At 43.5% G+C, this 72,089-nt stretch overlaps 2 long non-coding RNA genes across 7 annotated transcripts; one reads left to right on the forward strand and one right to left on the reverse strand.

The window, feature by feature from the left end:
* The first annotated feature begins 8,258 nt into the window (after positions 1 to 8,258).
* On the forward strand, positions 8,259 to 14,536 carry LOC110144522 (uncharacterized). Its single transcript, XR_011485882.1, has 3 exons — positions 8,259 to 8,370; positions 12,002 to 12,109; positions 14,036 to 14,536. It is a non-coding gene; the product is annotated as an uncharacterized lncRNA (long non-coding RNA).
* Positions 14,537 to 26,325: 11,789 nt separating this feature from the next.
* On the reverse strand, positions 26,326 to 40,956 carry LOC139033291 (uncharacterized). 6 transcript variants are annotated; one of them, XR_011485902.1, is made up of 7 exons: positions 37,561 to 37,644; positions 35,645 to 35,760; positions 33,572 to 33,687; positions 31,655 to 31,770; positions 29,817 to 29,876; positions 29,582 to 29,697; positions 26,326 to 27,779 (listed from the first exon to the last, which is right to left on the reverse strand). It is a non-coding gene; the product is annotated as an uncharacterized lncRNA (long non-coding RNA). The 6 variants fall into 6 exon arrangements; XR_011485903.1 differs by having other exon boundaries at positions 29,806 to 29,876; XR_011485900.1 differs by lacking the exons at positions 29,817 to 29,876; positions 37,561 to 37,644 and adding an exon at positions 40,700 to 40,956.
* Positions 40,957 to 72,089: the final 31,133 nt, after the last annotated feature.

Here is a 72,089-nt window from a genome sequence, read left to right on the forward strand (position 1 = left end):
CGCCAGTAGGGAGAGGGTCCAAGTAGAGCCCCCCGGGCCTCCCGGTCGGTGGGCCTGGAAGCGGTTCCCAGTGGGAAGAGGGCGGGGCGGGCCGGAGGAGTGTGGGAGGCTCGCCAGCTGCTTCTCCCTTCCTCCCCATTTACGTGGCCGCCCTGGAGTCCGCTTGGTCGGGTGAGATTGACGTGCTGCCCACGGGGACTGGGCATCTCGGAATGCATCCCTAGAGAAGTAACATTTCCTTTCATGAGTTTTTGACCTAAAAAAAAAAAAAAATGTAGCTCCATTCTCACTTATGCATTGAACCACGTGGAAGAATGTGCTGTGCTTAGTTGCTCAGTCGTGTCCGACTCTTTGCGACCCCGTGGACTGTAGCCCGCCAGGCTCCTCTGTCCATGGGATTCTCCAGGCAAGAATACTGCAGTGGGTTGTCATGCCCTCCTCCAGGGGGTCTTCCCAACCCAGAGATCGAACCTGGGTCTCCCGCATTGCAGGCAGATTCTTTACCTACTGAGCTACTAGGGAAGCGAGGACAATTGAAATAAAAGGGTTACGGATTTTCATGTGAAGGACCGTACATTGTTTACAGTGGGATTATAAGCATTTCATGGGTAAAGAAAGGGGTTTTGGGGCCACTTGAGACAGTTCTAGAGGTAAGGGATTGTCAGGTAATACAGGCCCATCCGAAAGGGCAGGTCTTGGTTGGGAATTCATACTTTGTATGAAATTATAGCATAGTGTAGTTTTTGTTTGTATTTTCTTTATATTAACATGTTATATAATATATATTCATATATGTGTCTGGGGAATATTTTTGTATATTTAAGAGCCTTTTGTGGCTCTTTTTTTGTGAACTATTAATTCTTTTTCTCTTGATTGTTACTGTTTCTAAACGGATATCTAGAAGCTAGTTCTCTATATGTTAGGAAGACTACTGAAGTGAATTAAATTTTCCCCCCATTTTTCAGTGCTTTTCTAACTTAGAGTATGCTTTTGTTGTTGTTGTTAGCATGGTAAATTTTATGTGTTCACATTTATCTTTTTTTTTAAACGGATTTTTGAGTCATATGTACAATAGACTTTTCTTGCTCCACAGCTGTAAAGGAATGTTGCCCATTATTTCTGCGAATAGTTGTATGGTTCTGTGTATTGTCCGTTTAATTCTTGGATCCCTGGGTATCACTTTGTCCCACAGCTGACTGTGCTCTCATTGATTTGGGAGGCTGCCTCGTTGTATGCTCAATTCTGGTATGTTTTCAGGTCTGTTCTTGAACTTTGTTTTCTACTATATATTTTCACGTATGGTATGAGTAGTTCTCGCACAACATGGCTATTCATTGTCATAACTCTCTTGGGTATCCCTGCCTATTTATTTTGCCTTATGAACAATGGAAAATAACTAAGTGTTGAAAAGCCTTTGGATTTTCTTTGAGATTCGAATGCATTGCTTGATTTACTGATGAATCGATATGTTCTTGAGCCTACGTGTCTTTATTTGATAATATAGTACACCTTTATTCTTTTTGAGTCTACTTTTCTGTCTTATAGGAATTTTAAAGTTTTCCTCCTGTAAATTTTCATATTGTGTTTTCACATTATCCTATTCGTCATTGGTCACTTAGAACCCTGTAAACGTTACTAACTGGATATTTATTTATGAAATTGGCTTATAAAAACCATCCATAAGACACTTAATTGCTAGCAATTTTATTAATTTTCTCAGCTTTACTGAATGGTATATTATCATGTTCTAATCAATGCTTTGAAAGAAGTCTGGAGCCACATAAACTTCCTACCCAAGGCTGTGAACAAGGTGTGCCTTTTTGACCAAAGTTAATGCCTGGGCATATAAAAATACACCAGATAGACCACCTGCTTGAGGTCCCAGATGTCTTTCCAAACAGGAGGATCTTGAAATAAGTCGGAAACAAGGAATTAGGCACTCAGTTGATTATTATGGACAAGAAGTATTGATAATAGACTTTGATCCAGTGATTCCAGAAGAGGATGAATATCTCAATAAATGTATAATGAAAGCATAGAGACATCCTACCCAATACATCACAAGATGGGCTAAGAAACTCTGGAGACTAAGACCCAGACATTAAAAAGGTCCAAACAAAATAATCTTGGTATATTTGCATTACCCTTCCTTTGCATTGCTGAGAAAAAGGGGTAAAAATCTTCTCTATTGAAACAAATTACCAAATACTGATGATTTTCTTCTTAAAAGACTTCCATTAATATTATCTGTTCTTTTATGATACATAGACTCTACATTAGTGATTAGGGGTGGATAGAGGGGGGAAACAAAATATTTTCAAACAGGAAATGCTAGAACCTTGCATCACCTAATGGGGCTTTTGACACTCCTTTAGAGGAATTTATATTTAATTTCTGGCACTGTGTTAAACAGTGGTAAACAGGGTGACCCTGCAGCAACTCTGGTTCCTTTGCTGTCTCCGATATGAATGTACCTTGTCTGGATGGACCGTGTGTACAACCATCAGGCTGGCCTCTCTGTGACTCTAGAGACGGTACCTCAGCTGCACTAGTAAACGGGGTAGGACCATGCATGATGCGTCTCCTGAGGTCTCCTGTGCTGCCCCAGTGCTAAAGGCACAGTAACGGAAAGGGGATAGGTTCAGATATACTGCTACCTTCCTGGATGAGCATCCTTTCCTCTTCTGGTCATCAAGGCAAGCCGAGGACCCAACAGGGATGAGGCTCCACTCATTGACATGTGGAAAGGCTCCCCAAATGTGGCCAAGACAGTGAGCTGCCATGTTGAAGTCAATTTGGACAGGGGTTGGACAAGTTTTCTCCCCCTCACATAGGGCAAAGGGACAGGTCTTAGGGATTGGGGGACAGGGTGGAGAAGAGCAGAATGGCATTTTTTTGTGCACTGCTGCCATTGTGAGGAACTCATCGTCACATCCCATGCACACTGTACTGTCTTTTAGAAACTATGCAGAATGAAGTCAGGGTCCCAGGCAGGACAAGGGACCAGCTCTGCCTCCACACCCCCAGGGTCCAAGCTTGGCCCGGCCTGGTGAAGTTTAGGCCAAGAGCAGCCGAAACTGGGAAAATTCCAGGCTCCAGGAATGTGCTACCGCATAACACATAGCCCAGAGATGAAGTCATTGGACCCTGGTGGCCACCTTGTCTGGGCGGGACTAGTGGAAGCTGCTGTTTTGCAATGCCCAGTGCTGCTCTGTACTGACCCATGTGTGCCACCGTCCACACCTGAATCCCCCTGGGCCCCTATAGGAGAAGAGCCAGGTCCTCAGTGGCCATCCATCCATCGTCCGACCAAAGAAAGTTGACGTCAACTGTTGACACCCGTCCAGTGCCTCTGGGCCACCATCCTTTGTGTCCCTCTGTGACCCATGAGAATGGGGCTCTCTAGCCACTGGCTAGGTGTGACTCGATCTGTGTGCCCACATTCAGGATGTTTCCCGAAGTCTTAGGCAGATGTAGGTGCTAAAGACACTGCTGCAGGTCCACTGCTGGGTGCCTGCGTGGGGAATCTTCACTCTTTTGTGAAGAGGGCAGACTGAGAGGATGCCACGGAGACCTGGCCCTGCAGACTGGAGTGCCAGAGGCACGCCCCTCTATAGTGGCCAGGCTGTTGAGCCATCTCTCTTTGGCCAGGTTGGACAGGACTTGGTGTTTCCTTTTTTCCTCAGCAAATGGCAGAGGGAAACATATTAGGGTGAGGGAAGGGGAAGGGCAAGTGGCCATTTCTTGTGCAGTGTTGCCATCAACAGGACAATGGGTCCACCAAATCTGTGAACCCTGTACTGTCCCTTCCTGAGTAGGAATTTTAAGGGATTGAAAAGACAAGGGACAGTGGCCTCCAGGAAGTGGAAAGCTCTGCCAGGGAGGTGCGAGAAGCAGGTCCCAGGGCTGGGTGGGGTCGTGGAAGCTCCAGGGACGCCACCAGGACAAGGGGCACAGCCAGGGTGCCTGCCCTGTGGGGTACAGGAAGTGGAGTCTCCATGGACCCTGGTGGCCACCATGTCTGGGTGGCACTAGAGGAAGCTGCTCTGAAGGAACCCAGTGCGGGGCTGAGGACATTGACCCGCTGGCCCTTTCCCCTGGGAGCCAGAGCAGGATGGGCCTGGGTGGGCCCAGAGCCCCAGAAGCCTCGCTCTGGGCTGCGGCCCAGGCAGAGACCACACTGGACAACTGGAGTTACGCTGCCATCAGGGGCGGAGGCAGGCCTAGTGACCTTCTTCTGTCCAGTGCCGATGACATGTGGATCCTGGCTACACAGTGCCGAAGGAACCCGAGGCCCAAGGATAGCTCCCAGTCAGCCTCCAAAGGGAACAGTACTCGCCGGACACGGGAGGCACCGCAGCAAGGCGCCCTTGTCCTGAGCCGAAGAATCTCATTGGCAGGTGCAATGTCATCTTCCAGGGTCTCCAGGATTCTGGCCCTGGCCAGTCTTGTCCCCAGGTCTCCCAGAACCGCATCCCAGAGAGCAGAGAAGAGCCCAGCCAAGTGGATCCCCGGGCCACGTCTTTGCAGGCTTCAGCTTTCTCCTCAAAAGGCCCTGAGCCTCAGTTCAGTGAAGAGAGGAGGACAGGCCCTACCTTCCATTCAGCCCTGGCTCTCCAGGTCTCAACCCTGTGCTTGCACCCGCAGCCCGGGCAGGACATCAAGAAGAAGAGGTCTGAAGAAGCTGCCTGGAGCTCACCTCTACTGGACCGAGAGAAACGCCTCCTGCTTCCCTCTCTTTCAAGACCACCACTCTTCCAGCTTGTCTGCCAAGGCCAGGAGCCTGGTGCATCCCGCCCAGGGCACAGGGTTCTGCCTTCTAGTCCCCAGCTGACCCAAATGCCACTTCTGGAGCAAGCTCTGGGGCAGCTCATGCCTGCCCTTTACTTGGCTCTAACCTGCCTGAGGGGTGGGGGTTGGGGTGGTTTTGTGGTGAGGGACAGGGCTGAGGGGGGATGACTTCCAACTGGAAAGAAGTTTCCATGCAGGAACACTACCTCTTCCAAACATACCCCCTCACTTTCACCCCTCCTCGAAGGGTGCTGAATGCCACCCCATGCCCCTTCTTTCACACCACTGAGTTGCCCAAAGTGTCGTCATGTGAGGTTATGTGGGCAAAGCCTCCCTTAGGACCAGGCCCTGACCAACCTATGGGGTCTGATGGCTCAGCTGGCACAGGTGGTCTCCTTGTGCCCCTGTGCCCAGGACCAGTGTCTGCACATGCAGAACACGGAGCCCCTCATGAAAAATCACAGCAGTCCTCCCCAAGAGGAGGACCTGGGTCCTCCATGGTGGGGCAGTGGGAGCGAGGAATAGGGGTTCACCTACCAGTGCAGTTCTGTTCCTGAAATAGAACACCAGGGAAAACATCTGGATTGCCTTGCTGTCTGTGGACGTTTTCGCCCAATTCAGCTTCAGCACACTGCTCTGGGGCCAGTTTCATCCCACCATGAGTAGTGTCCGGATACCCTCTGTCGTAAGGCAGAGGAAGGGCTTCACGGGATCCTGTGGGGCATGGGACCCAGACTCTTTGGCACGAGCAAATGTATACAAAAACTTAACTCCAACCCGGACATAAAGTGCACATGCATTTGTCTCAGTCTGGGACCAAGCCTTCGTCAGGCAAATTTCCGCATCATGTCTGCTAGATGTTTCTCCCTGACAGGGTGGCCACCTCTTCCCCTTTTGGCTTTGTCCATGGTAGCCAGGCACAGTGCCTCTGCCTGGGCAACAGTTCCTGGGTCACCAGTGGCCCTGAGACCCCAGAGACCGTACTGGTGGACCTCCCTCCTGCAGGATGGGCGAGGATCCCCTGGCCACAGGCCCTGGGCTAGAGCTTCAGCTCCTTGTTCCTGAATATGGTGGCTGCTGAGGTCAAGCCACCAAGGGTCTGGCAGCCATGGGCTTCTCCATGGGAGAGCCAGGTCCCAGAACACCACTGCCTGTTGCTTCCACACCTGCTCTGGAGGGGTGTCCAGCAGCCAGGTTCACCCAGAATTCTCTGAGTGCTCCAGACACACCCTTGTTCCCCTCACAGGCCTTCCCCAGCAGGATCCACAGCCAGGGCCTGGAGGCCAGGCTCAAAAATCTTCCACTTGATGGTGTTGCAGAAACCAGTACTCAAGAAACCAAGCACCACACTTGGAGAGTTGGAGAACTCAGGTTTATTATGCCAGTGGACCCAGGGGAGTTAACATTCCAAGCTCTGAGCCCCGAACAAAGGGGTTACAGAGTTTTTATACACAGACAGGCATGATTAAGTGGGTTTGTGGGTTTGCAGGGGCTGGGCGATTGCAAAGAGCAGGACAAGGGTGAGTGAGATAAGCTCCAGTTCCTAGTATTGTGAGTCCCCACTTTCTGAGACCTACGTGATCCAGACTTTGCAAGGAGCAAGCTGAGTTACAGAGGCAGGAGCAGGAGGTTATGTAAAATTTTAACTTTTCCTCTTCAATGCCACTGTTGCTGCAGAAATGCCATCCACCCCCTGGAGAATGGCCTCTCCCTCCGCACTTTGCAGGTGAAAAAATGGCCCGTGGAGGCCCAAGAGTCTTCCAAGTGGTCCACAGGAATTTTGTGAAAAGAGGTGTCTCCTCCTTTGGGGGCTGCTCCTTGAGAGTAAGGACATAGCTAAAGGTGAAGGAGGAAAGGAACAGGCTGCACTGACTCCATCTTGAGAAGGGAACTCCCTCTTGCATTCTCGGTGAACTTTGAACTATATGCCTGGTAGCCATGGAGACTGGAGAAGGCAGTGGCACCCCACTCCAGTACTCTTGCCTGGAAAATCCCATGGACGGAGGAGCCTGGTAGGCTGCAGTCCATGGGGTTGCTAAGAGTCGGACATGACTGAGTGACTTCACTTTCACTTTTCACTTTCATGCATTGGAGAAGGAAATGGCAACCCACTCCAGTGTTCTTGCCAGGAGAATCCACAGGGACGGGGGAGCCTGGTGGGCTGCCTTCTATGGGGTCGCACAGAGTCGGACACAACTGAAGGGACTTAGCAGCAGCAGCAGCAGCCATGGAGACAACATAGGTACAGCCGAACAGGCCTCCCGAACTGATAAACACCAAATTCCATGCCAAGATTTCCTGTCGCCAGAAGGAATGTAATAATCCCCTATGTAGTCAGTCACCTTTGTAATCTTTATGGCACCCATTGATGTAGGCTACAATGTATAACCAGCTGACCCTTCTGATTATGAATCATGGCTGTAACCTGATTGTATCTCCCTTTGACATTTTCCAGAGTAGGATTGAGGAATTCGGGGATGTGTGCTTGTGCACGTACACTTAGGGTATATAACGTTTTCACAAAAATTGTTCGGGGTCCCTGGCTAGAGGAAACTCTGCCTCAGACCTGCCGTTGTGATAAACTGCACTCTGCCATCCACGTTGTCCTTCTGAGTGAGTTTGCTTCCCGGAGCATTTGGCTACAACAAAAGGACATGGAAAGGAAATCATCCGTCTCTGGGTCCATGTCCACAGCACCCAAGGAGATTATGAGTCCACATGGCCTGATCCCCATTTCCTGTAGACTGGAATGTGATGAATTCTGTCACTTTGTTATTATTGGTCAGGATTAGGGCCAGAATTCCCTTGATGATTTACATAATTAGTGGTTCATTGAAAACCTATGCTTCTTGGAATAAATCCAGGTTCTAGCCATGCATACAAAGGGTGTGCTCCTGTAATATGGATCCTTTTGGAATATGTGTAGAGATTGGTCCCTACAGAGACTCTTAAGTGGCTCTGTTGTGTTTTCTAACTTGTTTCTAGCTACGTGACTGAGAGTGCTGAACAAACCCCAAACTGTCATTTGTCCCTTGTGCTAGAATATTCATCCTTCATGGGAATCAATAAATTAAAAGTGGGAGAATGTGTATCTGTGGATGCAGGGCTAACAGGTTATTTATTTCAGGAACTTTGGGGCCACTATTTCAGGTTAGCAAAAAGGCTCATTGAATTAAACCACAAGTCTCAAACCCAGCAAAGTACTCTAGGAAATGATTAAATGATCACAGTGGGTTACATCACAATGGCTTTACAGTATAAAGTCCAGGCTGTCTGTGCATTTGGGCTTACTTCTCCTAAGGGTAGGTAGTGTGGCTGGATCTTTTTTTTTTAATGAAACAAGAAGACTGGTGTGTTGTTATGTTTTGGTTCTTATGTTTTTCATGTTATATTCATGTTTCATGAAGGATATTGATCTGCATCGGTGGCAAAGGTATTCAACAGTCTTTTCTTTCCTTTTCAGAAACCAGTTTGGTAATAAAATCAAAGCATGTGATCAACAGCTCGTACATTATCTTGGTGTGGACCCAGAGAGCAAGCACAGACAAAGAGCAGACACTGACTTCACACTTCTGATAGGTATGTAATATAGTCCTAAGTTGTGCTTTGATTGTTTCCCCCTTCTGTAGAGTAGGCTCCTCTCTCAAGGCAAGTGTCTCACCCCATTTCCTCAGGTTAGTGTCTGGTTAGTTGCATTTTCAGATACATTTAATCGCTATAGTTGTTCATATTAATGATCAGAGGAGTTCTGCCTGTGGGGTTCAGTTATCAAACTGTTCTTAAATTCCAACAGCCCTGAACTCAGTTAAAACTCAAAGCCAAGAAAAGGCCAGTATTTTACTGGTGCCGATTTCAGACATCTGATAGGTACGGAAAAAAACTCCCAGGTGTACTTTGTGTTTTACTCCTTTGCCTTTTACAATGATGATTTTCTGAAGTCTTTTAATGGAGTTTATACTGGTGCCATGGAGGTGTGTTGTTAATGCTAACACTGAGCAAAGGCAAGGTTACTTCAGTAACCTGAGACCTTTTAAAGCTATCAAAGTAGCCTTCCTTCATGAAGGGCAAGGATCCCCTAGCCACAGGCCCTGGGTCAGGAGCCTCAGCGCCTTGTTCCTGAAAATGGCCACTGTCGAGGCCACGCCCCCGAAGGCCTGGCAGCCATGGGCTCCTTGGTGGGCAAGCAACGCCTCAGAACACCACTACCTGTTGCTTCCACACCTACTCTGGTGGGGTGCCAGGCAGCCAGGTTCGCCCAGAATCCTCTGAGTGACCCAAACCTTCCCTTCCTCTCCTCACAGGTCTTCCTCAGTAGGATCCACTACTGACGCCATGCTCCAAAAGCTTCCACTTGATGGCACTCTTGAACCAGAAATGTCAACCACTCTCTGGAGCTGGGCCTCTCCCTCCACCCTTTGTGTATCAAAAAAGGCCCATGGTGGCCAAAGAACCTTCCAAACCCTCCAAACTATGTTAGCTCCAGTGGAGTGTTGGGGGAAGAGGGGTGTCCTCCTCTGGGGGCTTCTCCTTGGTGGCAATAACATACTGAAAAGGACATTCAGGGGAGCCCTCCATCGCTGGGTACATGTCCACAGCACTCTAGGATTTTCTGAGTCATGTGGCCAGGCCCCTCTTTCCTGGGAACCAGGATGTGATGTATTTTGTCAACTTTGTTATTATTGGCCAGGGTTAGGGCCAGAAGTACCTTGATGATTCACATACTAGGGATTGGTTGAAGACCCTTGCCACTTTGAATAAATCCAGGTTCCAGCCATGCATACAAAGTATTGCTCCTGTAATAATGGATCCTTTTGGAATATGAGTAAAGATTGGTCCCGAGAGACCATTCTTAAGTGACTCCATCTAGTTTTGGAACTTGTTTCTAGCTAGGTAACTGAATAAGAGTGCTAAACAAACCCCAAACCATCATGTGTCCCTTGTGCAAGGACACTCATCCTTCATCAGTTAGTTCAGTTCAGTTGCTCAGTCGTGTCCGACTCTTTGCGACCCCATGGACTGCAGCACGCCAGACTTCCCTGTCCATCATCAACTCCTGGAGCTTGCTCAAACTCATGTCCATTGAGTCGGTGATGCCATCCAACCATCTCATCCTCTGTCATCTCCTTCTCCTCCTGCCTTCAATCTTTCCCAGCATCAGGGTCTTTTCCAGTGAGTCAGTTCTTCACATCAGGTGGCCAAAATATTGGAGTTTCAGCTTCAGCATCAGTCCTTCCAATGAATATTCAGGACTGATTTCCTTTAGGGATGGACTGGTTGGATCTCCTTGCAGTCCAAGGGACTCTCAAGAGTCTTCTCCAATACCACAGTTCAAAAGCATCAATTCTTTGGCACTCAGCTTTCTTTATAGTCCAACTCTCACATCCATACATGACTACTGGAAAAACCATAGCTTTGACTAGATGGACCTTTGTTGGCAAAGTAATGTCTCTGCTTTTTAATATGCTATCTAGGTTGGTCATAACTTTTCTTCCAAGGAGCAAGTGTCTTTTAATTTCATGGCTGCAGTCACCATCTGCAGTGATTTTGGAGCCCCCAAAAATAGTCTGTCACTGTTTCCATTGTTTTCCCATCTATTTGCCATGAATGATGGGACCGGATGCCATGACCTTAGTTTTCTAAATGTTGAGTTTTAAGCCAACTTTTTCATTCTCCTCTTTCACTTTCATCAAGAAGCTCTTTAGTTCTTCTTCTTCGTTTTCTGCCATAAGGGTGGTATCATCTGCATATCTGAGGTTACTGATATTTCTCCTGGCAATCTTGATTCCAGCTTGTGCTTCATCCAGCCTGGCATTTCACATGATGTACTCTGCATATAAGTTAAATAAGCAGGGTGACAGTATACAGCCTTGATGTACTCCTTTCCTGATTTGGAACTGGTCTATATTCTATGTACAGTTCTAACTGTTGCTTCTTGATCTGCATACAGATTTCTCAGGAGGCAGGTCAGGTGGTCTGGTATTCCCATCTCTTTCAGAATTTTCCATAGTTTGTTGTGATCCACACAGTCAAAGGTTTTGGCGTAGTCAATAAAGCAAAAGTAGAAATTTTTATGGAACCCTCTTGCTTTTTCAATGATCCAGCGGATGTTGGCAATTTGATTTCTGGTTCCTCTGCCTTTTCTAAACATCTGGAAGTTCTCAGTAAATTATAACTTGGAAAAAGTTTCTGTATCTGTGGATGCAGGGCTAATTGGTTATTTATTTTAGAAACCTCAGGGCCAGTAGTTTAGGTAAGCAGAAAGGCTCATCATTATGCTAACCCACAAGCCTCAATCCCAGCAAAGTACTCTATGAAGTCACTAAATGGTCACATTGGGTTACATCACAATAGCTTTGCAGTACAAAGTCAAGACTATCTGTGCATTTAGGCTTATTTCTCCTAAGGGTAGGTAGTGTTAAGAGGAAAAGTTAAAATTTTACACAACCTCATGCTCCTTCTGCCTCTGTAACTCAGCTTGCTCCTTGAAAAGTCTGGGTCATTTAGGTCATGTAGTCTCAGAAACTGGGGACTTAAAACACTAGGAACTGGAGCTTCAGCTCCTTGTTCTTGAATATGGCGACTGCCGAGGCCCTGCCCCCAGTGGTTCGACAGTCATAGATTCCTTGGTGTGCCATTCTGGGCCCAGGCAGGATGACCTGTCCCTTCCACACCTGCTCTGGAGGCGTGTCCTGCAGGGAGGTTTTCCCAGAATCTTCTGAGTGTTCTGATACCTCCTTTCCGCCCCTCACAGGCCTTTCCCAGCAGGACCACAGGCAGGGGTGGGAGGCCATGTTCAAAATGCATCCACTTGATGGCACTATTGCTCCAGAAATGCTACCATTATCTCCAGCATTCTCTCTCCCTCCACCCTTTGTGGGTCAAAAAAGGCCCCTGGAGGCCCAAAAGCCTCCCAAGCCCTACAGGAGGGTTGGCTCTACTGGAGTCTTGAGGAAAGAGGTCACTCTTTGAAGTGACTAAATGGTCACAGTGGGTTACATCACAATGGCTTTGCAGTATAAAGTCCAGACCATCTCGACATTTAGGCTTATTTCTCCTAAGGATAGGTAGTGGCTGAATTGATTTTTTTTTTTTTTAATGGAACTAGAAGACTAGTGTGTTATTTTATTTCTTGCTTTTCTTGCTGAATTCCTGAGGAAAGTTAATTTGTACCTGTGGCAAATGTATTCAACAGTATTTTCTTTCTTTTTAGGTATAGTCAGAAAATCAAAAGGCGTGATGAACAGCTCATTTAGCCTTGGTGTGGTCCCAGAGTACAAACAGAGATGAAGAGCAGACACTGACTTCACACTTCTATTGGGTATGTAATACAGCCCTCAGTTGTGTTTTGATTCTGTTGTCCCTTCTGTACAGTAGGCTCCTCTCTCAAGGCAGGTCTCTTACCGAATTTCCTCTGGTCAGTGTCTGGATAGTAGTGTGTTCTGGTACTTCTTCTCAGTCCTATCCAACTCTTTGTGACCCCATGGACTGCAGCCCACCAGGCTTCCCTATCCTTCACCATCTCTCAGAGCTTGCTCAAACTCCTCCTGTCCATTGTGTCTGTGATGCCATTCAACCATCTCATTCTCTGTCGTCCCCTTGTCCTCCTGCCTTCAGTCTTTCAGGTATACTTCTTTGCTATACTTTTTCATCGTAATGATGTCATGAGTTCCTCCTGTGTGATTCAAGTATCAACCTATTTGTAAGTTCCAGCACCCCTGAACTCATTTTAAACTCAAGCCCAGAAAAGGCTGTTATTTTACTGGAGCTGATTTCACACATCTGATAGGTATGGAATAGAACTCCCAGGTACACTTTGTGTTTTACTCCTTTGCCTTTTACAAAGATGATTTTCTGAAGTGTATTAATCCAGTTTACACTGGTGCCATGGAGGTGCATACTTAATGGCAAGAATGAAAAAAGGCAGGGTTACTTCAGTAACCTGAGACCTTTTAAAGCTATCAAAGTAGCCTTCATGCAGGAAGGGCAAGGATCACCTAGGCAGAGGCCCTGGGTCAGGAGCTTTAGCACCTGTTCCTGAACATGGCGCCCCGAGGGCCTGGCAGTCTTGGGCTCCTCTATGTGAGAGCCAGGCCCTAGAACACCACTGCCTTCCCTTCCACACCTGCTCTGGAGGGGTACCTGGCAGCCAGGTTCACCCAGAATCCTCTGAGCACTTCAGACATTCCCTTTCTCCCCTCACAGGCCTTCTCCAGCAGGATCCACAGGCAGGGTCTGGCGGACTAGCTCAAAAATCTCCCACTTGATGACACTGATGCTCCAGAAATTATATCCATCCTCTGTAGCATGGTCTCTCCCTCCGCCTTTGCAGGTGAAGAACTGCCCATGGAGACCAAGAGTGTTCCAAGTGGTCCACCAGCGTGTTGTGGGAAAGGTGTCTCCTCCTTTGGGGGGCTTCTCCTTGGCATAAAGAACATAGATAAGAGGACATGAAAAGGCAGCCGTCCATATCTGAGTCCATGTCCATAGCCCTCTAGGAGATTCTCAGTCATATGGCCTGGCCCCTGTTTCCTTGGGACTGGGATGTGATATATTCTGTCACTTTGTTATTATTGGTCAGGGTTAGGGGAAGAATTACCTTGATGATTTACATATTAGGGGTTGGTTGAAGACCCTTGCCACTTTGAATAAATCCAGGTTTCAACTATTCATACAAAGTGTGTGCTCCTGTAATATGGATCCAGTATGTGTAGACTGTTCCCTACAGAGCATCTTAAGTGGCTCCGTCCAGTTTTGTAACTTGTTTCTAGCTAGGTGACTAAGAGTGCTGAACAAACCCTAAACTGTCATATGTCTCTTGTGCCAGGACACTCATCCCTCATGGGAATCAGTAAGTGGTAAGCGGGAGAATGTGTATTTGTAGATGCAGGGCTAACAGGTTATTTATTTCAGGAATCTCTGGGACAGTAGTTTAGGTAAGCAGAAAGGCTTATCAGTGTTTGAACACAAGCCTCAATCCCAGCAAAATACTCTAGGAGGTGACTAAAGGGTCACAGTGGGTTATATCACAGTGTGTTTGCAGTATAACTTCCAGACCATCTGTATATTTAGACTTATTTCTCCTAAGGGTAGCTAGTGTGGCTGGATCGCTTTTTTTATTGCATCTAGAGGAAGACTGGTATGATTTTTGTTTTGTTTCCTCATGTTTTTCATGCTGATTCTTACTGAGGAAAGGTAATTTGCATCTCTGGCAAGTGTATTCAACAGTATTTTCTTTCCTTTTCAGTTCACAGTTTGGTAAGAAAGTCAGAGGTCGTGATCAACCGCTCATACATTGCCTCGGTGTGGACCCAGAGTGCAAGAACAGAGAAAGAATAGACACTGACTTCACACTTCTGATAGGTATGTGATACAGGCCTCAGTTGTGCTTTGATTCTGTTTCCCCCTTCTGTATAGTAGGCTCCTCTCTCAAGGCAAGTTTCTCACCAAATTTCCTCGGTTTATTCTCTGGTTAGTAGTGTGTTCAGGTATTTGTTTTTTGTTCAGTAGGTCAATCATGTCTGCCTCTTTGCAACCCCACCGACTGCAGCATGCCAGGCTTCCCTGGCCATCAGCAACTCCTGGAGCTTGCTCAAACTCATGTCCATTGAGTTGGTGATGCCATCCTACCATCTCATCCTCTGTGGTCCCCTTTTCTGCCTGCTTTCAATCTTTCAGGTATACTTAGTTACTGTAGTTGTTCATCGTAGTGATGAGAAGAGTTCTGCCTGTGCGATTCACGTATCAATCTATTTGTGAGTTTCAACACCTCTGAACTCAGTTTAAAACTCAAGCCCAGAAAGGCTGTTAGTTTACTGGATCCGATTCACACATCGGATGGGTATGCAACAGAACTCCCATGTGTACTTTGTGTATTACTCCTTTCGCTTTTACAAAGATGAGTTTCCTAAGTGTTTTAAACAAATTTATACTAGTGCCATGGAGATGCGTTATTAATGCTATTAGTGAGCAAAGCCTTTGACTGTGTGGATCACAATAAACTGGAAAATTCTGAAAGAGATGGGAATACCAGACCACCTGACCTGCCTCTTGAGAAACCTGTATGCAGGTCAGGAAGCAACAGTTAGAACTGGACATGGAACAACAGACTGGTTCCAAATAGGAAAAGGAGTATGTCAAGGCTGTATATTGTCACCCCGCTTATTTAACTTATATGCAGAGTACAAGCTGGAATCAAGATTGCCAGGAGAAACATCAATAACCTCAGATATGCAGATGACACCACCCTTATGGCAGAAAGTGAAGAAGAACTAAAGAGCCTCTTGATGAAAGTGAAAGAGGAGAGTGAAAAAGTTGGCTTAAAGTTCAACATTCAGAAAACTAAGATCATGGCATCTGGTCTGGCAAATAGATGGGGAAACAGTGGCTGACTTTATTTTTCTGGGCTCCAAAATCACTGCAGATGGTAATTGCAGCCATGAAATTAAAAGACGCTTACTCCTTGGAAGGAAAGTTATGACCAACCTAAACAGCATAATAAAAAGCAGAGACATTACTTTGTCAACAAAGGTCCATCTAGTCAAGGCTATGGTTTTTCCAGTGGTCATGTATGGATGTGAGAGTTGGACTATAAAGAAAGCTGAGCACAGAAGGATTGATGCTTTTGAACTGTGGTGTTTGGAGAAGACTCTTGAGAGTCCCTTGGACTGCAAGGAGATCCAACCAGTCCATCCTAAAGGAGATCAGTCCTGAGTGTTCATTGGAAGGACTGATGTTGAAGCTGAAACTCCAATACTTTGGCCACCTGATGCAAAGAGCTGGCTCATTTGAAAAGACCCTGATGCTGGGAAAGATTGAAGGCAGGAGGAGAAGGGGATGACAGAGTATGAGATGGTTGGATAGCATCACCGACTCAATGGACATGGGTTTGGGTGGACTCTGGGAGTGTGTGATGGACAGGGAGGCCTGGCGTGCTGTGGTTCATGGGGTCGCAAAGAGTTGGACACGACAGCGACTGAACTGAACTGAACTGAGTGAGCAAAGGCAGGGTTCCTTTAGTAACCTGAAACCTTTTAAATCTATCAAAGTAGCCTGATATTTTCACAAACCCTAGAGCTAGGAAAGATTCTGAGGTGATCTTATTTATCCCCTGGGTTGCTGAAGGAAAAACCTTCTTTCTTTCTATGCTGGAATTTCTGAAGAGTGATATGAAACTTCACATGTGAAATGTATTTTGTTATATAGCCCCTTCTAGTTAAGAAACTTTGTTTATACCTTATTTTTAAAATTTTTTTCTGTTTATGCCTTATTGAAATCTCTGTTGAGAAGGTTCCAGCAGAAACTCATTTGTTGTTTCTTTATAGGAAGAAAACTAGTGCTGTCAAATGCCTGTTCTGTATTATTATTCTGGTTATAACACAGGGTAGGCTCAGTAATATGAAAGAGGAATAGGTTATTATTTGTAATTGTAATATTAAGTTGTTGCAAAATATGCACTTTTGCATTGTTGAACTTTGCCCTTATATTGGCATACATTGTTTAATAAATGTGGTTATATTATACATCATTTTAATGTACATTTCTTGCCTTTTTGTACTAATGACTTATGTTTATTTTATATTTATGTCTATTTATTTTATATTTATTTATTTTAGACTAGGAAAATGTTAGACAAAAGGAGAATTAAGTAATTTTCTTATTTAGGTTCAAAATGGACTTCTCATGTTCAAATATGCTCTGAGAAAGAATATTTAGCCAAGAATACTTTTTACTTAGACTCTAAAGACAAATATAGTTAGCAATGTATATCACTTTTAGAAATAAACGATGCATATATACATAGTTTTCTAAAATGTCTGACTTGAGGTGACATTTGCAAGAAAGGGCAAAGAATGTGGAAGGGTTAGAGACTTAAGCTCTGTTTGGTATAAGTATTCTGGCTTGTTTGAACCTCTTTAGAGGAGTGATTAGGTAAAACTGGGACAGGATTCAGCAGATCAATGTCCCTTTTATTTTTTATTTTATTTATTTTTTTTTTCAATGTCCCTTTTAAAAGAGGAAAAAAATCCTGGGTTCTGTACCCAGAACCCTATAAATTTGACTGGCCAAAGACAGATTATGAAGAGAAAAACAAATAGAAGTTTATTAACATAGGTACTGCCCAAATAAATATGGGAGTGTTCATCAGTAACCCCGAATCCCACTTCTGGTTATATATCTGAAAGAAAAGAAACCATTATCTTGAAGCGATACCCGCACTTCCATGTTCACTGCAGCATTATTTACAATAGCCAAAACACAGAAACAACGTAGGTGTCTACTGAGGGAAGAATGGATAAAGAAAATGTGATATAGGGATTTCCCCAACAGTCCAGTGTTTAGGACTCTGCGTTTTCACTGCCAAGGGCCCAGGTTCAATCCTTGGTCAGAGAACTAAGATCCCACAAGTTGTATGGTGCCCCCCTCCAACAAAATAGCAAAGAAAATGTGATACACACACACACACACACAAACACATACATGAATTACTGTTCAGTCACAGAAAAGAAGGAATTCTACTACTTGCAGCAACATGGATAAATCTTGAAGGCATTATGCTATGTGAAATAAGTCAGAGAGACAAATAATATACTCCTTTATATGTGGGATCTGCTAGGGACAGGGGAAGTAGGTGAAAATAGTCATAAAGTACAAATTTCTTCTTATAAGGGATGAATGAATAAGTGCTGGAGATTTAATGTACAGCACAGTGAATTTTTTGTACACTTGAAAGTTGCTAACAACAAATCTTAGCTAACTATGTGAGGTGATATTAACTAATCTTATTGTGGTAATCAGTTTGCAGGATATATGTATAGAGATCATCATAGTTGTACACCCACACAGTGTTAGAGGTCAAAGTTAAATAAGAGTTCGTCTTCCTTTTAAAGGAGAGACACATTTTACAAATGAAAATTTCCCTTATAAATGGAAATTTCCTTTGTAGAAGGAAAGCCTGTGCTGTTTTTGGAGCTTTTCATGCATTGGGGCCTTTACCTGAAAATATTACAAAGAGGCAGGTTTTGGGTTGGCATACTCTTAACCCCTATTCAGATGGGTGTCTTTTACCTAGCACCCACATTTTAACGTCTCACCTTCACTCTCTTAACTTTCTATACAAGTGTTTTAGTTAATCATCAATGCAAATTAGTACAGCCACTATGGAAAACAGTGTGGAGATTTCTTAAAAAGCTGGAAATAGAACTGCCATATGACCCAGCAATCCCACTTCTGGGCATACACACCGAGGAAACCAGATCTGAAAGAGACACGTGCACCCCAGTGTTCATCACAGCACTGTTTATAATAGCCAGGACATGGAAGCAACCCAGATGCTCATCAGCAGACGAATGGATGAGGAAGCTGTGGTACATATACACCATGGAATATTACTCAGCCATTAAAAAGAATTCATTTGAATCAGTTCTAATGAGATGGATGAAACTGGAGCCCATTATACAGAGCGAAGTAAGCCAGAAAGATAAAGACCAATACAGCATACTAACACATATATATGGAATTTAGAAAGATGATAACGATAACCCTATATGCAAAACAGAAAAAGAGACACAGATGTATAGAACAGACTTGTGGACTCTGTGGGAGAAGGCGAGGGTGGGATGTTTCGAGAGAACAGCATCGAAACATGTATATTATCTAGGGTGAAACAGATCACCAGCCCAGGTTGGATGCATGAGACAAGTGCTCGGGCCTGGTGCACTGGGAAGACCCAGAGGGATCGGGTGGAGAGGGAGGTGGGAGGGGGGACCGGGATGGGGAATACATGTAAATCCATGGCTAATTCATTTCAATGTATGACAAAAACCACTGCAATGATGTAAAGTAATTAGCCTCCAACTAATAAAAATAAATGGAAAAAAAAAGATAAAAAAAATAAATAAAAAGTTAATACATTTTTAGTAGTTTTAGGTTTACAGAAAAATGAGTGGAAAGTACAGAGAATATGACCATTTGCCTACTCCTCACTCCAGCTTTCCCTCTTAACAGCTTCTGACATTGTTACACATTTGTTACAACTCTAGTTTGTAATGAACTCTAGTTTACATTGGGGTACAATATTTGTGTCACACTTCTATGGGTTTTGACAAATAATGATATGTGTCCACCATTATAGTACATTATATAGACTCGTATTGTCCTAAAAAAAACCAAAAACCTGTGTTCTACCTATTCATCTCTCCATCCCTCCGTGGAATCCTTGATAACCACTTATCTTTTAACTGTCCCCAGTGTTTGCCTTTTCTTGAATGTCATACAGTTGGAACCTTATCAGTAACTGTTTTTTTTTTTCCCCCAGGTTGGTTTCTTACACTTAGCAATGTGCATTTAGGATTCCTCTGAGTACATTTGCAGCTTGGTAGCTCCTTTCTTTATTCCACACTATATTTGTTTATCTATTCACCTACTCAAGGACATCTTGGTTGCTTACAAGGTTTGGAAATTATGAAAAAACTATAAACATTTGTGTACATGTTTCTGTGTGATTGCCAAACTTCCAAAGTGTGGGAAATAAAGCCCACTGGCCCAAACCTACAAAATGGACTTGGAGACACGAGGTGCAGTGGGAAACAAGCCTTTAATGAAGGTCTTGCAAGATGAGGTGTCTGGTGGGCAGGCACACCCAGGGCAGTTACAACAAGCAATTTATTTTCTAGCATGCAGGTCCCTTCCCCAGTTTCTCATTGGCTGAGTACTTTGGGGTAGATGAACAATCTTTCCAGAGGTTGCCTAAGTATATTTCCTTCTTTATGGGCTGGCCCCTCCCTAACATCTTGTTTCCCCTTTTCCTGCACACTTATTCCCGTTCTTATGTTTTTGAATTCACCAATAGAATGAGCTTGCACAAAACCCTAAGCATCTCACCCTCCCTTTGTTTGGCTGCTGGTAATTTTTTTTTTTCACTCAAAGCTAGCTACCCTTGAAAACGGATCATTTTAAGTTTTTATTTCTTACAAATACCCTCCTCTTTTTCTTTGTAACTTTTTTTGTCTTATTTTCATTCCCATTTTTTGAGTCTTTTGATTTTTAAGTCGTTCTAAGATCTGTTGACTCTCCTCATCAAGAGGTTGAATCTAATTTGGCTTTTAATAACAGTGAATTATTTTGTTGGTAGGTCATGGACATCTGTTCGTTTATTGTTGCCTCAGTTAATTTTTGTGTTAACCTTTTCACACAAAGGATAATGCAACACCCTACTGCTGTTAAGACTTCTGCTGCTATTATGAGAATGGTGATAATTGAGGCTAGCATCCCTTTCCATTTTTTAAAACCATCCTTTTAAACAATCTGAATGGATCATCAATTCCAGTATTCCCTGCCAGCTCATTGGCTAAGGTCATTAGTCCTTGTAATGCCTTCGTGATGGTTCCATCAGGAGCTGTATTGTTGGTAATAAAGTACAGCATTTCCTTCCCAGCATAACACAAACACCCCCTTCTCTGCTAATATGTCTGGTGCCATTTCCCCAGACCATCTGACTGGGGGCATCCAATTTGCTAGCTACTCCTTATCGGGTGTCTCTGGTATAGTTTATAAATATATAGATTTAGAAGAGCCTGCCACTGATCTCCGATTTTGGTGGCTGGGTGGCTTTTCGGGTACCTTGTGGAATGCCAGGGTGAAGGGAATGGCCAACTGAAGTAAGGTACAAGTCCCTGCCCAATTTGATGGCAGTCTATGAAGGAGGTTTCTTTTCCCACAAAACCACCAGACATTGGCCCAGGGCACATGGATTAATGAGTAGTTACCATTGCTGGGCTCACCAGTAATATTCAAGATGCTGGTACAAGTCGCAAGTTCTCCCACGGGTCTACTGAACTCTTCCCCCCTGCCTAGAGAGGCAAGCATAGTAGTTCACATTCCCTATGGAGAAAGAGGGTCCATAGGGTCCAACCTTTGCAGTTCAGGAAAGAGTAATGACAGACTCTTGCAGGTCTCATTTCCCCACGCATTTTTGTCCTGGTAGAGAGCAGACATGCAGTGCATTCTTCCAGGATTAGTACCCCCTCCAAGGGTGAATGGAACCACCTGTGCCTGTGGATGTCCAACCGCATATGCATAACAATCACTCTTACTATAGGCTGGCACCGTAAATTTGACCCATTCGACCCAGGCATTTGTATCTCCATACCCTGTCTCAATTTCTGAAGTCTGTCTGAGATCTTTTATTTCTATTATTTTTACTCTTTGGGGATCATTTGGAGAAGGAAATGGCAACCCACGCCAGTATTCTTGCCTGAAGAATCCCATGGACGGAGGAGCCTAGCAGGCTACAGTCCATGGGGTGGTAAAGAGTCGGACACGACTGAGCAACTTCACTTTCACTTTCACTTGGGATCATTACTGCGAGGACTAAAGTGTTCTTTGGAGTCTGGGGTGGGACAATCGCCAACAAACTCGAGGTCCTATTTTTGATGAGTTTAAGAACAAATCACCTAGGGGATCTCTCCCGGTGATATCTGCTCCCAACCTGTAAGTCCGAGGTGCTACTTTTGGCTCTTGATCTAGGGTAGCTGGGTCATTAACAGTCAAAAGTATAGGGTTGTATTTTAAGTCCTGGCTGACTTCTGGTGGGATACCCTCAGACAGGTGTATTTTGGCTTTTAAGGGCCTTCAACTTGGAGTTACCCAGCCATGTTTACTGTCCAGCCCTGGAATTGTCCACCATACAATGTGGTCTAAACTAGGGCAAGGATTTGCTTTAGTGTAGCCTGTGTCTGGTTCAGGGCAGAGATATATGCCTGCCTGTGAAAGTTGTTTCCGGTTTTCTAAGTTTTCACAAGGCAAACTCTGGCATGTATCATACCTTATGGTCTGAGGTACTGGGGTTTAGTTATATTAATCACTAGCTTGGGGTCCCTTTCCAATTTCCTCATTGGCCTTCTGCTTTGTGAATAATCCATCCTACATGTATTAGTTTCCAGAAGTAGAGCCAACCCATTCTGTTACTAAACCTTTTTCTTTAGGGTCATCTTTAAGGGCTTTTAAAGTGACCGATGCATCTCCCACTGTTCCTCTTCCCCCTTCTCTAAAGTCTCAGTTACCTGCTTTTTAGCCTGAGTATAATGAGTCCAACCCTTTTCAGCAGTCCACACGGCTGTCTCAGTGTTCAGGAGCACTTGTAGGGCCCTCTCAGCTTGGCTGTCTTCTTCCAGGTTTCGATTAACACCAAGTCACCTGGCTGGAAATGATGAACCGACTGGAATTCGAAAGGTGGAGTCTGGGCGAGGAGCCCGTTTAATCTAAGGGATTAAAGTAGAGGAAATGGCCAGTATATAGTTTCTTATAAATTGATCGTTGGTTTCCAAAGTTGGGAGATCTGTAGCTCCTCCCAAATATGGGAACCCATATAGCAATTCATATGGAGACAGCCCCACATCTCTCCTTGGAGCTGTCCTGATCAGAAGTGCTACTGGGAGGCACTTGAAAAGTGAAAGTCGCACAGTTGTGTCCAACTCGTTGTGATTCCATAGACTGTAGCCTACCAGACTCCTCTGTCCATGGGGATTCTCCAGGCAAGAACACTGGAGTGGGTTGCCACGCCCTCCTCCAGAGGATCTTCCTGACCCAGGGATAGAACCCAGGTTTCCTGCATTGCAGGCAGATTCTTTACCAACTGAGCGAAGTGGCCTGCCTCTGGGAGGCATTTCGTTCATGGTAATTTAGTTTCTGAAATTAATTTGGTTATTTACTTAATTATCTGATTTATTCATTTATTTGTTCTACTTTCCCAGAGGTAGGGGGATGCCAGGGGGTGTGATAGTCCCATTTAACGTGTAAACATTCCATGACCCCTCAAAATACCTTAAAATATAAAGTCATTCCCATTGTCTGAAGCAATATTTTCCACCAGGCCAAATTTAGGTATAATTTTCTCTAGAATTATTTTGGTTACATTACCAGCAGTGGTAGTTGGAAGAGGGAAGTAGGCTTCTACCCAGCCAGAGAAGTGATCAACTACTACTAGTAAATGTCTCAGCCTTCCCACCTTGAGCAATCCACTCCTCCCATAGTATGCTTCCTAATTACCCTTTCATTTATTTTCTGATACGTTATACAACTTTCACAGTAACTTTTTATTCCTTTCTCTATCCATTATTTAGTTTTTTCATAATCAAAATTACTTCCTTTTTCCTTCATAAAATGTTATTTTTTTATGTTGAAAATATACATTCTATTTTCCTTAAGTACTCAAGAACTGTCCTTTGTATTAGCATCCTATAGATTGGTGAACATGGATACCAGTGATAATTTCTAAAAACATTTGCTTTCTTATAGAAAACATCTCAGGATGGCACCAAACATTATTATTAATAGTCCAAAATCTCTTTAGTTTCTCTGTAAGAGGAAATTAGTTTCCAGTAATCAGTGTTTCAGAATCTTATTTTATTTGGAAATGACCTCCCTATTTAATAAACTTTCATCACTTAGTTAAGCACAACCCTACTTATTTTAGACAGACATTCTAAATTATAATTATTCTTTTTTAAAATTTTTTTAATTTTTAATTTTTTTAAATTTATAATTATTCTTAATAGAGTTTATCTAAAAGCTCTTGTCTCATTCACACTTTTTCCTTAGTTTTTTCCACCTTAGTTACTTTCCTTGCTGACAAAAACTTGTAACTTATATAATAATATTTAACTTCTATTAAACCTAGGCACAATGAAAATATTACGCTTAATGACTCTCAGACATGTCTATATTAGGTAGATCAACATGTAAACATTAATACCAGGTATTTAATACTGAGTATTTCCGAGTTCACGTGAACCTGATATTTATTTAGGTTAATTTCTCTTGTATTTAGAATTGCTCAGTTTGTAAGCACTTACTTTTCTTTAGGCCAATTAGATTAGAACGTTCTCAGCAATATTATCTAAAGACAAAGACACATACTGAGATATACATATATCCAAATAGACACAAGAGATCTCATAGCTTTGTTTTCCAAACTTAGTTATGAATCAGATATCACAATATAAAACTCACTAGCTGTAAACAACAGTTGGAATAAGAAGATAAACAACAGTTGGAGTAAGAAAATTTTATAAATGCTTTATTCCTTTTTTTTTTTTTTTAGTTCTGATATAGTTTCAAGCAATTTCTTGTTGGTTTCCTGCAAGAAGTTACTTTTTTAAGAAGCTTTTAGATACCAAAGTAATCATTCTTGGCCTTTTCTAATTGTATGTGCAAAAATACCAATTTTGGAATATAAAAGAACACCAATTTGGACATATTTGTTGAGATCTCCTTTAATATAATTTCCGCAAATAACTACATATTGCAAGTATGAGCTCTGTATGTATTATACATGAATCTGGCTGGAATGTTGAGTTTAGCTTTCTGACACCCCCTCATTTTTTTGAGATTCTGTTTTCCATTTTAAATTGAATTTGTCAGGGATAAAAATTCATAGTTAGTTGCTCAGCTTGAAAAATAATTTCATTGTCAAAATAGTGTAAATTAAGATAAAACTGATGATCATTATAAAAGTATGAAAAATATAATAAAAATGAGAAATATTAATAGAAAAAAAATTCATAGTGAAATTGTGTGGTGGGCCTGTGTGCTGTTTGTGAGCGTAACTCTTCCAGGAGTTACCCAGAGTCATTTCAGCTCAGATTCTCCCTATGGCAATCTAAGACCACCGTGGCTGCTCAGGTCGCTGAATGGCCGGTTCTTATGTGTGACCCCCGGACGAACAAGTGTTTTAATTAATGAGTGGGTTTCCCTATGGGACCACTGCACAGTATGAGGACTAGGCCTCCACCACTCCCATAAATTTCTCAGTCACCTGAGAAAACTGTAACAGGAGGAGTCTTGTCCCTTTTCTTCAGAGCAAAGCTCTCGTATATTCTTCTCCCTTTTATCCTGACAAATCCTACACTTTCAGTAGGCTCCAAGCTCCTTTTTTCAGTTACAGGGTACCTGGCACCAGATACACTGCGTCTGGGCCCTGCAGATGCCCTCGCAGAAACCCACGCCACAGTCCTTGCTGCTAGGGTTGCAGGGCTGCCAGGTCCACTTCAGGTACTCGCTCCCCAGGCCTCCCTTCTTCACATTGTCTTTCTTTTTGGGCATCGCGGAGGTGAGCAACAGCAGGGAAGGGAGGGCCAGTGGGAAGCCTCGGAGCTGCATCTCACTTGCTGCCTGTGCTGCTCGCTCCCACCGCGTCCAACAGTCAGGCAAACTGAGGAAAAGTATCAGATCTGCCTCTTACCTGACCACTCAGCCAAAACCACCCAGTCTTTTATAACTGAGTAACCCTTGGGTCCGTTTTTTTCATTTTTTTCCCCTGAACCCTCAACATTCTCCCCAGTGAACTAACTGGGGAATATCAGAGGAGAATCCCTATCTCCGCTTTTCTTGTTCCTTAGGCCTAGAAACTTATTTCCCATTCTGTTAGTCTCTGTGTTGTTTTTCCTATGCACTCAGCCTCCCAACACTGAAGGTTTCTTACACACACTCCCAGATTCGCTTCGTCCATCTCAGGTCATTTCCCTCTCGGGATGACAGAACAGTGGATTGGGAACCCTCACTTGCTTCATATCTAGGATACTTCTCAGTTATACACACTTGACCTCTGAGAATTCCCGACAACCAAGGCACTACTTAGTAGTCCAATTTTTCTACCTTGGCTTGTTCACGAGGTTGCCGTGGTGCCTGATTTCTCTTTTCCTGTGTCGTCTCCAGTGTCCTCCAAATAACGGTCTCAGGTCTGTCTATGGCTTCTGTAGAGAACGGGGCGCATGGAGAGCAGGCCACCCAAGGTGGGGTGAGACATGTCTCCCCATTCTACTGGAGTCCCACTTCCATGCAGGCATAGAGATCCCAAACAAGGCCCCAAAACTGTGGGAAATAAAGCCCACTGGTCCAAAGCCAAAGAATGGACTTGAAGACACGAGGTGCAGTGGGAAGGAGTCTTTAATGCTGGTCTTACAAGATGAAGTGTCTAGTGGGCAGGCACACCCAGGGCAGTTAAAACAAGCAATTTATTTTCTAGCATGCAAGTCCCTTCCCCAGTTCCTCATTGGCTGAGTACTATGGGGTAGATAAATAATCTTTCCAGAGGATGCCTAAGTATATTTCCTTCTTTATGGTCTGGCCCTTTCTTAACATCTTGTTTCCACTTTAGCTCACATTCATTACTGTTCTTATGTTTTGAATTCACCAACAAAAGGAGCCAGGGCGAAACCCTGAGCATCCCACTTTCCCTTTGTTTGCGTGCTAGTAAATGTTCTTTCTTCCTCAAAGATAGCTACACTTAAAATGCACCACATTAACTTTTCATTTATTACATAGAGTGGTTAGAATATTTTGTATTCCTACTGGCAATGAATGAGTTCGTCTTGATTAACAACTTGACTAAAATTTGGGGTTGATGTCACTTTTTCCATGAAGTCAGGGGCATAATTCACCTTACTATGACTACCACCAAGTCATCCACCCACACCTCCACAGGGGTACTTTCATAAAAATAACGAACAACTCTTTGAAATAAAGACTGTCAGAAACTGCAGGAGGTAAAAATGGGCATTTATTGAATATATAGTATATTTAAACCTTTCCTAAAACTACCCAGACATTTATAGTGATGATAATTAGAGAATCTCTACTCCGATTCCAAAAGGATCCATATAACACGAACACACATTTTGTATGCGAGGTTACAACCTAGATTTCTTCCAAGTGGCAAAGGGCTTCCAGGAAAGCATAATTATTACATCATCAAGAAAATTCTGGCCTCAAACTTGAACAATAACCAACTGAGAGAATATATCACATAGTGATGGCGAGAAAATGTAGGGTGCAGGACATGTGGACTCAGAATTTGCTAAAATGCTGTGAAACTGGACTAAAGGTGGACAGGATAGTTTGGATATCATCAAAGATATGACCTTATTGCCAAGGAGAAGACACCTAAGAGGAGACAACTCTTTCATCAACAGTCCAGTAGAGCCAACCCAGCTCAAAGGGTATCGAAGAATATGGTGCTAACATGGGCCTTTTTTAACACGCAAAGGGTGGACGTAGAGGCCCAGCTCCAGACGGTGGTTGGCATTTCTGGGGCAGCAGTGCCATCAAGCGGAAACCTTTTGAGCATGGCGTGCAGGCCCTTCCTGTGGATCCTGCTGGGGGAAAACAAGTGGCTGAACGAAGTGAGGGTCTAGAGAACTCAGAATATCCTGGGCGAACCTGGTGGCTTGCCACTTCACCAGATCAGGTGTGGGACCAACAGGGAGTGGTGTTCTGGGGCCTGGCTTACCCTCCAAGGAGCCCCTGGCTGTCAAGCGCTCGGGGGTGTGGCGTCAGCAGCGGCCATGTTCAGGAACAAGGCTCTGAAGCGCCTGCCCCAGGCCTCCTGGCCCATCCTGCAGGAAGGCTACTTTTGATAGGTTTACAAGGACTCAGGTTGCTGAACTAACCCTGCATTTGCTCAGTCCTAGCATTAACGACGCACCTCCGTGGAACCAGGGTCAAGTGGATTAAGATACCCCAGAAAATCTTCTTTCTCAAAGGCAAAGGAGCAAAACACAAAGTATACTAGGGAGTTCTCGTCCACACCCATCAGATGTGTAAAATCGGCTCCAGGAAAAACACGGCCCTTACCGGGCTCGAGTTTAAGTTAAATTCAGGCGCCTTTGAACTTGCAAATGTGTGACAGTTGAAACAAGCAGGGAAAACTTTTCTGATCATTACGACCATACAACTGTAGCCACTGAGTATACCTGAACACGCTACTAACCAGACAGTAACCAGAGAAATTCGGTGAGAGACCTGCCTTGAGCGAGGTGCCTACTGTACAGAAGCGGGTCACAGAACCAAAGCACGACTGAGGGCTGTATTCCGCACCTACGACAAGTGTGAAATCGGTGCCTGGTCTCGGTCTATGCCTCAACGCTGGCGTCACACCAAGGCCACGTACGAGCCGTTGATCACACTCTTCTCTTACTCTAGCAAGCCCCCACCTGGAAAGGAAAGAGAATACCATTTTACAGCTTTGCCACATGTGCAGATCAACATCCTCCAGTAAGAATTCAGCTTGAAAAACATAAGAAGCAAAACAAAAAACGCACCAGTCACCTCCTAGTTCCATTAACAGAAACCAAACAAAAACACCCTATCGAACCATACTACCTACCCTTACGAGAAGTCTGCCTAAATATCCAGATGGTCTGGACTTTATACTGCAGATCCACTGTGACGGACGTGACTGTGACCATTTAGTCGTCCGCAGAGTCACTTGCTGGGACTGAGGTTGCAGGTTAACATACGGATGACCTTTCCTGCTTACCTACACTAGTAGCCCCGAGGTTTGCGAAATGAATAACCTGTTAGGCCTGCATCCACAGATACTCAAACCTTCTCCTGCTTATCACTTATTGATGCCCGTGAGGGATGGGTATCCTGGGACAAGGGCCATGTGACATAACTCTAGAGTTTGTTCAGCACGCTCAGTCACCTAGCTGGAAACAACTCACCAAAGTGTACGGAGCCCCATAATTAGGAATGCTCTGTGGGGACCAATCTCTACCCCTGTTCCAGAAGGATCCATTATTCCAGGAGTGCACACTATGATGCACGGGTAAAACCTGGATTTATTCCACGTGGCAAGGGGTTTCTACCAAACCCTAATTCGTGAATCGTCGAGGTAATTCTGATCCTAACGCTCATCAGTAACAACAAACTGACAGAATCCATCACATCCCGGTCTCCCCAGGAACCAGTGGCCAGGACACAGGGCTCAGAGATTCAGACACTGCTGCTGATGCAGACCAGCGCGGGCCGGCTCCTCTGGATGTCCTTTTCTCTATGGTCTTCTGGCCCAGGAGAGTCCCCCAGAGACGAGACACCTCTTCGGCCAACATTCCAGTGGAGCCGACCCAGCTGGGAGGGTTTGGAAGGTTTTTTCGGCTACTGTGGGCCTTTCTCAACACGCAAAGGGTGGAGGGAGAGGCCCAGCTCCAGAGGGTGGTTGGCATATCTGGGGCAGCCGTGCCATCAAGCGGAAACCTTTTGACCATGCCGTGCAGGCCCTTCCTGTGCATCCTGCTGGGGGAAGGCCTGTGACTCTAGGAAGTGAGGGTCTGGAGCACTCAGAAGATCCTGGGTGAACCTGCCGGCCTGTCACCTCACCAGAGCAGGTGTGGGAGGAACACGTAGTGGTGTTCTGGGGCCTGGCATACCCACCAAGGAGCCCCGGGCTGTCAAGCGCTCGGGGGTTGGCGTAGGCAGCAGCCATGTTCATGAACAAGTCTCTGAAGTGCCTGCCCCCGGCCACCTGGCCCATCCTGCAGGAAGGCTACTTTTGATAGGTTTACAACTCAAGTTGCTGAACGAAGCCTGCCTTTGCCCAGTCTTAGGATTAAGGACACACCTCATTGGAACCAGAGGAAACTCGATTCATATCCTTCAGAAAATCTTCTTTCTCAAAGGCAAAGGAGTAAACCAAACAGTACACCGGTGAGTTCTCTTCCATACCCATCAGACAGGTGAAATCGGGTCCAGGAAAATAATGGCCCTTGCCAGGCTGAAGTTAAAATTGAATGCAGGTGCCCTTGAACTTGAATACAGTTGATAGTTGAATCAAGCAGGGAAAACTTTTCTGATCATTACCATGATACAACTGTAGCCACGAAGTATACCTGAACCCCCTACTAACCAGACAGTAACCCGAGAAATTCGGTGAGAGACCTGCCCTGAGAGGGGTGGCCTACTGGACAGAAGCGGGTGACAGAACCAAAGCACAGCTGAGGGCTGTATTCCGCACCTACGACAGGTGTGAAATCACTGTCTGGTCTCGGTCTATGCCTCAATGCTGGCTCCACACCAAGGTAACGAAGGAGCCGTTGATCACACTCTTTTCTTACTTCAGCAAGCCGCCTCCTGGAAAGGAAAGAAAATACCATTTTGCACCTTTGCCATATATGCAGATCAACATCCTTCAGGAAGAATTCAGTTGGAAAAATAGAAGAAGCAAAACAAAAAACGCACCAGTCACCTACCTCCTAGTTCCATTCACAGAAAACAAACAAAGAAACCGGGTTCCAACCACACGACCTATCCTGAGGAGTAAAAGTGAAAGTGAAGTCCCTCAGTCAAGTCCAACTCTTTGCAAACCCAAGGACTATAGCCTAGTAGGCTCCTCCGTCCATGGGATATTCCAGGCAAAAATACTGGACTGGGATGCCATTTCCTTCTCCAGGAGATGTCAGCCTAAATGTCCAGATGGTCTGGACTTTATTCTGAAAACCCACTGTGATGTAACTCACTGTGACCATTTAGTCACCTGTAGAGTCACTTCCGGGGACGGAGGGTGCAGTTCCACATACTAATGACCCTTCCTGCTTCCCTAAACGAGTAGCCCTGAGGTTTGCGAAGTGAATAACCTGTTAGCCCGGCATCCACAGATACACAACCGTTCTCACGCTTACCACTTATTGATTCCCGTGAGGGATGCATGGGTATCCTGGCACAAGGGCCACGTGACATAAGTCTAGGGTTTGTTCAGCACACTCAGTCACCTAGCTGGAAACCAGTTACCAAAGTGGACGGAGCCCCATAACTAAGAATGCTCTGTGGGGACCAAACTCTACACCTGTTCCAAAAGCAGCCGTAATTCCAGGAGCGCACACTATGATGCATGGCTAGACCCTGGATTTATTCCAACTGCCAAGGGTTTTCAACCAAACCCTAGTACGTGAATCATCAAGTTAATTCTGGTCCTAACCCTGATCAGTGACAGAATCCATCACATCCCTGCCTCTCTAGGAAGCAGTGGCCAGGACACAGGGCTCAGAGTCTCAGACTGCTGTCTCAGAGTCTCAGACTGCTGTCGATATGGACCAGAGCTGGACGGCTCCTGCGGATGTCCTTCTCTCTAGGGTCTTACTGCCCAGGAGAGCCCCCCAGAGAGGAGACACCTCTTCCCCCAACACTCCACTGCAGCCAACCCAGCTGGGAGGGTGTGGAAGGTTTTTTTGCCTACCGTGGGCCTTTTTTAACACGCAAAGGGCGGAGGGAGAGGCCCAGCTCCAGAGGGTGGTTGGCATTTCTGGAGCAACAGTGCCATCAAGCGGAAACCTCTTGAGCATGGGGTGCAGGCTCTTCCTGTGGATCCTGCTGGTGGAAGGCCCGTGACTGGAGGAAGTGAGGGTCTCGAGCACTCAGGAGATCCTGGGAAAACCTGGTGGCCTACCACTTCACCAGATCAGGTGTGGGACCAACAGGGAGTGGTGTTCTGGGGCCTGGCTTACCCTCCAAGGAGCCCCTGGCTGTCAAGCGCTCGGGGGTGTGGCGTCAGCAGCGGCCATGTTCAGGAACAAGGCTCTGAAGCGCCTGCCCCAGGCCTCCTGGCCCATCCTGCAGGAAGGCTACTTTTGATAGGTTTACAAGGACTCAGGTTGCTGAACTAACCCTGCATTTGCTCAGTCCTAGCATTAACGACGCACCTCCGTGGAACCAGGGTCAAGTGGATTAAGATACCCCAGAAAATCTTCTTTCTCAAAGGCAAAGGAGCAAAACACAAAGTATACTAGGGAGTTCTCGTCCACACCCATCAGATGTGTAAAATCGGCTCCAGGAAAAACACGGCCCTTACCGGGCTCGAGTTTAAGTTAAATTCAGGCGCCTTTGAACTTGCAAATGTGTGACAGTTGAAACAAGCAGGGAAAACTTTTCTGATCATTACGACCATACAACTGTAGCCACTGAGTATACCTGAACACGCTACTAACCAGACAGTAACCAGAGAAATTCGGTGAGAGACCTGCCTTGAGCGAGGTGCCTACTGTACAGAAGCGGGTCACAGAACCAAAGCACGACTGAGGGCTGTATTCCGCACCTACGACAAGTGTGAAATCGGTGCCTGGTCTCGGTCTATGCCTCAACGCTGGCGTCACACCAAGGCCACGTACGAGCCGTTGATCACACTCTTCTCTTACTCTAGCAAGCCCCCACCTGGAAAGGAAAGAGAATACCATTTTACAGCTTTGCCACATGTGCAGATCAACATCCTCCAGTAAGAATTCAGCTTGAAAAACATAAGAAGCAAAACAAAAAACGCACCAGTCACCTCCTAGTTCCATTAACAGAAACCAAACAAAAACACCCTATCGAACCATACTACCTACCCTTACGAGAAGTCTGCCTAAATATCCAGATGGTCTGGACTTTATACTGCAGATCCACTGTGACGGACGTGACTGTGACCATTTAGTCGTCCGCAGAGTCACTTGCTGGGACTGAGGTTGCAGGTTAACATACGGATGACCTTTCCTGCTTACCTACACTAGTAGCCCCGAGGTTTGCGAAATGAATAACCTGTTAGGCCTGCATCCACAGATACTCAAACCTTCTCCTGCTTATCACTTATTGATGCCCGTGAGGGATGGGTATCCTGGGACAAGGGCCATGTGACATAACTCTAGAGTTTGTTCAGCACGCTCAGTCACCTAGCTGGAAACAACTCACCAAAGTGTACGGAGCCCCATAATTAGGAATGCTCTGTGGGGACCAATCTCTACCCCTGTTCCAGAAGGATCCATTATTCCAGGAGTGCACACTATGATGCACGGGTAAAACCTGGATTTATTCCACGTGGCAAGGGGTTTCTACCAAACCCTAATTCGTGAATCGTCGAGGTAATTCTGATCCTAACGCTCATCAGTAACAACAAACTGACAGAATCCATCACATCCCGGTCTCCCCAGGAACCAGTGGCCAGGACACAGGGCTCAGAGATTCAGACACTGCTGCTGATGCAGACCAGCGCGGGCCGGCTCCTCTGGATGTCCTTTTCTCTATGGTCTTCTGGCCCAGCAGAGGCCCCAGAGACGAGACACCTCTTCCGCCAACATTCCAGTGGAGCCGACCCAGCTGGGAGGGTTTGGAAGGTTTTTTCGGCTACTGTGGGCCTTTCTCAACACGCAAAGGGTGGAGGGAGAGGCCCAGCTCCAGAGGGTGGTTGGCATATCTGGGGCAGCCGTGCCATCAAGCGGAAACCTTTTGACCATGCCGTGCAGGCCCTTCCTGTGCATCCTGCTGGGGGAAGGCCTGTGACTCTAGGAAGTGAGGGTCTGGAGCACTCAGAAGATCCTGGGTGAACCTGCCGGCCTGTCACCTCACCAGAGCAGGTGTGGGAGGAACACGTAGTGGTGTTCTGGGGCCTGGCATACCCACCAAGGAGCCCCGGGCTGTCAAGCGCTCGGGGGTTGGCGTAGGCAGCAGCCATGTTCATGAACAAGTCTCTGAAGTGCCTGCCCCCGGCCACCTGGCCCATCCTGCAGGAAGGCTACTTTTGATAGGTTTACAACTCAAGTTGCTGAACGAAGCCTGCCTTTGCCCAGTCTTAGGATTAAGGACACACCTCATTGGAACCAGAGGAAACTCGATTCATATCCTTCAGAAAATCTTCTTTCTCAAAGGCAAAGGAGTAAACCAAACAGTACACCGGTGAGTTCTCTTCCATACCCATCAGACAGGTGAAATCGGGTCCAGGAAAATAATGGCCCTTGCCAGGCTCAAGTTAAAACTGAATGCAGGTGCCCTTGAACTTGAAAACGGTTGATAGTTGAATCAAGCAGGGAAAACTTTTCTGATCATTACCATGATACAACTGTAGCCACAAAGTATACCTGAACCCCCTACTAACCAGACAGTAACCCGAGAAATTCGGTGAGAGACCTGCCCTGAGAGGGGTGGCCTACTGTACAGAAGCAGGTAACAGAACCAAAGCACAGCTGAGGGCTGTATTCCGCACCTACGACAGGTGTGAAATCACTGTCTGGTCTCGGTCTATGCCTCAATGCTGGCTCCACAGCAAGGTAACGAAGGAGCCGTTGATCACACTCTTTTCTTACTTCAGCAAGCTGCCTCCTGGAAAGGAAAGAAAATATCATTTTGCACCTTTGCCATATATGCAGATCAACATCCTTCAGGAAGAATTCAGTTGGAAAAATAGAAGAAGCAAAACAAAAAACGCACCAGTCACCCACTTCCTAGTTCCATTCACAGAAAACAAACAAAGAAACCGGGTTCCAACCACACAACCTATCCTGAGGAGTAAAAGTGAAAGTGAAGTCCCTCAGTCAAGTCCAACTCTTTGCAAACCCATGGACTGTAGCCTAGTAGGCTCCTCCGTCCATGGGATATTCCAGGCAAAAATACTGGAGTGGGTTGCCACTTCCTTCTCCAGGAGAAGTCAGCCTAAATGTCCAGATGGTCTGGACTTTATTCTGGAAACCCACTGTGATGTAACTCACTGTGACCATTTAGTCACCTGTAGAGTCACTTCCTGGGACGCAGGTTGCAGTTCCACATACTAATGACCTTTCCGGCTTACCTAAACAAGTAGCCCTGAGGTTTGCGAAGTGAATAACCTGTTAGCCCTGCATCCACAGATACACAACCGTTCTCACGCTTACCACTTATTGATTCCCGTGAGGGATGCATGGGTATCCTGGCACAAGGGCCACGTGACATAAGTCTAGGGTTTGTTCAGCACACTCAGTCACCTAGCTGGAAACCAGTTACCAAAGTGGACGGAGCCCCATAACTAAGAATGCTCTGTGGGGACCAAACTCTACACCTGTTCCAAAAGCAGCCGTAATTCCAGGAGCGCACACTATGATGCATGGCTAGACCCTGGATTTATTCCAACTGCCAAGGGTTTTCAACCAAACCCTAGTACGTGAATCATCAAGTTAATTCTGGTCCTAACCCTGATCAGTGACAGAATCCATCACATCCCTGCCTCTCTAGGAAGCAGTGGCCAGGACACAGGGCTCAGAGTCTCAGACTGCTGTCTCAGAGTCTCAGACTGCTGTCGATATGGACCAGAGCTGGACGGCTCCTGCGGATGTCCTTCTCTCTAGGGTCTTACTGCCCAGGAGAGCCCCCCAGAGAGGAGACACCTCTTCCCCCAACACTCCACTGCAGCCAACCCAGCTGGGAGGGTGTGGAAGGTTTTTTTGCCTACCGTGGGCCTTTTTTAACACGCAAAGGGCGGAGGGAGAGGCCCAGCTCCAGAGGGTGGTTGGCATTTCTGGAGCAACAGTGCCATCAAGCGGAAACCTTTTGAGCATGGCGTGCAGGCTCTTCCTGTGGATCCTGCTGGGGGAAGGCCCGTGACTGGAGGAAGTGAGGGTCTCGAGCACTCAGGAGATCCTGGGAAAACCTGGTGGCCTACCACTTCACCAGATCAGGTGTGGGACCAACAGGGAGTGGTGTTCTGGGGCCTGGCTTACCCTCCAAGGAGCCCCTGGCTGTCAAGCGCTCGGGGGTGTGGCGTCAGCAGCGGCCATGTTCAGGAACAAGGCTCTGAAGCGCCTGCCCCAGGCCTCCTGGCCCATCCTGCAGGAAGGCTACTTTTGATAGGTTTACAAGGACTCAGGTTGCTGAACTAACCCTGCATTTGCTCAGTCCTAGCATTAACGACGCACCTCCGTGGAACCAGGGTCAAGTGGATTAAGATACCCCAGAAAATCTTCTTTCTCAAAGGCAAAGGAGCAAAACACAAAGTATACTAGGGAGTTCTCGTCCACACCCATCAGATGTGTAAAATCGGCTCCAGGAAAAACACGGCCCTTACCGGGCTCGAGTTTAAGTTAAATTCAGGCGCCTTTGAACTTGCAAATGTGTGACAGTTGAAACAAGCAGGGAAAACTTTTCTGATCATTACGACCATACAACTGTAGCCACTGAGTATACCTGAACACGCTACTAACCAGACAGTAACCAGAGAAATTCGGTGAGAGACCTGCCTTGAGCGAGGTGCCTACTGTACAGAAGCGGGTCACAGAACCAAAGCACGACTGAGGGCTGTATTCCGCACCTACGACAAGTGTGAAATCGGTGCCTGGTCTCGGTCTATGCCTCAACGCTGGCGTCACACCAAGGCCACGTACGAGCCGTTGATCACACTCTTCTCTTACTCTAGCAAGCCCCCACCTGGAAAGGAAAGAGAATACCATTTTACAGCTTTGCCACATGTGCAGATCAACATCCTCCAGTAAGAATTCAGCTTGAAAAACATAAGAAGCAAAACAAAAAACGCACCAGTCACCTCCTAGTTCCATTAACAGAAACCAAACAAAAACACCCTATCGAACCATACTACCTACCCTTACGAGAAGTCTGCCTAAATATCCAGATGGTCTGGACTTTATACTGCAGATCCACTGTGACGGACGTGACTGTGACCATTTAGTCGTCCGCAGAGTCACTTGCTGGGACTGAGGTTGCAGGTTAACATACGGATGACCTTTCCTGCTTACCTACACTAGTAGCCCCGAGGTTTGCGAAATGAATAACCTGTTAGGCCTGCATCCACAGATACTCAAACCTTCTCCTGCTTATCACTTATTGATGCCCGTGAGGGATGGGTATCCTGGGACAAGGGCCATGTGACATAACTCTAGAGTTTGTTCAGCACGCTCAGTCACCTAGCTGGAAACAACTCACCAAAGTGTACGGAGCCCCATAATTAGGAATGCTCTGTGGGGACCAATCTCTACCCCTGTTCCAGAAGGATCCATTATTCCAGGAGTGCACACTATGATGCACGGGTAAAACCTGGATTTATTCCACGTGGCAAGGGGTTTCTACCAAACCCTAATTCGTGAATCGTCGAGGTAATTCTGATCCTAACGCTCATCAGTAACAACAAACTGACAGAATCCATCACATCCCGGTCTCCCCAGGAACCAGTGGCCAGGACACAGGGCTCAGAGATTCAGACACTGCTGCTGATGCAGACCAGCGCGGGCCGGCTCCTCTGGATGTCCTTTTCTCTATGGTCTTCTGGCCCAGCAGAGGCCCCAGAGACGAGACACCTCTTCCGCCAACATTCCAGTGGAGCCGACCCAGCTGGGAGGGTTTGGAAGGTTTTTTCGGCTACTGTGGGCCTTTCTCAACACGCAAAGGGTGGAGGGAGAGGCCCAGCTCCAGAGGGTGGTTGGCATATCTGGGGCAGCCGTGCCATCAAGCGGAAACCTTTTGACCATGCCGTGCAGGCCCTTCCTGTGCATCCTGCTGGGGGAAGGCCTGTGACTCTAGGAAGTGAGGGTCTGGAGCACTCAGAAGATCCTGGGTGAACCTGCCGGCCTGTCACCTCACCAGAGCAGGTGTGGGAGGAACACGTAGTGGTGTTCTGGGGCCTGGCATACCCACCAAGGAGCCCCGGGCTGTCAAGCGCTCGGGGGTTGGCGTAGGCAGCAGCCATGTTCATGAACAAGTCTCTGAAGTGCCTGCCCCCGGCCACCTGGCCCATCCTGCAGGAAGGCTACTTTTGATAGGTTTACAACTCAAGTTGCTGAACGAAGCCTGCCTTTGCCCAGTCTTAGGATTAAGGACACACCTCATTGGAACCAGAGGAAACTCGATTCATATCCTTCAGAAAATCTTCTTTCTCAAAGGCAAAGGAGTAAACCAAACAGTACACCGGTGAGTTCTCTTCCATACCCATCAGACAGGTGAAATCGGGTCCAGGAAAATAATGGCCCTTGCCAGGCTCAAGTTAAAACTGAATGCAGGTGCCCTTGAACTTGAAAACGGTTGATAGTTGAATCAAGCAGGGAAAACTTTTCTGATCATTACCATGATACAACTGTAGCCACAAAGTATACCTGAACCCCCTACTAACCAGACAGTAACCCGAGAAATTCGGTGAGAAACCTGCCTTGAGTGAGGTGCCTACTGTACAGAAGCGGGTAACAGAACCAACGCGCGACTGAGGGTTGTATTCCACACCTACGACAAGTGTGAAATCGGTGTCTGGTCTTGGTCTATGCCTCAACGCTGGCTCCACACCAAGGCCACGTATGAGCCATTGATTACACTCAGTAGAAGTCAGCCTAAATGTCCTGATCGTTTATACTTTTCACTGCAAACCCATTGTTGTGTAACAGACTGTGACCATTTTACTGCCAGCAGAGTCACTTCCTGGGACTGAGGTTGCAGTTTCACAGACTGATGTCGTTTCCTGCTTACCTAAACAGGTAGCCCTGAGGTTTGCAAAATGAATAACCTGTTATCCCTGCATCCACTGATACTCAGACGTTCTCCTGCTTACCACTTCTTGATTCCCGTGAAGGATGAGTGTCCTGCCACAAGGGAGAAATGACAGTTTGGTGTTTGCTCAGCACTCCCAGTCATCTAGCTAGAAAGAAGTTACAAAACTCGATGAAGCCACTTAAGTAAGAATGTTGTGTAGACACCAATCTCTATACCTATTCCCCAAGGATCCACATTACAGGAAAACAGCCTTTGTATGTGTGGCTAGAACGCAGATTTATCCCAAGTAGCATAGGTCTTCAACCAGCCACTACTTATGTAAATCATCAAGGTTAATTCTGGCCCTAATCCTGACCAGTAATAACAAAGTTACAGACTGAGGAGCTAAGATGGCAGAGGAATAGGACGGGGAGACCACTTTCTTCCCCACAAATTCATCGAAAGAACATTTGAACGCTGAGCAAACTCCACAAAACAATTTCTGAGCACTAGCAGAGGACATCAGGGAGATGTCCCAGAAAACCAGCCCATTTTCTTCAAAAGGAGGTAGGACCAAATATAAAAGATAAAAAGAGAGACAAAAGAGTTAGGCACAGAGATCTGTCCCGGGAAGGGAGTCTTAATAGAGGAAGTTTCCAAACACCAGGAAACCCTTTCACCGGGGCTCTGGGCGAAGTTTTTGAATCTCGGAGGGCAACCTAACCGGGATTAAAAATAAAAACAATAAACAAAGTTACAGAATACATCACATCCCAGTCACCAGGAAATGAGGATCAGGCCATGTGGACTCAGAATCTCTTAGAGTGCTATGGACATGGAAACAGAGATGGATGGCTTCCTTTGCTCATCCTTATCTGTACATTCTTACTGGGGAGCAGAAGAGGAGACATCTCTTTCCACAACACTCCAGTGGATGGCTTGGAAGACTCTTGGCCCCGATGGGTCTTTTTTCACCTGCAAAGGGTGGAGGGAGAGGCCAGGCTCCAGAGTGTGGATAGCATTTCTGGGGCAAGAGTGCCATCAAGTGGAAACTTTTTGAGCCTGGCCTCCTAGTCCTTTGGTCAATCTTACAGGAAATCAGTCCTGAATATTCATTGGAAGGACGGATGCTGAAGCTGAAACTCCGATACTTTGGCCACCTGATTCAAAGAACTGACTCATTGGAAAAGACCCTGATGCTGAGAAATATGAAGGCAGGAGGAGAAGGCAAGGACAGAAGATGAGATGGTTGGATGGCATCACCAGCTTGATGGACATGAGTTTGAGCAAGCTCCAGGAGTTGGTGATGGACAGGGAGACCTGGTGTGCTACAGTTCATGGGGTCGCAAAGAGCGACTGAACTGAACTGAACTCCTCGTCCTATCCCTGGATCCCGCTGGGAAAGGCCTGTGAGGGGAAGAAGGGAGGGTCTGGGGCACACAGAGGATTCTGGGAGAACCTGGCCACGGTGCACCCCTCTAGAGCAGGTGTGGAAGGGACAGGCAGTGGTGTTGAGTGCGGGCTTGCAGGCCCAGTGAGGATACCAAGGCTGCAGGCCCTCGGGGGCGTGGCCTAGGCAGCTGCTATTTTCAGGAACAAGGAGTTGAAGCTACTGCCCCAGGGCCTCTGGCCAGGGGATCCTCACCAGTCCTGTAGGAGCAAAGTCCGCCAGTGTAGTCCCTGGGGTCTCAGGGCTACTGGGGATCCAGGATCCATTGCCCAGGTGCAGGCCCAGTGCTTCGCCACCATGCACAAAGCTGAAACGGGAAGGGGTGGCCACCCTGTTAGGGGTGAATATCCAGCAGATAGGATGTAGAATTTTGTCTGATGAAGACTTGGTCCCAGACCAAGACAAATGCATGTGCACTTTATGTCCGGCTTGGAGTTGAGTTTTTGTTTACTTTTGCTATTGGCAAAGACAGTCTGGGTCTCATGCCCCACAGGATCCCGTGAGGCCCTTCCTGTACCTTATGACACAGGGTATCCAGACCCACTCGCGGTGGGAAGAAACTGGCCCCTGACTGGTACGCTGAGTTGGCGTCACCATCCGCAGCCAGCGAGGGGATCCAGGTCCATGTTCCGCCTGTATTACCGGACATTCCCTCACCTCTAGAATTGTTTTAAGTGGCCCCAAAACCTTTTTACCCATGAAATGTTTATAATCCCACTATAAACAATGTACAGTCCTTTACATGAAAATCCCTGACCCTTTTATTTCGATTGCCCTCCTTCCCCGATGGCCCAGTCGGTAAAGAATCTGCCTGCAATGTGGGAGACCCCTGTTCGATCCCTGGGTTGGGAAGATCCCCTGGAGGAAGGCATGGGAACCCACTGCAGTATTCTTGCCTGGAGAATCCCATGGACAGAGGAGCCTAGCGGGCTACAGTCCACGGGGTAGCAAAGAGTCGGACACGACTGAGCGACTAAGCACAGCACATTCTTCCACGTGGTTCAATGCATAAGTGAGAATGGAGCTACATTTTTTTTTTTAGGTCAAAAACTCATGAAAGGAAATATTACTTCTCTAGGGATGCATTCCGAGATGCCCAGTCCCCGTGGGCAGCACGTCAATCTCACTCGACCAAGCGGACTCCAGGGCGGCCACGTAAATGGGGAGGGAGAAGCAGCTGGCGAGCCTCCTACACTCCTCCGGCCCGCCCCGCCCTCTTCCCACTGGGAACCGCTTCCAGGCCCACCGACCGGGAGGCCCGGGGGGCTCTACTTGGACCCTCTCCCTACTGGCGCGAGGGCACAGAACACACACGGCAGTACAATCCCGGTGCCCACGCTCACCCAGCCCAGCCTAAACGCCAAACCACGGCCCGGCCCACGCGGCGCCCCGCTGCCCGTCTCCGCCTCCCCCAGGCCGGCCGGGCTGCAGCCAACACAGGCCTACCTTGCACGCAGGGTACAGGCTGCTCAGACGTTAGAGGATGGGGAGGGTCCCTCGGGCCGGAAAGGCTGCCGGTCCCGGCCCCGCGTCGCCTCGCGTTGCCCCAGGGAAAGGACACGAAGGAGGGCTGAGGGGACCAACGTGGCTGAGGCCACGCTCCGGCGAGAAAGACCCGATCCTCTCTGAGCTTCGCGCGGTAGCCGGCGAGGTTCGACTGCGACCCCGCTCACCATTGCCGTAAAGCGTCGCCTACGTTGTCCCGAGAATACGACCCCATCCCCCACCCGCCCACCGTCATGGGCGTCTCCTCGGAGACGCAATGGAGGTAGAGAGCTGAGGTGGGAGGGGTTGATCTTCGCCCGCGTCTTGGGCGTCTCCTTGGAGACGCACTGGCGGTGGGGCGCTGACGAGGGAGGGGTTCGGAATCGGGTTCCTCGCTGTTGGCCCCGCCCAGGGGAGGGCTGAGACAGCTCTCAGTTGGCCCCAGGAGTGTGAGCGGGAGAGGTGAGATATGGAAGGTGACAGGAAACCTCAGGAGAGCCCACTTGTCTCCCTTGTAGGGTCCATGCCGCCAGCGACGAAAGTGAAGGAATGGTAAAAACGGAGATTTTACCGTTCGGCAGTCGCAAAACTATACAGTGGAAGTGAGAAATAGATTTAAGGGACTAGATCTGATAGAGTGCCTGATGAACTATGGATGGAGGTTCGTGACATTGTACAGGAGACAGGAATCAAGACCATCCCCAAGAAAAAGAAATGCAAAAAAGCAAAATGGCTGTCTGAGGAGGCCTTACAAATAGCTGTGAAAAGAAGGGAAGCGAAGGAGAAAAGGAAAGATATACCCATTTGAATGCAGAGTTCCAAAGAATAGCAAGGAGAGATAAGAAAGCCTTCCTCAGCGATCAATGCAAAGAAATAGAGGAAAACAACAGAATGGGAAAGACTAGAGATCTCTTCAAGAAAATTAGAGATACCAAGGGAATATTTCATGCAAAGATGGGCACAGTAAAGGACAGAAATGGTATGGACCTAACAGAAGCAGAAGATATTAAAAGAGGTGGCAAGAATACACAGAAGAACTGTACAAAAAAGATCTTCACGACCCAGATAATCACGATGGTGTGATCACTCACCTAGTGAGACATCCTGGAATGTGAAGTCAAGTGGGCATTAGGAAGCATCACTATGAACAAAGCTAGTGGAGGTGATGGAATTCCATTGAGCTATTTCAAATCCTAAAAGATGATGCTGTGAAAGTGCTGCACTCAATATGCCAGCAAATTTAGAAAACTCAGCAGTGGCCACAGGACTGGAAAAGGTCAGTTTTCATTCCAATCCCAAAGAAAGGCAGTGCCAAAGAATGCTCAAACTACCGCACAATTGCACTCATCTCACACGCTAGTAAAGTAATGCTTAAAATTCTCCAAACCAGGCTTCAGCAATACATGAACCATGAACTTCCAGATGTTCAAGCTGGTTTTAGAAAAGGCAGAGGAACCAGAGATCAAATTGAAACATCTGCTGGATCATCAAAAAAGCAAGAGAGTTCCAGAAAAACATCTATATTCTGCTTTATTGACTATGCCAAAGCCTTTGACTGTGTGGATCACAATAAACTGTGGAAAATTCTGAAAGAGATGGGAATACCAGACCACCTGACCTGCCTCTTGAGAAACCTGTATACAGGTCAGGAAGCAACAGTTAGAACTGGACATGGAACAACAGACTGGTTCCAAATGGGAAAAGGAGTATGTCTAGGCTGCATATTGTCAACCTGCTTATTCAACTTTTATGCAGAGTATATCATGAGAAACGCTGGGTTGGAGGAAGCAGAAGCTGGAATCAAGATTGCCAGGAGAAATATCAATAACCTCAGATATGCAGATGACACCACCCTTATGGCAGAAAGTGAAGAGGAACTAAAAGGCCTCTTGATGAAAGTGAAGGAGGAGAGTGAAAAAGTTGGCTTAAAACTCAACATCCAGAAAACTAAGATCATGGCATCTGGTCCCATCACTTCATGGCAAACAGATGGGAAAACAGTGGAAACAGTGGCTGACTTCATTTTTTTTGGGCTCCAAAATCACTGCAGATGGTGATTGCAGCCATGAAATTAAAAGATGCTTACTCCTTGGAAGGAAAGTTATGACCAACCTAGACAGCATATTAAAAAGCAGAGACATTACTTTGCCAACAAAGGTCCATCTGGTCAAGGCTGTGGTTTTTCCATTGGTCATGTATGGATGTGAGAGTTGGACTATAAAGAAGGCTGAGCGCTGAAGAATTGATGCTTTTGAACTGTGGTGTTGGAGAAGACTCTTGAGAGTCCCTTGGACTGCAAGGAGATCCAACCAGTCCATCCTAAAGGAGATCAGTCCTGGGTGTTCATTGGAAGGACTGATGCTGAAGCTGAAACTCTAATACTTTGGCCACCTGATGCAAAGAGCTGACTCATTTGAAAAGACCCTGATGCTGGGAAAGATTGAGGGCAGGAGGAGAAGGGGACAACAGAGGATGAGATGGTTGGATGGCATCACTGACTCAATGGACATGGGTTTGGGTGGGACTTCCAGGAGTTGGTGATGGACAGGGAGGCCTGGCATGCTGTGGTTCATGGGGTCACAAAGAGTTGGACACGATTGAGTGACTGAACTGAACTGAGTTGCAAAACTATTTAGAGAAAAAACTTTAAGTAAGTACAATATCAAATGATGTTACAAGTTTGTATCCTTCATATGCTTGAGGTTATTATTACTTGAATTATCCCTCCTCAGGGGAGAGGCAGAGTCCCAAGAGGAGATGCTCTTTGTGCCTGGTCACCTTCTGCTCTCTGTCAAGGGCCTGTTAGGGAGCCACTACTTCTTAAGCGCCTTTTCCTGGGGTTACCTCAGGTGGTGTCCACGCCGGCTTGGTGTGGGGATGTTATGTATCTGAGAGTCGCAGCGACACACAGGTTATTCCTGTCTGACCGGTGCCTTGACTAATTTTTCCTGTGGAGGAAAGTTACATTCTCCTCTAGGGAAATAGCTTTCAAATAAAGGAGACATGGGCTTCCCCGGTGGCTCAGAGGTATAGAATTCGCCTGCAGTGCGGGAGACAGGGGTTTGATCCCTGAGTTCAGAAGATCACCTGGAGAAGGAAATGGCAACCCACTCCAGTATCCTTGTCTGAAGAATCCCATGGATAGAGGAACCTGGTGGGCTACAGTCCATGGTGTCGCACAGAGTCCCACGCGACTGAAGCAACTTAGGCAAGGCAGAGAAAACACATGTAGCACAGATAAGAAAAAGAAGGTAACAGATAATGCCTCCACTCAGAGATGACAGATATTAAATCGGGGCTTGTGTCTACCTGGTACCTTGTTCCTTACAGAGGGATTAGTGGAGCCTAGAAAGTGGGAGATTGATACAAATAAAGATTGTCTTTAGAAACAATGGTCTCTTGGAGCGTGAGTAACCTGCAGCATTTTGGTGGCTAAAACAATCAAGACTGTGAAGATGGTCTTATTAGCTGGTTATTTCCATCGACAAATGTAATTCAAGCTTGATTATTCTTTAAGGAAAAACATCTTCACAAATACAGAAGTTTTTCAAGGGAGAACTGAAGTCACCCCTACCCAGATTGATTCCCCAGTATAACCACCCTTCAAAGAAACATTTGAAGTAAACCCATGAGCTCTGAACCCACTGCAGGGCAGCACAACTGCCCTGCTGCCTACCCCTAATGCCTCAGGATTTCCTGCTCCCATTCTGCTCCCCACACAGGACCTGCACAGGCTCAGGGCCCCCAAGACCACCTGCTGTCTGGCTAGTCCCAATCTTAGCTCAGGATCTGACTCTTGGCCCCTTTACGCCCCCATTCCCTGTTTCTTGGGCAGAGGTGGTGGGAATTTCCAGGGCAGAAAGGAGAAGGACAATGAGGGCCCTCAGGTGCTTAGTTCTGCCCAGGCAACTGCCTCCTTGCGTTTCAGGTCAACAAGGAAATTTCACAAAACCCAGCCACTTGCAACTCCTAAGGAGTGAAGGGAGGAGTTCATGCCCTGCTACAACTTACCCACCTTGTTGAGGGTGGAAAGGGAAGGGAGTGTCCACGTCCTCTCCAGGTGGAATTACCTGACCAGCCTCTGGGCTCTGGATCTCAGCTGCCCCTCTGTATTTCTCCATGAGTTTCTTTTCCTTCACTCTAGGTAGAAGTGGCTGTTTCTCCACATGGAGATCCAAGTCAAATTCTTTTTTAATGTGTCCCTTCCCTGCATGAACACAGATTAAATAACGACTCACTGTGCCTGGAAATCGAGGTCCAAAGAGGCTGCATGGCTTTTCCACCTGGTTCACACACAGGGGGCTCTCATGGTGCAGATCCACTGCTCTCTCCATGCAAATAGCCACTGAATGCAAGAGAAGATGTTCAACATGAATAATCATTGGAGAAATCAACATGAAAATCCCAAGAGATACCACTTCACATCTACGAGGGCAACTCTATTTTTTTTTCAGGCTTCTTTCATTTTATTATTTCTTTTCTTTTTTAAAAAAATATTTATTTTGATTGGAGGCTAATTACTTTACAATATTGTAGTGGTTTTTGCCAAACATCGACATGAATCAGCCACAGGTGCACATGTGTTCCCCATCCAGAACCCCCCTCCCACCTCCCTCCCCATCCCATCCCCCAGGGTCATCCCAGTGCACCAGCCCTGAGCACCCTGTCTCATGCATTGAACCTGGACCGGTGATCCACTTCACATATGATAATATACACGTTTCAATGCTACCCTCTCAAATCATCCCACCCTTGCCTTCTCCCACAGAGTCCAAAAGACTGTTCTTTACATCTGTGTCTCTTTTGCTGTCTCACATATAGGGTCATCATTATCATCTTTCTAAATTCCATATATATGCGTTAGTATATGGTATCGGTGTTTTTCTTTCTGACTTACTTCACTCTGTATAATAGGCTCCAGTTTCATCCACCTCATTAGAACTGATTCAAATGCATTACCTTTAATGGCTTAGTAATATTCCGTTGTGTATATGTATCACAACTTCCTTATCCATTCATCTGCCGATGCACATCTAGGTTGCTTCCACGTCCTGGCTATTGTAAACAGTGCTGCGATGAACATTGGGATACACGCATCTCTTTCAATTTTGGTTTCCTCAGTGTGTATGCCCAGCAATGGGATTGCTGGGTCATATGCCTGTTCTATTTCCAGTTTTTTAAGGAATCTCCACACTGTTCTCCATAGTGGCTGTACTAGTTTGCATTCTCACCAACAATGTAAGAGGGTTCTCTTTTCTCCACACCCTCTCCAGCATTTATTGCTTGTAGACTTTTGGATAGCAGCTATTCTGACTGGCGTGAGGTGGCACCTCATTGTGGTTTTGATTTGCACTTCTCTGATAATGAGTGATGTTGAGCATCTTTACATGTGTTTGTTAGTCATCTGTATGTCTTCTTTGGAGAAATGTCTGTTTAGTTCTTTGGCCCATTTTTTGATTGGGTCGTTTATTTTTCTGGAATTGAGCTGCAGGAGCTGCTTGTATATTTTTGAGATTAATTCTTTGTCAGTTGCTTCATTTGCTATTATTTTCTCCCATTCTGAAGGCTGTCTTTTCACTTTGCTTATAGTTTCCTTTGTTGTGCAAAAGCTTTTAAGTTTAATTAGGTCCCATTTGTTTATTTTTGCTTTTATTTCCATTACGTGGGAGGTGGGTCATAGAGGATCCTGCTGTGATTTATGTCAGAGAGTGTTTTGCCTATGTTTTCCTCTAGGAATTTTAGAGTTTCTGGTCTTACGTGGAGATCTTTAATCTATTTTGAGTTTATTTTTGTGTATGGTGTTAGAAAGTGTTCTAGTTTCATTCTTTTACAAATGGTTGACCAGTTTTCCCAGCACCAGTTGTTAAAGAGATGTCTTTTCTCCATTGTATATTCTTGCCTCCTTTGTCAAAGATAAGTTGTCCATAGGTGTGTGGATTTATCTCTGGGCTTTCTATTTTGTTCCATTGATCTATATTTCTGTCTTTGTGCCAGTACCATACTGTCTTGATGACTGTAGCTTTGTAGTATAGTCTGAAGTCAGGCAGGTTGATTCCTCCAGTTCCATTCTTCTCTCTCAAGATTGCTTTGGCTATTCGAGGTTTTTTTTTATTTCCATACAAATTGTGAAATTATTAGTTCTAGTTCCTGAAAAATACTGTTGGTAGCTTGATAGGGGTTACATTGAATCTATGGATTGCTTTGGGAAGTATACTCATTTTCTTATATTGATTCTTCCAATCCATGAACATGGTGTATTTCTCCATCTATTTGTGTCATGTTTGATTCCTTTCATTAGTGTTTTGTAGTTTTCTATATATAGGTCTTTTGTTTCTTTAGGTAGATTTATTCCTAAGTATTTTATTCTTTTCATTGCAATGGTGAATGAAATTGTTTCCTTAATTTCTCTTTCTGTTTTCTCATTGTTAGTGTATAGGAATGCAAGGGATTTCTGTGTGTTAATTTTATATCCAGGGTAGCTCTAATTTTAAAGATGAAAATAAATGAAATAAGGATATGCAGAAATTGAAACCCTCATATGCTGCCATATGAGAATGTAAAATGGCGGGGACACTATAGAAAGTAGTTTGGCACTTCCACCAAAATTTCAACCTAGAGTGACCACATCAACAGCAATTTCACTCCTAGATACATATCCCAGAGAATTTAAAACAAACATTCAAATGGAAACTTGTACATGAATGTTTATGGCTGCATTATTCACAAAGCCAAAGTGGAAACAACCCACATGTCCACCGACTGTTGAATTTTTATGCAAAATGTGCTATATACCCCTACCATGGATTTTTATTTAGCTATAATATGAAATGAAGTAGTGATACATACTGAAATATGAATGAATCTTGAAAACACTATGATAGATGAAAAAAGCTAGACACCAAAGAACATATTTTGTAAGATCTCATTCACTTAAAATATCCAGAACAGACACATCTACAGAGATTAAAAAATTAACTTGTGGTTTTCAGGGGCTTGTGAGAGGCAGTATTGGAAAGGAAACATTTTTCTCTACCATCTCAGACTCAACTGGCTTGGGTCCTGAAAATTAATTAACAGTAAATTAATAGGAGAAAGGTTTATTAACTATGTAGGAACGTTCATATGAAGAGGCTCCTTAATGGGCTAGAGATAGGGGTTTATATACCAACTTTTCAAGGGGCTTGGTGGATTAGAACTTCAAAGGATGGAAGCATCTGATAAGGCTTATTTGTGCAATCTTGAAATGTTCCCTGGTGGCTCAATCGGTGAAGACTCAACCTGCAATGCGAGAGACCTGAGTCTGATCCCTGCATCGGGAAGATCTCCTGGAGAAGGAAATGGCACCCCACTCCAGTATTCTTGCCTGGAGAATCCCATGGATAGAGGGGCCTGGCAGGCTACAGTCCATGGGGTCACAATGAGTTGGACAGGACTTAGCAACTAAACCACTAAGCCAATATCCAAGTTCAGGCCTCCTTGATTAGAGACACACATCCCCACCTCCCACTCCCACCTCCTGGCAATGTGGGTGGGGTTGTAACAGCTGTCTCTTACAAAGTTCAGCTTTAGTCAGATAAGACAGGTTCAGAAATGACTTATTTCTGTCTCTTTCAAGGGCTTCCTGATAGCTCAGTTGGTAAAGAATCCGCCTGCAATGCAGGAGACCCCAGTTCGATTCCTGGGTCAGGAAGATCTGCTGGAGAAGGGATAGGCTACCCACTCCAGTATTCTTGGGCTTCCCTTGTGGCTCAGCTGGTAAAGAATCTGCCTGCAATGTGGGAGACCTGGGTTCAATCCCTGGATTGAAGAAGGGAAAGGCTACCCATTCCAGTATTCTGGCCTGGAGGATTCCATGGACTGTATAGTCCATGGGGTCACAAAGACCAGACACAACTGAGCAACTTTAATTTCATTTCACTGCCTCTCTTGTAGTTCAGATGTTTTCAATTTGAACTTAATCTTTGTACCATTCAGGTGGGTTATCAGTCCTATCAGGAGAATAGGCATTCATTGATAATAAGTATAGGCTTCCTTTGCGGGATGTTGAAAATGCCCTAAAATTTATTGTGGTCATGGATCCACAATTTTCTGAAAATACTAAAAATCAGTAACCAGTACATTTTAATATTGTGAATTTTATGGTATGTGAAGAGCATATCAAAAATTTAAATAGTAAGTCAATGATACATTTAATAAAATTTCAGTAAAAAGTCGATGGGAAATTTTATATTGGGGGTGAATTAAGGTTAGAATACTACAACCCACTGATCAACCTTTACATCAAAGTGTGGGATACAACGTAGGTATTCAGATATGATACAATGGGGGTACAAAGCATCATCTAAAATGTTCTTGCTAAAATAACTGAGCCTGAATTTAACCAAGTTTATAGATCTCACTACAGGATGTTCTGTTTCTAATGGAACCTGTTCAGGACAGGATGCATATAAATATAGAATGTGAGTGATGCTACAGGACAAGTAATCCAGTCTTTTCATCAAGAGAATAGCAAAAAAAAAAGAGAGGCAGGGACTGTTATTGGTGAAAAAAGTACTAAGTCCTATTTCAGTTAATGCTATGTAAGTTACCTGTTCAGATCCTAAGAACAAATCAAATTTAAGAGAGATATTTAGGTCAAATAGCTATATTGGACATGGATAGTTTCATGTGGCATTAGGGAATAATTATAATTTTTCTTAGATGTAGTAATCATATTTTGGTTATATATTTTAAAGTCCTATTTGTTACAGTTTATGTTACAGTAGAGTATCTGGATGGAGGAAGGCTTCCCTCATACTAAGTTGGTAAAGAATCTGCCTGCAATGCAGGAGACCCTGGTTCAATTCCTGGGTCGGGAAGATCCCCTGGAAAAGGAAATGGCAACCCACTCCAGTATTCTTGTCTAGAAAATCCCATGGACAGAGGAGACTGGCAGGCTACAGTCCATGGGGTCACAAGAGTCGGACACAACTTAGTGACTAAACCACCACCACCACATGTGGAGGAAATAACTTCTTAAGTTTAGACATGGTATCACAAAATACTGGGAATATGCTTTGGAATATGCTAGAAAAAAAAGAAAACTTGACAAGATGTTGATTGTTAAAACTACTGACTGACATATAGAATTCTTATTATATTGTTATATATTCTTTGTTTGAAATGATTCATGATAAAGAGCTAAAACTATCCAAAAGCAACTATGCAAACAAAACTGATCAGTCATTGCATTTTGAGTATGCTATTGAGTAATATGGGTGAAAACACCAACCTGAAAGAGTTGATTCCGGGTGCATTACCAAGATGTAGTTGGTTGTATCTCCAGTTAGGACTGGAAACAGGTGATTTTTAAATAGTGTAGAATTATTCAACCTCTTAATTATAATGTGGAGTATCTATTTCTAATGATCCCTGTGTAAGAATGTAAATATGGAGAAGTTCTGGAGGATACATACTGTACATTTAACAGGGTCAGCTCTGGGAATGGCATGAACTTTTAGGGCTGGTGGCCAAAGGTAACCATCATTTGCTGAGCACCTACTATGGGCTAGCTACTCTTCCTCATGATGGAAATACAGACACAAAAGAGACATAAATCCCTCTTCACATGGGGCTCACATTCTAGTGGGGGATACTGAAAAGTAAGCTCAATGAGATACAGGTGTATCCTGATAGATAATGACACCTGCTGTCACCACAGAAAAGCAGAGAAGGGGAATTGGACATGGGGAGGGGGAGGGACCTGCACTTGCAGGTAGGTTGTCTGGCCAGGGCCTCCCTGAGAAGGGGACATAAAGGCCTGAGGAAGTGGCCAAGTGGTGTGGGGATTTCCCTGTGGAAATCTGGGGCATCATCCTGTGAGGATCACATCCTGTGTGCCGCTTATGAAGTTGTGCTGTTAAATCATTTAGATAGTTATGAATACAAATAGCCATTTACCCTCCAGTTTTGAAGCAAGAGGAGCTGTGATGTATTCTGTCAGTTTGTTATTGGTCAGGGTTATGGCCAGAATTACTTTGATGATTCACATAATTAGGGTATGGTTGAAGACCTTTGCCACTTTAAATGAATCCAGGTCCTAGCTATGCATACAAAGTGTGTACTCCTATAATATGGATCCTTTTGGAACAGGTGTAGATATTGGTCTCTACAGAGCATCTTACTTAAGTGACTTCTTCCAGTTTTGTAACTTGTTTCTAGCTAAGTGACTGAGAGTGCTGCACAAACCCCAGTCATTTGTCGCTTGTGCCAGGACACTCATCCCTCATGGGAATCAGTAAGTTATAAGCAGGAGAACGTTTGTGTATCTGTGGCTGCAGGACTAACAGGTTATTTACTTCAGGGACCTCAGGGCAAATAGTTTAGGTAAGCAGAAAGGCTTATCAGTATGTTTGACCACAAGCCTCAATCCCAGAAAATTACTCTATGGAGTGACTAAATGGTCACAGTGGGTTATATCACAATGGGTTTGTAGTATGAAGTCTAGACCATATGTACATTTAGGCTTATTTCTCCTAACGGTAGGTAATTTCTGGCTGGATTTTTAAAAATGGAATTAGAAGACTGGTATGTTTTTGTTTTGTTTCTTATGTTTTTCTCGCTGAATTCCTACTAAGGGAAATTAATTTGTATCTGTTGCAAAGGTATTCAACAGTATTTTCTTTCTTTTCAGGTGCAGTTAAGAAAATCAAAGGGCTTGATCAACAGCTCATACATTGCCTTGGTTTGGACCCAGAGTGCAAGAGCAGACACTGACTTCACACTTCTGATAGGTATGTAATACAGGCCTCAGTTGTGCTTTGATCCTGTTTCCCCCTTCTGTACAGAAGGCTCCTCTCAAGGTAGGTCTCTAACCAAATTTCCTCTGTTAGTGTCTGGTTAGTAGTGTGTTCATGTATGTGCTCAGTCACTTCAGCCGTGTCCGACTCTTTGTAACCCCATGGGCTGTAGCCCGCCAGGCTCCCCTGTCCATGGAATTCTCCAGGCAAGAATACTGGAGTGGGTTGCCATTTTCTTCTCCAGGGGTGTTCATGTATACTTAGTCGCTATAGTTGTTCATCGTAATGATCAGAAGAGTTCTTTCTACCTGTGTGGTTCAAATATCAGCCTATTTGTAAGTTCCAACACCCCTGAACTCAGTTTCAACTCAAAGCCCAGAAAAGGCCATTATTTTACTGTAGCCAATTTCACACACCTGATAGGTATGGAAGAGAACTCCCAGGTGTACTTTTTGTTTTATTCCCATGCTTTTTCCAAAGATGACTCTCTAAAAGTGTTTTAATCCAATTTATACTGGTTCCATGGTGGTGCGTTCTCAATGCTTAGACTGAACAAAGGCAGGGTTATTTCAGTAACCTGAGACCTTTTAAAGCTATCAAAATAACCTGACAGTTTCACAAATCCTAGATCTAGTAAGAAATTTGAGGTTAAACTGTTCCCTGGGTTGCTGAAGAAAGGACCTGTCATTCTATGTTGGAATCTCTGAAGGATGATGTGAAATTTCCCATGTGAAATGTACTTTGCTGTAGTGCCTCCTAGTTAAGAAGCATTGTTTATACATTATTGAAATCTCTTTTAGGAAGGATACAGCAGAAACTCATTTGTTGTTCCCTTACAGAAAGAAACTAGAATTGTCAGATGCCTGTTATGTATTATTCTTCTGGTTTATAGCTTAGGGCATGTTCAGTATTATTGAAAGAGGAATAGGTTATTATTTATGATGTACTGTTTGTGATTCTAATAGTAATACACACACAGGTGATTTAGAAAGTTATGCTAGTTTAATGGGGGAGTCATAAGGGACTGCTTTCCAGTAGTTGTACCGGCCTATCACCTCTTATGGACCATATCATTGGCACACCCTCCTGTTGATGTGGGTGAGGGTGAGCATTCAGTAGACTTTGACTTCATATGGTGTATCCTAGCTTTCTATGACATTTGTGTTCTGTGAATCAGCAGTTGGGGCGGGGAGAGATGAGGGGAGGAGAGAGAAGGTGGTCAGCTTCATAAACCCCTTATGACCTCATCAACCTGTGACCTCAGATTTTGAACAAATCCTTTTACTTCTCCAAGTTTTGATATCTTCACCTAATTTATGAGTAAGTAAATGAAAAATTCCTACATTTTGTGGTCAAATTCCTTTTTGAGAAGCTGATGAATAGTATGGGAATTAATTTTTAAAAGTGTGTATCTGTACATATGTATACAATTAGCAGCTACTTTAGGAAGTTTAAGAACCTATGGCCCTCTCTTAAGAGCACCTGGACTTAGGGAGGTCACTGTCTTTTCCAGTTTCACACATCTGTCATTTTAGTGCCTTCCATAATTCAAGTCATATCTGACCCATGCCTGGAACTCTCCAATAATTTCTCACTGAAATTAGAATGAAAATATTTACCAAGCATGGCCAGCAATGAACAAGATTTGGCTACTCTTTGCCCTGATTACTTAACCTCTTTCCTCCTTGGTTACTTTGCCCTGGACACACAGGTTTGTTCCTTTTGGGCTTTATTAGTAGGAGTATAATTTACAGAAGATAAAGTGTTCTGTTTGAAATGTACAATTTGATAATTATTGACATGTTTCACCTGAGATGTGACTACCACCGTAAGAATAATAAACACATCCATCACACCCCAAAACCTTTTTGCTTCCCTTGGTATAAATGTAAAGAGAACCAAATTTTCCTACAGAGAGGTTCTCTAGTTCTTTGTTTCATGCTGAACTAGGGATGCTTTATTATTATGAAAATTACATATGTTGGGAAAAAACTTGATCCTGGTTTATTTGAATTTGTCTGAGAAATTTCTTTCTTATGTTTTTGATACTTTACACCCAAGATCAAATATTACTCAAGTAAAATCTTTTGTAGGATTCTCATATTAACGAGTGCTATGATATATTCTCCTAACAATGCTTTCATTTTAGGCATTTTGAATTTAATCCTAGTACATTTGTAGTCCCTGGCATATTTCTACCCATAACAAATCTTAAAAGAAATTTTATAGAATTTTGTATTCATAAAAGTTGAAAAACCCTTAATCATTTTAAAATGGTAAAAATGTGCTTAAAATATATTTATGGATGCTTGCTTATTGTCTTCAACAAGCCTAAAGTTGAATTCAACAAGTTGGCTAAGGAAAGAGTATGTGGTAGCTTATGATTTGTGTGGGATAGGCCAATTTCTCTTTAATGGCAATAGACATAAAATGATCATCTACAAAACAGTTAATTTTATGTTATGTATTGTAGGAAAGTAAAAAGTTTTTTTTTCAACCTTCTTAGAGTCCCTGGCTAGGTCTGAAAATGAAACTGATAAAGATAGATGGACAGGAGGAAGGCATAGAGATTTATTTGGCAGAAGGTTTATGTGAGATGAGAGTCTTCATAAGAAAATGAAGACCTGAGGAAATGGTTAGATTTGTGTGTTTATGCTAGGTGTGAGAAATAATGGAAAATCATGGAGGAATATGATAGGTTAAGGAAAATGAGGTAACTCTAATAAATGGGGGTCATTTCATCAAGGCCTCTTTGTTTGGATTCTTCTTGGTGTCCCTTCTAATTGAGATAAAGATGCTTCTTTCCTCCAGGTATGGGCTTCCCTTGTGGCTCAGATGGTAAAGAATCCACCTGCAATTCAGGAGACCCAGGTTTGATCCCTGGTTTGGGAAGATCCCCTGGAGAAGGGATTGGCTACCCACTCCAGTATTCTTGCCTGGAGAACTCCTCCCAGACAGAGGAGTCTACAGTCCATGGGGTCACAAAGAATCAGACGCAACTGAGTGGCTAACACTTCCTCTAAGTATAAGAAGGGTACCTGTCACATAAAGGTTTTATTACCTGTTTCAGGGGAGAAAAGCATGTCAGAGAGGTGGTCAAAGAGGCCAATTTGTTTCTACCTTTTCTCAAACCTCTTCAACTTAAAATATTCAATATTGTCAGTGTGCCATATTTTAGAATATCATGTCCTAAACGCCCATCATTATACTTTACCACAATAAAACAAATGATACCCTGCATCGAATAATTATAGGATGGTAGCAGCCACCTAAGGGGTAGGATTTAATGTTATAATTTCTAATCACTTTTGTTTAATTTTAATGAATTCTTGTGTGGACTAGTCAAAATTTGGAGGAAATAAACATTTTAAAAAATGATAAGAATAATTAAATGTTAGATTAAAATAGTCTAAATTTTTATCACACCTCTTCTCCTTTCTCTTTTGCAAGATCTTTTAAATATTGTTTCAGTTATGCAATGCTTTATACTTCTGGACCCAAAACAAAACCTCTGAAATTTCTTTTCCCTGTAAATTAAACTTACTGTAATCTATATACCTTACTCTTCACCTTCAATACTTATAAAAGACAAACACTAGCCATATTAAAGTAATAAATGAAATGAAATAAAAGTAGGTTGTCGAAAGGATGTGATTAGAAGCAATCAACCTCAATACATCCCTATTGCATTCCTTCAGCTTTCACTTGCTTACAGTGGGTAGATCCTTGGAGATCTGTGAGATGGCTGTCTAGTTCTATCTATGTTCTATGGTCTTCTTCTTGATAACAATGAAAGCCAAGTCCACCCACCCCCTTTTCTTAGAGTGAGATCATCCAGCTTCTTCGGATTTTCTACTGCACATTTAAAAATGATATTCCTAATTCATATGGCTTGGTGAAATTTGAGGCTGTCTTTTCTTTTTAATGTCTTACACAAATCCTTCTGAGCATTTGCCAGCTTTGTAAATACCTAGATTGTCTTTTGCTTGTTTCATGAAAGCATAGCTACAGTTATACTAGATCCTACTGAAAGTTTCATGCCTTTTCTTTCTACATACTATGAATCTTTAATATAGTATTTCTTTCCTGTTGGTGGAAGGGAAAAGGACTGAAGCAGAAACCAAAAGCTCTAGCTTTCATCTGTCTGACTAAAGTGCTTTCATCTTGCTATTTCTTCAAATTTTACTTTTCATGGAGATTAAATTGTCACTTTTCCTCTATCACTCAAGACATTACAGAGCCTCACAAAAGTTACTTAAGGGTTTCTGAAGAAATGTCTTTGATTTTTATGTCATGAGAATAAATTCTAACAACTTGAGCATCACATGTTTGCATGAAGCTGTCAGTTTTATTGGTGATAAAAATGCAAGCTTTCAGATTAATAGACCTTTATGTATCTATTGTTCTTATTTTAAGTAGCACATTCAACACTCACTTTGAGAATATTGGAATCTACTTAGTTTTAGACAATTTGACCAGTCACAAAGACTGAAGCAAATTGTGACTGTGTCTGCCAAAGCTTTCTGTAAGGATATATTTTGGGGAAAGGAGCACTTAAAAATAATAACAAAGTTAATACAGTGTTTGATGCTTTATTCTCTTCACCAATATTTAGAATGAAACCATCTATGTTCTCCCAGAGACTATTTGTACCCCTTTATTGTTCTGAATCATTTAAAGAAGCAGTAAAAAGCAAAAGAAGTAGCAATAGTAGTAGTTACCGAATGATAAGCAGTAAGATCCGATCTCAGCAATGTTACTAATTGACTTGGCTTTAAGTAAGTCACACTTCTTAGATCTTAGCTTCTTCATCATCAAATGTGGAGGACAAGATTAGTGGACTTCTAAGAAGACCTCTTCCCACTTAACATATTTCAGGCTTGTGTGATTCTATGTGTGGTTAGTTTTAAATTGTAAGCAGAATGATTGTGTGCTTCTCTGAAAAGGTAGCAATGAAATGTTTACATTAGAAAGTTGTGGACAATGTGCTTGTGTAGGCACTATGCTCGAAAGGCCCAGGGGAGAAGCCAATTTCAAGAGAGGAGATGGGAATATGGATTCAGAGAAATCATGACATTAATAGTAGTAAAGTTGAACAGGGTGGTGCTTACCTGCCTGCCAGTGCAGGTAAACCTAAGAGACTCAGGTTTGATCCCTGGATTGGAAAGATTCCCTGGAGGAGAGCATGGCAAACCACTCCAGTATTCTTGCCTGGGGAATCCCATGGACAGAGGAGCCTGGCTATGGTCCATAGGTTCACAGAGAGTTGGACTCAACTGAAGTGAAGTTGAACAAGCTGACATCTTCCCAGTGGACTAGGAAATCAGATCATTGATCATGAAAGCTCTGGGGAAGGTTTAAAATTTAATGAAACTAGAGAAGATTTGGATCATCCACTGTGGCACATTTCCCAAGGATTCAAGTATGAATGGATAAAACAATTATTAAGTATTTAGTATTTCAGGTTTGACCCCATATTGCTCACCAACTTTCTCTTCAGACTTGACTCTGAATGCCTTTTATAATTTCTAAAGTTCAAATATACTCTAAGAATGAATATTTTCTAACAGTTAAGGTAATTTTTATTGTTCTACATAAGCTGAAGACAATTCTAGACAAGATCTATCACTTTTAGAAACATAAGTAGAATTGTTATGATATGCGTCCAGCCTTCTAAAATGACTTGAGGTGACATAGCAACAAAGATGAAATAAGATGAATATGGTCCTTCTTTAGCTGAACTTAAGAAGTGATCATGCTAAGTATGCAGGCTTGTTTAGACTTGTTTAGAGGCTTGAGTGAGATAGGAGCTTTGGGAGGACATTGCAGAAGAATGTTGACCATTCAGCTGATCTCTCTGGCTTAGCACTGTACCTCTCACATTCCATCTTATAACATTTTATGCAAGTGTTTTAATATGCCATCTCGAGGAGAATGCTGTTATGGCAAATATCATTCTACTGTCTGATCTTGTGGTATATATATTTTAGAATGCTAGAAAATCAAGGTGAAATGTATTTAAGTAGTTGAACTGATGGCTTATCTTTAGCCTTCATTTTCTAATGTATTAAACTTAAATACGTGGTATACAACATTAAAAAACAGCATAAATTGAGATCTAATTTTCAACAGCAAACAATAAAAATGTCTGATACTTGAAGAAAAATATGGGCCATCCACTTAAAAAAATTTTATAATTTTTCTTTTCCAGGGGTAAAAATGCTTTTGTCTGTCTTGAGTTAGGGCATGTTTCTTCATTACTACCACCACCACCACCAGCATCAGCCCCATCTTCACATAGGGGTTTTAAATTGTCATGAAAATAATCTTGAGTGAGGGGCTAGGAATTAAACAAGAAAAGAATGTTCCATTTAGTTCATATGTAATATTGTTTAATACTGTCATAAAATTATGTTATGAAGTGTGTGTTTATGATGATGATCATTGCAGACAAATGAAGAACCTAACCTAAGCTGAAAACAAGGTGCCAGAGATTCCCTCATGATTCAGTGGTAAAGAATCCACCTGCCAATGCAGGAGACATGGGTTCGATCCCTGATCTGGGAAGATCCCACATGCCACAGAGCAGCTAAGCCCGTGCACCACAACTATTGAGCCTGTGCTCTAGGGCCTGGGAGCTGCAACTACTGAGTCCACGTGCACAACTACTGAAGCCCATGTGCCCTAGAGCCTGTGCTCTGCAACAAAAGAAGCCACCACAATGAGAAACCCGTGCACTGCAATCAGAGAGTAGCCCCAGCTTGCTGCAACTAGAGAAAAGCCCACACTGCAGTGAAGATCTAGCAAAGCCAATAAATAAATAAAATTACATTTATGAAACAACCAAGATGCCAAAAGAAAAGGAAGAAAAGATAAAAAAAAACTTGGAACAGAATTCCAGCAAATTGAATCTAACTAAAAGATGCTTGCTCCTTGGAAGAAAAGCTATGATCAACCTAGACAGCATATTAAAAAGCAGAGACATTACTTTGTCAACAAAGGTCCATCTAGTCAAAGCTATGGTTTTTCCAGTAGTCATGTATGGATGTGAGAGTTGGACTATAAAGAAAGCTGAGCACCAAAGAATTGATGCTTTTGAACTGTGGTGTTGGAGAAGACTCTTGAGAGTCCCTTGGACTAACAAGGGACCAGTCAATCCTAAAGGAAATCAGTCCTGAATATTCATTGGAAGGACTGATGCTGAAGCTGAAACTCCAATACTTTGGCCACCTGATAAGAAGAACTGACTCACTGGAAAAGACCCTGATGCTGGGAAAGATTGAAGGCAGGAGGAGAAGGGGATGACAGAGGATGAGATGGTTGGATGGCATCACCAACTCGATGGACATGAGTTTGAGCAAGCTCTGGGAGTTGGTGATGGACAGGAAAGCCTGGTGTGCTGCAGTCCATGGGTCACAAAGAGTCGGACATGACTGAACGACTGAACTGAACTGAACTGAATGAAACTATATGTATATTGTATCATATCAAGATGTGGTACAAAATTATCTGTTAAATGGAAGGAAAATGTGACCAGTTATCGACTTTCTGGTATATTAACATTTTAGTTTAAATAACTTTACAAATCTGATTTCCCCAAGACAGAGTATTTCCATGTGTGGAAAGACTTAAGCATTAGTTTTTTTTTTTTTTAAGTTGCCCAAATATTTTGTGACAGGACGTATGATACAAGCAAAACTGTTTTTGATAGAAAATTTTCATTTTAATTTGAAAACTTAGGCCCACTTTTGTGTTACTCTCAGTTCTCCAGAGAAACAGAATCAATAGGATGTATGTATATCTATATATACATACGAATTGGCTCACATGATTATTATGGCAGGCAAGTCCCAAGATCTGCAGGCTGAGATGGCAAGCTGGAGACTCAGGAAAGCCTTTGCCATAGTTCTAGTCTGAATTCAAAGGGATGAGAACCGTGAAGCCAATGGTTTATAGTTGGAAGACCAACACTCTTGAGACCCAGGAAGAGCCAGTGTTTCAAGTCCTAATGCATGAAAAAAGATGATGTCCCAGTTCAAAGGTAGTTTGAGAGGAAGAATTTTCTTATTGGTGGATTAGTATTTTTGTTGTAATCAGACCTTCAAATTATTGGATAAGGCCCACCCACATTAGGGAGAACAATCAGCTTTACTCAGTCTACCAATTCAAATGTTAATCTCATTCATCCAAAACACCCTCACAGAAACACCCAGAATAATGTTTGACCAAATATCTGGGTGCCCTGTTGCTCAGTTATGTAGACACATAAAATTAACCATTAGAACCACATTTCCTTTCATGAAGAAAATCTTCAATTATTTTTAATGATCCAAAAGGCTTTTGTAGTCTTCTGTAATCTTGACTACCATCATTTCAAGACCTATCAATGTTACATTCCCACCTGCATTCTCTTTGAGGAAGGCTTTCATATATACCTAAAGTCTTTATTACATAGTCTACAGTTTACAACTAAGTACTCTCCTTAAGACAGCTTATGTTTGAAGAGAATAGTCAGAATGTGAAGACTATATCTTAAAATAGTGGATTCTCAATAGGTATTTGTTGCTTGAACTGGTCTGTTTCTACCATTCTACTGAAAGGTTATGTAAAAACTCAACAATGAACTCCAAATGACCCTATCTGGTGGCCCTTTCTTAGCCTAACTCTGCTTTACTATATCTGGAATATTTGTTAATTTTTTTTTGGTAAAGTTTTGCTTCTCTGGTAGCTCAGTCAGAAAAGAGTCTGACTGCAGTGTGGGAGACACAGGTTCAACCCCTGGGTTGGGAAGACCCCCCTGGAGAAGGAAATAGCAACCCACTTCAGTATTCTTGCCTGGAGAATTTCCATGGACAGAGGAGCCTGGTGGGCTACAGTCCATGGGGTCACAGAGAGTCAGACATGACTGAGTGATTAACACTTCAACACACAGAAGTCCTAGTCAGTTATTAGACAAGGAAAAGAAGTAAAAGGAATCCAAATTGGAAAGAACAAGAGGCATGTGGCATGACACTTTACATATCATGTACTACATAGAATATGTCAATAAATTCAGTAATGTTGTAGGATAAAAAATTAATATACAGAAATGTGTTGCATTTCTATGTACTAGCAATGAACTATCAGGAAGTGAAATTAAAACAATCCTGTTTAAAATCACGTGAAGAAGAATAAAATACCTTTGAATAAATCTAATGAAGGAAGTAAAAAATCTGTACTTGGAAGCCTATAAGACACTGATGAAAGAAATTGAAGATGGAAAAATATACCTCATTCATGATTGGAAGAATTAATATTGTTAAAATTACTGTACTACCCAAGGCAATCAACAGATTCAATGCAGTCTTTGTTAAAATACCAATTTTTCACAGAACTCAAATAATTCTAAAATTCACATGGAAACATAAAAGACCCCAAGTAGCCAAAACAATCTTGAGAAAGCAAAGCTGGAGGTATCACACTTCCTATTTCAAACTGTACTACAAGCTGTAGTAATCAAAACTATATAGTACTGGCACAAAAGCAAATATAAACCAATGGAACAGAATAGAGATCTGAAAAATTGATCCACACTTATATGGAAATTAATCTGTGACAAAGGCAAGAATATACAATGAAGAAAAGATGGTCTCTTCAGTAAATGGTGTTGGGAAAATTGGATAGCTACATGCAAAATAGTCAAGTTGGATTATTCTCTCACACCATGCACAAATATATACTCAAAATGGATTAAAGGCTTGAATATAAGACCAGAAACCATAAAACTTCTAGAAGAAACACAGACAGTAAACTCTTTGACATTGGTTTTAATAACATTTTTTTGCATATGTCTCCTCAGACAAATTGGAGAAGGAAATGGCCACCCACTCCAGTATTCTTGCCTGGAGAATCCCAGGGACCTGGTGGGCTGCCATCTATGGGATCACACAGAGTCAGACACAACTGAAGTGACTTAGCAGCAGCAGCAGCCTGAGACAGGGAAAACAAAAGCAGTAATATACATTTGTCAAAATCAGTAGAATGTACAACAAGAGAGTGAACAATAATGTAAACTATGAATTTTAATGTTTCAGTATTGCTTCACCAGTTATAACAAATGAACTACATTGTTACAAAACATTAATAATGGGGTACCTGAATGTATATGTGTAGAGGGGATGTATTGAGGTAGATGAGAATTCTGTACTTCCCACTCAAGTTTTAGGTAAAACTAAAACTGCTCTAAAACATAAATTGTGTTAGTTAAAAAAAGCCAACAATCCTAAAAATGATTCAGAAAGAAAAAATTAGATCAACAATAAGGGAATTAAATTTAGATTGCTATCCAACTTTTCAATAGTATTCTGGATGCAAGAAGGCAACAGAGATATCTTTGTTTAATATTGAGTAAAAGAACTTTGAGCCTAGAATTTTTACCTACCTAAACTGTTATTCAAATGTGAAGGAATGATAAAAATATTCTTTGGGATACTAGGCCTTACAGGGTCTGCTACACAAGAATCCATATTGGAAACTTGATCAAAAGAAGTCTTTAAATGAGAATAGAAAAAAATTCAAATGATAGATCTAGAAATATAGCAAGTTAATATGATCAAATTTCTTTGCTAGGTTTATTTATGCATTAAAAATAAACATAATTCAAGTACTAGAGAAGGAAAAATGTATATCATAACCTATAACTAAAATTACAGACAACAGTAACATAATGGAGATGAGATGTGACAAAATTAATTTGACAGCATCCTGAATTTCTCATTTTATTTGGGAGAAGTTATCGTTAATGGGCTTCCCAGGTGGCTCAAGTGGTAAAGAATCTGCCTGCCAATGCAGGAGAGCAGGAGACTTGGGTTTGATCCCTGGGTCGGGAAGATCCCCTGGAGTAGGAAATGGTAACCCACTCCAGTATTCTTGCCTGGAAAATCTCATGGACAGAGGAGCCTGGCAGGCTACAGTCCATGGAGTCTCAAAGAGTCAGACATGACTGAACACACAGACACACACACACACACATACAGATGTTAATACCATTAAGCAATTAAAAAAATAGACATGTGCATGATTCTTAAGTTAAGGGCAAATACCACAGAACATTTAAAAAACCTTAACTTTTAAAGCAACATGGAGAGGAAAAGACTGACCAATAGAAAGCACTTAGTGGAAACAAAAAGAAACTCTGTAGTATAATCTGATTCCAGGCATTTCATAAAAAGTAAATTCATTTAGTACGATAGCTAGAAAGTCAGATTTTCTCTTCTTTCAGACACCATTTTACCAAACACTGAATTCTCCAGTTCCCAAGGTTTTAATATTTTCTAAGGCTGGCTATGTTCAGTTCAGTTCAGTTCAGTCACTCAGTCGTGAAGAATCTTTGCAACACCATGTATCGCAGCACGCCAGGCCTCCCTGTCCATCACCAACTTCCGGAGTCCACCCAAACCCACGTCCATCGAGTTGGTGATGCCTTCCAGCCATCTCATCCTTTGTCGTCCCCTTCTCCTCCCGCCCCCAATCCTTCCCAGCATCAGGGTCATTTCCAATGAGTCAACACTTCCCATGAGTTGGCCAAAGTACTGGAGTTTCAGCTTCAACATCAGTCCTTCCAATGGACATTCAGGACTGATCTCCTTTAGGATGGACTGGTTGGATCTCCTTGCAGTCCAAGGGACTCTCAGAGTCTTCTCCAACACCACAGTTCAAAAGCATCAGTTCTTCGGCGCTCAGCTTTCTTCACCATCCAACTCTCACATCCATACATGACTACTGGAAAAATCATAGCCTTGACTAGATGGACCTTTGTTGGCAAAGTAATGTCTCTGCTTTTAAATATGCTATCCAGGTTGGTCATAACTTTCCTTCCAAGGAGTAAGCGTCTTTTAATTTCATGGCTGCAATCACCATCTGAAGTGATTTTGGAGCTGAGGAAAATAAAGTCTGACACTGTTTCCACTATTTCCCCATCTATTTCCCATGAAGTGATGGGACCAGATGCCATGATCTTAGTTTTCTGAATGTTGAGCTTTAAGCCAACTTTTTCACTCTCCTCCTTCACTTTCATCAAGAGGCTTTTTAGTTCCTCTTCACTTTCTGCCATAAGGGTGGTGTCATCTGCATATCTGAGGTTATTGATATTTCTCCCGGCAATCTTGATTCCAGCTTGTGCTTCCTCCAGCCCAGCATTTCTCATGATGTACTCTGCATATAAGTTAAATAAGCAGGGTGACAATATACAGCCTTGACATACTTCCTTTTCCTATTTGGAACCAGTCTGTTGTTCTATGTCCAGTTCTAACTCTTGCTTCCTGACCTGCATACAGGTTTCTCAAGAGACAGGTCAGATGGTCTGGTATTCCCATCTCTTTCAGAATTTTCCACAGTTTATTGTGATCCACACAGTCAAAGGCTTTGGCATAGTCAATAAAGCAGAAATAGATGTTTTTCTGGAACTCTCTTGCTTTTTCAATGATCCAGCAGATGTTGGCAATTTGATCTCTGGTTCCTCTGCCTTTTCTAAAACCAGCTTGAACATCTGGAAGTTCACGGTTCATGTATTGCTGAAGCCTGGTTTGGAGAATTTTGAGCATTACTTTACTAGTGTGTGAGATGAGTGCAATTGTGCAGTAGTTTGAACATTCTTTGGCATTGCCTTTCTTTGGGATTGGAATGAAAACTAACCTTTTCCAGTCCTGTGGCCACTGGTGAGTTTTCCAAATTTGCTGGCATATTGAGTGCAGCACTTTCACAGCATCATCTTTCAGGATTTGAAATAGCTCAACTGGAATTCCATCACATCCACTAGCTTTGTTTGTAGTGATGCTTTCTAAGGCCCACTTGACTTCACATTCTAGGATGTCTGGCTCTAGGTGAGTGATCACACCATCATGATTATCTGGGTTGTGAAGATCTTTTTTGTGCAGTTCTTCTGTGTATTCTTGCCACCTCTTCTTAATATCTTCTGCTTCTGTTAGTTCCATACCACTTCTGTCCTTTATCAAGCCCATCTTTTCATGAAATGTTCCCTTGGTGTCTCCAATTTTTTTTGAAGAATTCTCTAGTCTTTCCCATTCTGTTGTTTTCCTCTATTTCTTTTCTTTTTTCCCTCTATTTCTTTGCATTGATCACTGAGGAAGGCTTTTTTAAAATCTCTCCTTGCTATTCTTTGGAACTCTGCATTCAGATGGGAATATCTTTCCTTTTCTCCTTTGCTTTTTGCTTCTCTTCTTTTCACAGCTATTTGTAAGGCCTCCTCAGACAGCCATTTTGCTTTTTTGCATTTCTTTTCCATGGGGATGGTCTTAATCCCTGTCTCCTGTACAATGTCACGAACCTCTGTCCATAGTTCATCAGGCAGTCTGTCTATCAGATCTAGTCCCTTAAATATATTTCCCACTTCCACTGTATAATCATAAGAGATTTGATTTAGGTCATACCTAAATGGTCTAGTGATTTTCCCTACTTTCTTCAATTTAAGTCTGAATTTGGCAATAAGGAGTTCATGATCTGAGCTGCAGTCTGCTTCCGGTCTTATTTTTCCTGACTGTATAGAGCCTCTCCATCTTTTGTTGCAAAGAATATAATCAGTCTGATTTCGGTGTTGACCATCTGGTGATGTCCATATGTAGAGTCTTCTCTTGTGTTGTTGAAAGAGGGTGTTTGCTATGACCAGTGCATTCTCTTGGCAAAACTCTATTAGCCTTTGCCCTACTTCATTCTGTACTCCAAGGCCAAATTTGCCTGTTACTCCAGGTGTTTCTTGACTTCCTACTTTTGCATTCCAGTTCCCTATAATGAAAAGGACATCTTTTTTGGGTGTTCTAAAAGATCTTATAGGTCTTCATAGAACCACTCAGCTTCAGCTTCTTCAGCGTTACCGGTTGGGGCCTAGGCTTGGATTACCACGATATTGAATGGTTTGCCTTGGAAACGAACAGAAATCATTCTGGCTATGTTCAGCAATAAGCAATTAGTGCATATATAGGTGGTATCCACAGCATCCATAATTTGTCTATGTTCTAATTTTGCTCCAGTCTTGTAGTCTCGTCATAAAGAAACAAAAGAGATACATATACATATGCTGTGTGTATGAAGTTTGCTAAGGATATGTATGAACATTTTTACACTTAGGTTGTTGAAAAGGAGAAAAAAAGGAACTCAAAATAGTCTGGTGGCTACTCTCCTTTAGGTCGCTAGAGGGGGATCATGCTTCACTTTTACTCAATTGAAAAAAATGCAACTTTTCAAAGTGGACCTGGTTTTTCCATCCTTCCTACTCTGAGCCAATATTTTCTTTCCAGGGAATCCTGTTCCTTCTACTTGGTCCAGAGGCTTTGAAAGTCTAGATATGCTTGAGAGGATTAATCTGTGCCTGAGAACCTAATGGAAGCTAACAAAGTTTACATTCCTTCATATGTTCATTAGTCACCAGAGCTAATGACTAGAGTCCTGCTCAACTTATAGTAGCAACGATAGTGCTTTCTGGCTTCCTGAGCTACAGAGGCCCCTTTCTTTTCATATAACACACACACACACACACACAGAGTTATTGCTTTAGGACCTTGGATTTAGTGAGGCAGCCAATGGTGAAAGAAAGTTGCTTTTTTCCAATTACTACCACCCAAATGCTTCAGTTTGAAATATTTCAGTTCAACATCTGTAGAAGTTTAATAATCTAAAATGCAGTGGGAAAGCAAAGATTGAGTCTTTTTTAAATAGTTTATAATTGTGAAATGATTTTTTCTTTATTAGAGGTTATTATTTGATTGTCTAGGTGTAGCCATGTCTAGAAAATAAAGAACATAGGAAGATCCAAAAGAAACATTCATGACCTTCAAATTAAGAGTATAAATTAGAATTCAGTTAAGGAAACAGAATTTCACATACAAAACTGGTCTGAGACTCAGAAAGTACAAGGGAGCCTTGGCCGTTTACCCATAAGACACTTTGGGACACAGAAAATTTATGCTTAGGTGAGGCTGGAACCTGAAATATTTGGAATGGGACAGATGCTGAAGGAAAGACCTAGCTTCAGGTGATAAAAATAAGCCCAGCTGAGAAGGCAGAGGTTCAGAAGCCTTCCTTGTTTGTTTTTTAAAAAGATTTTTTTCTTTCTTTCTTTCTTTTTTGATGTGGACTATTTTAAACTCTTTATTGAATTTGTTACAATATTGCTGTTTTAGGTTTTTTTTTTTTTTGACTGGGAGTCATGTGGGATCTTAACTCCCAGCAGAGATAGAACCCGCACCCCCTGCATTGAAAGGTGAAGCCTTAATTAACCACTGGACCCACAGGGAAGTCTCACCTTGTTTCTAACATCAGAGGGAGGGTACCAAAGGATGGGCTTGTATGGAAGTTTATGTGATGTTAGCTGGTAGGGGAGTGAGCAGTTTGTTTTTTTTTTTTTAAGACAATGTTTGACTCCCTTCTCTGTATCTCAAGACTTAAAAATAGTCTTGTCAATATATAGCACGTTAAAAATATTGCTGAATAACAATCACTTCACTTTTGGAGAATGCTTTTCTCTTGTTCTTTCCTTATTCAGAGCAGGCAGTGACAGATGTAGTCAAGGCCACACCTGGGTGTACATTAGAATCTCATCTGGTGCTTTAAAAATATAACCATTTTGGAAAATTCTTTGATAGTATATATAAAATTGAATATATACATACAATGTAATTTCACTCTTAAATATAGAACAATGTTTCCCAGCCTATTTTTCATTATCATCCCCCAAGAATCTTTTTAGATCCTTTGTCCTTATCATACCCACCCCAACATGATACTACAGACATAGTCTATATTGGTTTATTATGTATTGGGGCCTTTTAGAGGGCCACAAACCACTTTAACACCTTAAGATTTCTTTTGCCTCCCCAAAATCAGTTTTTATCCTTTTGAGGGCGCTATTGCTTCGCTGGATGGTTTCAAGCCTAGCAATATGGGCCTATGTTCATTAAAAGGCATGCATGAGAATGTTCTTAGTAGCTTTATTCTTATTTGCCCCAAACTGTACATCAACCAGTGAGTGGTTTAAAGTATTGTGAGGGAATTCCCTGGTGGTCCAGTGGTTAGGACTCTGCGCTTTCACTAGTTGGGGAGCGACTATCCCACCAAAAAGAAAAAAAAAAAAAGTCTTGTGGTACATACATACATCTAAACTACTACATAGCAAAAAAAAAAAAGGAAATAGACCACTGATTCATACAGCTGTACATTTGTTTTATGCATTTTCTCTATGTATGTTAAGAAAAATATATTGATGCCCGTGTCCTGTCTCTTCTCAGACAGACAATTGAATCAGAGTCTCTGGGAGTGAGGTCTGAGCAGTGGCAGGTTTGAAAAGCTCCTCAGGTGATTTTAATGTACACATGAAATGTAAGAGACACTGAGGTGGTGGTTGAAGCATGGATTTTAGAATCAGAGAGTCATGGGTTCAAATCCTGCCATTTACTAATTGTTGTGTCTCAGACATTTTTCTCATGTGTAAAAAGGGCATAAACATGCTATCTATTCTACAGGGCTGTTGTATGGATGTGTCAAAGAAGTCCCAGAATATAGAAAGTGCTCCATAAATGCTAGTTTCCAACCTCTTTACACCTCTCCACTACTCTTGAATACTAGGAAGAGCTTAAAACTATTGCAATTACTGTGGCTGCCCAGGAATCTTGCTCTGAGTTAGAAGTGCTCATATACACACATGGCTTGAATTATTAAATGTGGGTGTTGTACTACAGCCCCTTCAGCCCCTTCCCAAACAGATATGGAGCATCTTCTTCATCAGTGATTTACTTTGTGGGCTGGTGTTATTTCTCCCTGCTCTTATTCCTACTTATTGTCTGTCTCATTGCCATTCTGTTTTCTAACCTCTGCCACATGATGAAAGCAGGTGACGACTAGCATCAAGCACTAAAACTTGTCAGGTATAGGTCAGATGTCCTCATCTATAGTAACTTTTTTTCTATTGCTCCTTCAGATTAGACCAAGCAACCTCTTTTGTCTAGACTCTCTTTTCATGGACTCTCAGTACATAGTTTTTCAGAATATTTTTCAGTTCATCTGGGATAATTTTAGTTTAAATTTTTAAAAAAAATAATCACCCCCATGATCTGATAGGTTGGGAGATAGTATTATTTCTATTTCTGAGAATGGGATTTCTGACTTTTCCCAGAGCTAGAAATAATATAATCTCAGACATGAAATTTTCCTAAAGATCACACAGCCTAACTTCCCTATGTGATATGTGAAATCCCATTACAATTTTCTTGCTAAGTAGTTATTGAGTTTCTGCTGGAACACCTTCAGTAATAGGCTGTTTACTGCCTCCCAAGGGTGGTGGCCCGCATCTTTTTTTTTTGTCTGACTGACTGTTGGAAGTGATTTGGGAGTCTCTGGGGACCTTCTATTTCTAGAATTCTATGATTATTATGATTTTATTATTTTCTGAGGCAGTGCTTCTTAAAGCATGACCCGTGGACCCCCTGCATCTGGATCATCTGGGAGTGCTTGTGATAGATGCCGATTTGTAAGCCTCCTCCAAAATTTGTGAGGCTACTAGTCATTTGTGCCATCTCCATATTTATATAGGGTTCAGATGGAGATATCGCCTTTCCCTTAGATTGGCCTTGATGTTTAACTGGTCAATCTAATCAGGATGTGCTTGAGAAGGGGGAGTGCAGAAAGGGTCAGAGTTTGATTTGCTCCAAACTCAGAGCCTCTAAGACTACCATGCCCTTTTTGTTCTTCTCCGGGAGTATTATATCCTGCTCTACAATTGGTGGCTATGTCCAGGGCCTTGCCCCACTTTTTTTTGCTCTGGCTGTACTCTTCTCAGGGTGGTTCTAGCCTTCCCTTCTGGGATAGTATGAATCCAGCATAAGCTCTCAAGGCCTCTCGTGAATTTTTTGTTTTAATAATTGACTAGAGAGAAATGCCTCATCTGACTCATGATTTATGCAGTTATTCAAGCACTAGTGTTTAGCAGCCCCCAAATCAACCCAGCGTTAAATTATATACCTTTAGCTTTGGGTCCATTTATATGTATGGGAATCCTGGGTCCATTTATACATATGCTCCTGCAGAAGTTTATGCTATAACTGAGTCTTGGGAACCAACATTTACTGTTGTTGTTTAGTCGCTAAGTCACATCCGACTCTTTGCGACCCCATGGACTGTAGCCCCCCAGGCTCCTCTGTCCATGGGATTTCCCAGGCAAGAATACTGGAGTGGGTTGCAATTTCCTTCTCCAGGAGATCTTCCTGGACCAGTAATTGAACCCATGTCTTCTGCATTGCAGGCGGACTCTTTGCTGACTGAGCCACCAGGGAAGCCCAACCAACATTTATAAAGAGTTACTAAATTACTCATTGATAGTTTTACAATAGTTTAAGTTTCTTGACCCAACAAAGAATCTTATTGTCAAAATAAAATGATAGGGGTGGGGAATGGTTTATTTTCGCAGTGATTTTTTTTTTAAAGAAAACATTTTAAACCTTACAGTTCAATATCTTGTAAAGTACAGTGAAAGTGAAAGTTGCTCAGTCGTATCCGACTCTTTTCGACCCCATGGAATTCTCCAGGCCAGAATACTGGAGTGAGAATTACCCTTTCCCTTCTCCAGGGGTTCTTCCCAACCCAGGGATCGAACCCAGGTCTCCCACATTGCAGGCAGGTTCTTTACCAGCTGAGCCACAAGGGAAGCCCAGGAATACTGGAGTGGGTAGCCTATCCCTTCTCCAGCGTTTCCTGACCCAGGAATCGAACCAGGGTCTCCTGCATTGCAGGTGAATTCTTTACCAACTGAGCAATCAGGGAAGCCCGTAAAGTACAGTAGTACAGTAAAACACCTGGCATATGGGGACTGCCACTGAGTGAACAGGCACAAAGAGCAAAGAGGGAGAGGAGGTGGGAGATGGTAGAGCTGAAAGATCATCAGCAATAGGAGATGGAGAGCAAGCTGCAGTTTCACTCACGTCTGACATCGACAGCACATGTTCTGGTTCATTGCTGGATTCAATTCTGTCAACCCTCTTGAAAAAATGATTCAGTGATGTCTGGGTAGTACTGTACCAGCTACATCACTGCTGCTTTTATGCTTGCTTCTGGATATCCTGGGCTTGAAATAAAGATACTGTACTACTGTACTCTATACAGTACTATACAGTAAAGTACACAAAAGCACAACCACTTGTAGAGGATGCATGCATGTGACAATGTATGCCAGACACGTGAACTAACTTACATGATTGGACATGCAAATGCATGTTCAATCTTTGAAAGTTCAAAACTTGAAGGTTCATATGTAGGGAACTTACTGTATTATTAGACTTCCCTATCCTACCCTAGCCCTGAGAATCATCTAAGTAGTTGAATCCCACTCCTCTTACCCCTTTCACCCTCAGAAAATGCTTAATTGCTCAGTCTAACATTTCAATTATACAATGTTTCCATAGTGATTCTTGAAAGAAATATATAATTTACAAAATATTTGTCACACTCAACTGAAGTTGGTCATCTGCATTCAGGAAATAGCTTGTCAGGTCCCAACCCTAATGCTGAACATGCCAGGTGAAGGCAATAATAAATAATCTGTCAACAGCAGCAGGTAGAATGGAAGCTGTGGTTATAGGGATGTCTTCCTACTCATCTTTTTCTAAGATGTATTTTATTTTATTTATTTATTTTTTTGCCACACCATGTAGCCTGTGGGATGTTAGTTCCCCAACCAAGGCTCGAACCCAGGCCCTTGACAGTGAGAGTGACAAGCCCTAACCACTCACCCGCCAGGGAATTCCCCTTCTATTCATCTTAAATTGCTAGTTAGAAAGGCAGCAGGGTGCTGATTGAGTCCTGAGCCAGACCCAGTGGTTGACATGAAATAATAGCTCAGGACAGTTCCTCTCCTATGCCTTCTTTCCACTGACACAGTCCAGCCAATGTATAGACACAGTTCTAGTAACTGGAGCTTTGAAAAGCACATATCTCTGCTTAGGTAAATTTGGGGATCAGATGACTTGGAAGGCCACTTTCGTTACTTCTGCCTGAAGAAAGAGACATGTGATTTTTATTAGATGAGAAAACATAAAATGGGGGATTTTCAGAACTCATTTTTCTGTTCAGATTTAAATTTCTCACATCAATCAAATTGCTAAAAAGGGAATGAATTCTGACAATTTAGTTAGCTTTAAGATTTGAACTCTCTAGTTTGATCAAACAACAGAAAATCCAATTAGTAAGCTTGGTGATTTGGTCATGGCCTAAATTTAACATGGAAAGCATTAAGCTTTAATAGGCTGCATATTTCAGCTTGAATTATCTGTCTATATCTAACTATATTCAGGAACATTTGAGAGAATATTTACAGATATTTGTAAAAAATGTTTCCCTATGGCTTCAATATAATTATTTGGCTTTGTGAAGAGACTGGTGATATTTGAGAATTTCAAAGACTCATGGGAATTTATAATATCTGAATAGGGACTAAATCAAAAGTTTTGAAACAGAGATTTGAAAATGCCAAAAAGAGAGATTTCATGGTTACTAGAGTGGTTAATTTGATTTATTTAGAGCATTTAAGGTATTAA

The sequence above is a fragment of the Odocoileus virginianus genome, unplaced genomic scaffold, assembly GCF_023699985.2.
Source record: "Odocoileus virginianus isolate 20LAN1187 ecotype Illinois unplaced genomic scaffold, Ovbor_1.2 Unplaced_Scaffold_1, whole genome shotgun sequence".
Classification (NCBI taxonomy): Eukaryota; Metazoa; Chordata; class Mammalia; order Artiodactyla; family Cervidae; genus Odocoileus; species Odocoileus virginianus.